Source organism: Heptranchias perlo, chromosome 24, assembly GCF_035084215.1.
Source record: "Heptranchias perlo isolate sHepPer1 chromosome 24, sHepPer1.hap1, whole genome shotgun sequence".
Taxonomy (NCBI): domain Eukaryota; kingdom Metazoa; phylum Chordata; class Chondrichthyes; order Hexanchiformes; family Hexanchidae; genus Heptranchias; species Heptranchias perlo.
In genome coordinates this window covers 36243615-36297489 of record NC_090348.1, presented here as the reverse complement: position 1 = coordinate 36297489, position 53875 = coordinate 36243615, and the positions used below count along the sequence as shown (strand labels likewise).

General features: G+C 42.7%; 2 protein-coding genes across 2 annotated transcripts; one reads left to right on the top strand and one right to left on the bottom strand.

Annotated features, from left to right (window-relative positions):
* Positions 1 to 4243: 4243 nt before the first annotated feature.
* On the bottom strand, positions 4244 to 43638 carry rbm17 (RNA binding motif protein 17). The gene is made up of 12 exons (XM_068005093.1): positions 43532 to 43638; positions 37164 to 37304; positions 36168 to 36284; positions 30021 to 30187; positions 28018 to 28118; positions 27825 to 27881; positions 22749 to 22890; positions 17222 to 17373; positions 15639 to 15724; positions 14325 to 14423; positions 8063 to 8135; positions 4244 to 5518 (listed from the first exon to the last, which is right to left on the bottom strand). The coding sequence occupies exons 2-12, from the start codon at positions 37284 to 37286 to the stop codon at positions 5415 to 5417; spliced, it is 1221 nt and encodes a 406-aa protein (XP_067861194.1). The 5' UTR covers positions 37287 to 37304; positions 43532 to 43638; the 3' UTR covers positions 4244 to 5414.
* Positions 43639 to 45053: 1415 nt separating this feature from the next.
* Positions 45054 to 51710, top strand: echdc3 (enoyl CoA hydratase domain containing 3). Its single transcript, XM_068005092.1, has 5 exons — positions 45054 to 45284; positions 47599 to 47720; positions 48718 to 48815; positions 49605 to 49805; positions 51156 to 51710. The coding sequence occupies exons 1-5, from the start codon at positions 45091 to 45093 to the stop codon at positions 51486 to 51488; spliced, it is 948 nt and encodes a 315-aa protein (XP_067861193.1). The 5' UTR covers positions 45054 to 45090; the 3' UTR covers positions 51489 to 51710.
* Positions 51711 to 53875: the final 2165 nt, after the last annotated feature.

The following is a 53875-nucleotide window of genomic DNA, read 5'->3' as shown; positions in this document are numbered from 1 at the left end:
GAAGAGAGTTCCAAACTTCTACCACCCTTTGTGTGTAGAAATGTTTTCTAATCTCGCTCCTGAAAGGTCTGGCTCTAATTTTTAGACTGTGCCCCCTACTCCTAGAATCTCCATCCAGCGGAAATAGTTTCTCTCTATCCACCCTATCCATTCCCCTAAATATCTTATAAACTGTGTCTAGAGACAGGAGTGGAAGCATGAAAGAGGAGCTGTGGAGGAGAGATATTCAAGGAGGATGGAATGGCCAACAGTGGACAAACATTTCCTGAAAATAACAAACTATTTTTTCTAAAAAGGTTTTCAATAATTGGCTACCCTGATAGCTCAGAGGGTTTAGGCAATGAGTACACAGAGCACAGTCCCAGGTCAAACCCTTGGTTTTCCTTGAGTGTAGTGCTGTGTTCAGGCCACAGCTTTAGTCAGGCTGACCTTGTGCTATTTTCAGTTTTGGCCAACAAAGCATATTGGAAGCATCCAAAGCCCTGAAAGTGGTGCGGAGAAGGGCTACAAGGCTGACGCCTATTGTCAAATGATAAAGTTATGAGGAAAAGTTAGAAAAACTCAGACTTTTAAGCTTTGACAGAATAGCAATGAGAGGGGAACCTTACAGGTGAAGATACTAAATAGAACAGAAATATTAACCTGGTGCATAATTTCAAGTTAAAGAATGAATGTAGAATAAGAAGACATAGGTACAAATTAGCAAAAGGCAAATTCACGACTGATGTCAGGAAGCTGTTTTTCACACAGGGGTGATTCCTGAAATTGTCTTCTGGGTATTGGAGGCAAGACCGTTGGATGCTGTGCTAGGAAGATGAAAGGATCAGCCAGATATACCAAATACAGTCAGTCACCTGTACTCATCTTTGTGATCCCAAGTATTTTTCAGTCACAACATTAGGAAAGAGCAGGAACCCTGGCTTATCTTCCCCTCTGCAACCTGGAGGCTACAATTAGCTTCAGCAGCCTGAGTTAGAGGGAAAAACTAGTCAGGGTTTCAACTCCCAATCACTGTTCTGCAACCCTTGGTGTAAATATATGTGTGGGGATGTTGGGTGAGGACAGAATTGGGTTTGGTTGTGATGTCCCCTGGGTGGAACAACCTGCCAACACTCATTGTCAAGGCTCACAGATGAGTAATGACCACTTGAACATACTGGAGGGCTACCAGTTCTTGTGAAACTGTACCCAACCAAGGATTTGAGACTTTCAAGAGTGATAGGGAGGAAAGAAAATTGAAGGGACTGAGTAATTATATCATATATAATTACATTGAAGAATATTACCTATCAGAAACATGGAACATTGTAACAAATTGATGTTAGCATGATAAAGGATGTCTTAACATTTAAAGATAAAACACTCAGTTCTGGTGCAGCACAGATTTGGAGTATGGCTGCCTGGAAGCATGGTATCACACTGACCCAAAATTTACTTTGGAAATTTGCTCTAATACAAAGTACTAAAGTACTAGTGCTTACAAGGAGTTAGCAACCCTTAAATCTGCTGACATCAGAACAGGAGGTAGACTGGTGGAATGATCACCGACTAGAAATTTCCCAAAGGCAGTGACCCTTGCCAGGGTACATTTCCTTGGTGCTACAGTTCCTCAGGAATTAGCAGCCTTCTGGTACCATGCCAAGTGGTTTTTTTCTTTTGCCTGAGCAAAAAGAGTGAATGTCAATAGGTTTTGCCCACATCTGATCCAGTTCTCACCCCATGTCAATTTACAGACATTCCAAGAGGGCTCATGAGATAGTGACCATGAGTTTGAACCTTGTCTAATTTGTTTCTCCTGAGGCCCCAACTGCCATAGTCACCATAAATTACCCACAGAGCAGGACTTAACTTTATAGCAGTAGTACAAGGTCATTGTAATAAGTCACTTTTTCTTATTGTGCAGAATATGTCCGTGAAAATGAATGACCATGCCTTACTGTTGCACGTGGAGATATCAATAAAGATAATGTCAATCATATTGGAGCATATTACTTTATGTGCAATGATCTTCCCAGGCAATGCATATCCTTGTATGTACATGTGCAAAATGGATTACATGCAACACTTACAGGAAATAATTATGCTATTGCAACTAAAGGACATGAATATTGTCATTTATTCAGGATCCCTGAAAGAAGACAGCACTAAATCAGACCGAACAGTCCACAAACAGCTATAATTATATACAGGAGGCTCAACTGATGATTGCATTTGTAAAGGTACTCCCCCAGTGCGGGCCGGATGAAAACATATGACAGGGTCAAAGATTTTATCCTCGGTCTGTGGTGAATTAAGTCTATTTCAGCCGGTGCAGTGGTAGGTGTGCTGCATTTGGCTTCAAAGCCGTTATGCTAAGTAGAGGGAAAATCGTCCACGGTTCCCACTTTTAATAACTATTCAATGGCTCCTATTAGAATGAGTACATTAGGTGAGGATAGGCCTGCTGCTATTCACTGTCTTGGCTCATTTATGAATGCCTCCGGTACCTTGCCCATTCAGTATTCGCGGAACCATAACCCTCTATGGCAACACCTTTTTATGGGCAGGTTCTTCCAAAGCCCAGCAGCTAATTTGTTACAAATCTTTAAATTGAAATGTAAAATCAAATGTTAGGTTTCCAATATCACAAAGTTATCATAGGCACCTAATGATATTTATGAGTACTGTTGTTATTTTGAATGTATTGTTGGAAGTATTATGCAAAGTCACATTGTAGACAATGCACAGAAGAACTACATACAAGGAAGACTGGCAGCACAATTAAGAAGTAAATTTATTAGAGCAGCATTCTTAGGACACTCTCCCAACGTCCAGCCTAAAATGCAAAAAGCCTTTCAAGTCTGAGTAGACTGTTACCACTGTCTGATTAAATCAGTTCTGGTCTAAATGGAGTATTCCGCAGGAGGGACTGGAAAGAGACTGAAATTTCCTTCATGCCAGGTCATCCCAGTGCCTGGCCAATGAATCAAAACGACTGCTAAAGAAGTATTAACCAACTCTTTGGACAATACCGATCTTCATTAATGCAACAAAACACTTGATGAAAAGAATGCCAGGTTTCTAACAAATTGTCTGTGTAGTCAGTAATGTGATTTGCAGATATTTAACTTGAGTAATCTCAATTTGATCCTGCCAGCAATGTTATGATAATATTGTACTTGAATTTATAATCAGTCGAATAAGAATCTTCAATGTTTCAGCTCAAGGGGTGGTACTCTTACTAGACAATACTTTGGGTTGTGTTTCATTTGAGGACATTCAAGTCTCCAATTTGTCCCCTTTTCTTCCCCAAGCAATGCAACAAGGCATCTGCTCCCAGACCTCCACCATTGCTTCCTCAAGCCTTCCAGTGAGACATAAGGAAGTTATTCATGATGACCTTTCCTTCTTGTTTTTCCTCTGTAGGAAGGTAATGAGTGGCAAGTCAGCAGAGTAACGGGTTGAATCTGTATCCCAACACTATGCATTATTACACTAAAGCCTGCCCTACCAAGATGCCATTGCATAAATTTGGCTTTTTTCATATAAACTGTGGCTTCTCTCAAGGGCAAGCTCATCTTTACCTTTTATTAATATCAGCATTGTTGCCTTTTGAGGTAAGGGATCAATGAGGATGCAATACAACACAGTTTCGTACAGAGAACTTAAAAAATACATCTGGCCACAAAATAAAATAAAGATTAAGTCAAGACGACCTAAGCACATATTGCAGCACAGCTCCTAATCTCATCTAGTCTGAGCAAAATGGAAAAATAAAATTGGGGGAATGTGGCATGGTAACTGTGACATGGAGTGGTAGGGTAAAGGGATAGTCACTAAATATAAACACCCAACATTTCAAAGGAAAATTTACTCTTATACTGACAGACTGGTATGTTAATAAAATCTATTAATAACTGTTGGGTCACATTCTGGTGCCTTGGAAAATGTATTTTCTTTACAAGAAATTACCGAACTCCCAAATAAATTACGACTAAAAGTTGACATGTTTGTTGATTGATTGGTTTGATCAAACAACAATTTTTTTGAGTCAACAGTGTGCCGCAGTCAGAAGAGGAGTTGATCTCGGGCTGCTGTGACATGCCCCATAGCTGCCAGCTCTTTACAACATTGGCTGAGGCATGCGAGCAAGTTTGCTGTCCATCCTTTCAGCTATGGGATGTATAGGAGGACCAGTGGAACTGTGAGTGGGTAGGGATGACACAAGACAATACAGATAGTATCATAAATCGAGACTGGAGTGTGTGAAGGAATACTTTCTCTTTATTAAGAGGTTCTTCATTCTTATTCCAATGAGCTGATATAAAAATGTCCTGTTTGAGCAAGAACTTGTAAGTGAACCACAACATTGTTGTCTTAAAAAACACCAATTTTTAAAAGGTTCTTGTGGTTACTCTTGTTCAGTTTCAATATAATACAAAACATATAATTACCCCTTTTCCAAGAGTGTTGCAAGACATAAAGCATATGCACAATACAAAAATGTATGTTCATTAGCTTTGACGAACCACAACAAATTATCGTAATAAAACAGTTTATCATAACCACTGTATAAGGCTGACAAAATCCAACCAGTCACACTTAAAACACAACTTAATTTACAGAAATTATTACAATCATTTAAGATTTTCTGCCACTACTTTGCTTTTTGTCAAGATGGATACACAACCAAATACATACCAGCTGCATATGAATTCTGAACAGAAAAGGACATAAATGAGAAGTACGGAAAAAGTCCCAATGCCTCCAAACTGGACACCCATATTTTATGAACATACGGTGTAATCAGATAATAGTTCCACTATAATTATTTCCTTCAGAATCAAATCACTTCACGGAAAACTGAATAAATTTAACATTTCACAGGTTCTGACACAGAAATTGAAGATGGACAAAGGGAAGGAGTTACTGAATAGAGGGAAATAAAAATGTCACTGCTATCTCCATCACTTCACCAAGATCCACAGAGTTCAAGCTGGTGAAAGAAAGTAATCTCAAAATGCAACTGGTCTTCTGATCAGGTTACATCCAGTGACAAGTCTGAATTTGATTAAAAAAATCTGCGGTGGTTTTAACAGTCAAAGTAAATTCTGATGGAAAATACTACAAAGTAGCACTAGTGTCTAAAACATCTTCCCAAACAAAAAGAAACAAGCATAACGGAACAATGCCCCACTGGCCATCTTAGCATTAATCCAGGGTGACTTTGATGGTAAATCCAAACCATTTGTGCACCCCGAAGAAGAAACCGTGTCTAATGTTGGGGAAGAAAGCAGAAGTATAACAATGGCTACAATAAAGATGGCTGTGCCAATTCAGAATTAATAATAATTCTCCTTCCACTGCTTCACACTTAAGGGACTGTTTACACCAAGTACAGAAAGCTGATGGATGCAACACTTTCATTTGTGCTTTTAAAAAAGGTCACCAAGGTCCAGCTGCCGGAATTTATCCAGATTGTAGAAACAGGCCTTCACCACTCTGCCACCAAAGTACCTTCCATTCAGGTCAACAACAGCTGAAATATGAATAGCAAGATTCATTATTTTAACAACCGAGACCCTAACTTTATTTAAAAAATCAGCCAGTATTACAGTAACACCATTACCACAGGTAGCAGGTGATTTATACAGAATTACAGTCAAGAGTTAATTACACACTTAATTTTGGTTACAAGCCCCAAGCCAACAAGAGATCCAACAGGCACATGCGCACTTGATTATTGGTAACTCTGTGCAATATATAAAATGATGTGGAGATGCCGGTGATGGACTGGGGTTGACAATTGTAAACAATTTTACAACACCAAGTTATAGTCCAGCAATTTTATTTTAAATTCACAAGCTTTCGGAGATTTCCTCCTTCCTCAGGCAAATGTTTCAAGAGCTCCTTGAAGCCTACGCATTTATACATATAGAACAATACATGGTGTTTACAGACTGCCCCTGCAACTGCCCGTTGCCAAGGCAATCACCGTGTTCAGACAGAGAGGTGTCACCTGCAGAACCCCCGAATACACATTCAACAAAAAAACAAACAGGGAAAAAAAACAGAGAAAAAAAACAGAGAGGCAGAAACATCCGGAAGGCAGAGAGAGCCAGCAAATGACCCATTATATTAAAAACAGATAACATTTGTTCGCTGGTGGGGTAACGTGTAGCGTGACATGAACCCAAGATCCCGGTTGAGGCCGTCCTCATGGGTGCGGAACTTGGCTATCAATTTCTGCTCGACGATTTTGCGTTGTCGTGTGTCTCGAAGGCCGCCTTGGAGTACGCTTACCCGAATCACCGAATCACCATCACACGAGAGGACACCACCCACCAGGTGCATGGTTCATACTCCTGTGACTCGGCCAACGTTGTCTACCTCATACGTTGCAGGAAAGGATGCCCCAGAGCATGGTACATTGGCGAGACCATGCAGACGCTGCGACAACGGATGAACGGACACCGCGCAACAATCGCCAAACAGGAGGGTTCCCTCCCAGTCGGGGAACACTTCAGCAGTCATGGACATTCATCCACCGACCTTCGGGTAAGCGTACTCCAAGGCGGCCTTCGAGACACACGACAACGCAAAATCGTCGAGCAGAAATTGATAGCCAAGTTCCGCACCCATGAGGACGGCCTCAACCGGGATCTTGGGTTCATGTCACGCTACACGTTACCCCACCAGCGAACAAATGTTATCTGTTTTTAATATAATGGGTCATTTGCTGGCTCTCTCTGCCTTCCGGATGTTTCTGCCTCTCTCTGTTTTTTTTCTCTGTTTTTTTTCCCTGTTTGTTTTTTTGTTGAATGTGTATTCGGGGGTTCTGCAGGTGACACCTCTCTGTCTGAACACGGTGATTGCCTTGGCAACGGGCAGTTGCAGGGGCAGTCTGTAAACACCATGTATTGTTCTATATGTATAAATGCGTAGGCTTCAAGGAGCTCATGAAACATTTGCCTGAGGAAGGAGGAAATCTCCGAAAGCTTGTGAATTTAAAATAAAATTGCTGGACTATAACTTGGTGTTGTAAAATTGTTTACAATATATAAAAGGGCTCCTTCTGTTAGTACAAAAATGTCACTTTTGAATTTTGAGAAATTGACTCAAATGGTAATTTTAAAAATACTAAACCATTATATTACAGATGTACACTGTATTTGATGCTAGATGTCAATGGTACAAGAAAATCCAAAAATGTCCTGAAGTGAGACTAAAGCCACACTTCAGAGAAATGCCCAGAAATACTGGAAGTTAAGGACCTTGTTATGCCATATTGTGTAGATACAAACCTGTCCCTTTAAAAAAAAAAGAAAAAATATCATCCATTAATACATATTTGACTAAAACCCATTCACATCTTACTTGATCGACAAATAACATTGTCTTCATTTGGTGAATTGCTGTGCTGAAGGTGAGGAATGAAAATGCTAAAGTGGAGAATGGAACACTATCCCACTATAGCCGCCCAGTAGCGGATGTAGCACAGGCTTGATTCAAAGTAAAAGATCTTTCCACACTACTTCAACAATGTCCCTTAAGCCCAAATTCTGAGGAGGACCCCTACTCTAAAGTTAATTGCATTCAAAATAATCTCACGCCATCTCATGTTAAAGTTTCATCATTTTTTAAAAAGTTTATTTTTCTGAACAATTTTCTCCCTTTTCTTAAGATACTAACCTTTGGTTGGGATAATGCTCCACCAGGTGTCACATACCCTTTCACCCAGTTAGCCATCGTTTGTGTGTTCACAGTGCATGTTGGTCAGCTATTCATCCATAGGGGCATCATAGCCAACTCCAATCATCTTCTCACCTGATTCCCACATGCACACTTCCACCAAGGGTTACTGGAGAGATCAGCAGCAGGGATGATTTTTCCTTCTCTAATCCAGAGTCACTAAATACCACGAATACCTTTACTGCCCCCTAACTGAGATCAGCTAATTCAGCATAGATCAGGGATCAAACCTGGGGCATTCCTGGTCTATATGGCTCATCTACTCATTGGGAGAACTCAGGGAAACACCGTTAGGTTCTCATTGAAAAAAGAATTAGCAAAGTATTGTTACCTTTGATTGCAGACTCTACCCGCTCAAATTCAACAAATATCCTGACTGCCTCATCATCAGGTGACCCAGGAATCTGCAAAATCAAACAAAAATATTAATTGTGTGAAATACCATGAGTATTAGATTGCCTTTGGGAGGACCCATAGGACGTACCGGAGTCACAAAATAGAAGGAGATCAACAGTACCGGGTCTCTGCATACTTTGAATCTGCCGTGTATTTCCAGCAGCCACTGAAACCAGGGCCACAAGTTTCCAACGGAAACAGGTGGGTTTGTGTCATTAGAACATCCCTATATTTTAGCCCATTTACACTAATTCCAAGTTGATTCAAGGCCCATACATAAAATAAACAGTCTCATTCATGCTCCTGATTGCTGTCCAGTCACTCCCACTGAAAAGTGCATGTAGGTGACAATGAACAAGGACAGGATTGGCCTCTGCTATAAAGGCCCCTCTCCCTTCTCCCAAGGCCTAGTAGTCGACCGGCAGTTAATGTCTGAGCTCACAAATTTATAATTGCCACTTAAACAAGATGGCATGGGGTTGTTTGTGCCTGTGGAACTATACCCTAGCATCAGTCACCAATTTTGGGAGAACAAAATCAAGGAAAGCAAGAATCAAATAGGTGTCAAAGTCAAATAAAAGGAGCATTCAATGTAAATCCGTAAGAACTATACAATAACCACAATGATGGCTTTGATTTGTTACATGTACCAAGTTAAGGGAGCAAGTGAACAATTTGGTTAGAGTTAGGCCTTCTAGCTGAATAGCAGTCTATTTGGGAGGGGGCAGGGGAGAGTTTCTGGCTCAGCCTGAATAACCTTTGGCTGACCAGTATGCTGACAGGCTAGCTGAATTCTACAGCTGCATACTAACAGCTATAAATTGAGGCTGTTCCTGGAAAGAAAGCATTTTAGAGTCAACTGGTTGCATCATAACTGCTTTAGAACAAATATTTCAAGAAAACTACAACAGAAGATGACCAGGCACAATGCAATGTATTTGAAGTGTTTACAGTAATAATGAAACTTGGAACCACAGTAGAAATTACTGCCTCTCTGGAAATCGGCACAGAAAATGCAATACATCATAGAAAGTTCATCCAATTCTATGCAAAACAAAATGTTTTGTTCACATGAAAACTTATTTTCTAACTCACATTATGCACTGAAAAAAGAGGCTAAGTAAAAAGCACAAATAAATTTTTTTTAAACAGATATCTCAATTATTTGACAAAATGGAGCCTCCTCCAATCTCGATAATGGAATCGACTCCAAAATACACTGCTGATTGTTGCTTTGAATTGTGGCTGTGCTGGATCTCCTCACCCAGCAGCCCACTGTGACCTTCTCCAGTAACACTGCCGGGAAGATCAGCTGCACTGGAATAGCCGATCCACGAGATGATCAAAGCTCCATCCCCCGATTTCAACTGCTGGATGCACCACAGAGCCCACAGCAACTATACTATATTTCCTACATTTTGACCACACTCAAAAAAAAAGTACTTCATTGGTTGTAAAGCACTTTGCGATGCCCTGAAGTCGTGAAAGGCGCTATATAAATGCAAGTTCTTTCTGTAAATGATCCTTTGATGCCAACTACAGGAACTCCAGCTACTGTGGCAACTACTAAATTCACTCACCTCCAGTGATCTGTGGGCAGTCTTCACTCAGACCAGATGTTGCAGAGCTGATGACTTTACCACTAGCTGGTACAATTACTTGCAGCACATTAGAGGCTGCTGATGAGAGAGTTGGAGGTAAGTACATGCTGCCTTTAGTGCTCTTTTCTGTAGCTGGTTGGTGTTGAGAGCGTAATTTTGACTGTCTCTCAGTTTTGTGGCGGGTCTGGCGTCTGGAATAATGAGCAGGTGCATAGTGGAGCTTTAAGCCAGTAAATCACCTGTTCCATCACCAATAAGTGCGGAACAACAAAGAAAACTGAAGAAAAAAGTACTGGCAGCCTCAACTATTACTTTAAAATGATTTTCAGCAATCATGTGATGGTGAGCCAATATAATGCTCCATGGACGGATATCCATGAAAATTCTCAAACTATGAGATGGTGAATAGTTGAAATTCCACGATACATGCAATGCACCTTAATGTATCTATGTTTTAGTAATTGTTTAATTATTTTATTGCAGTAGATCTGAGCTTCCATTGTTCTTATAGAAATCTGGAGAGAATCTACAGGTGTGTGTCTTAATGCAGGAAAGCAGACACTCTAGTTTATCTCTGCATTTCAGCTCATGTAAATTGATGAGTGGGAAAGCTGAGAACATTGATACCTACTTGGTATTTGGGACACAAACTACAAACAAGTGCATTTCATTAAAGCCACAAAAGGAAGTCTTTTTCCATCTACTGGAACATTAAAGGAATATCACCTGCATTAGCTAATACTGCAAATCTACAACCAATCCAAAAGTATAGAGATTTTTTTTTAATTCTTCAAAAAGGGAAGAGCTCTGCTACTCTATTCACTAGCTGAACAATAACCTGTATGTGCCATTCCACACAGTGGCTGAGCAATAACCTGTAACTCTGCCATTCTACACACTGGCTGAACAATAAGCTGTAACTCTGCCATTCTATGATGTGGAGATGCCAGTGATGGACTGGGGTGGACAAATGTAAGGAATCTTACAACACCAGGTTATAGACCAACAGTTTTATTTGAAAATCACAAGCTTTCGGAGGCTTTCTCCTTCGTCAGGTGAGTGTGGAATTCCTTGAAGGTTACCGCATATATAGTCAGAGAACAATGCCTGGTGATTACAGATAATCTTTCCAACTGCCCGTTGTCAAGGCGATCAGACAGAGAGACAGTAAATACAGGACTACTAAATATCCAAACGGTCCGAACCCAAAGACACAGAGAGAGAGAGAGAGAGAGACATCCGAAAGGAAGAGAAAGAGAGAGAATGACCAGTTGTATTAAAAACAGATAACTCTTTTTTCGCTGGTGGGGTTACGTGTAGCGTGACATGAACCCAAGATCCCGGTTGAGGCCGTCCTCATGGGTGCGGAACGTGGCTATCAATTTCTGCTCGACAATTTTGCGTTGTCGTGTGTCTCGAAGGCCGCCTTGGAGAACGCTTACCCGAAGATCGGTGGTTGAATGTCCTTGACTGCTGAAGTGTTCCCCGACTGGGAGGGAACCCTCCTGTCTGGCGATTGTTGCGCGGTGTCCGTTCATCCGTTGTCACAGTGTCTGCATGGTCTCGCCAATGTACCATACAATGCGACAACGGATGAACGGACACCGCGCAACAATCGCCAGACAGGAGGGTTCCCTCCCAGTCGGGGAACACTTCAGCAGTCAAGGACATTCAGCCACCGATCTTCGGGTAAGCGTTCTCCAAGGCGGCCTTCGAGACACAAGACAACGCAAAATCGTCAAGCAGAAATTGATAGCCAAGTTCCGCACCCATGAGGACGGCCTCAACCGGGATCTTGGGTTCATGTCACGCTACACGTAACCGCACCAGCGAAAAAAAGAGTTATCTGTTTTTAATACAACTGGTCATTCTCTCTCTTTCTCTTCCTTTCGGATGTTTCTCTCTCTCTCTCTGTCTGTCTGTCTTTGGGTTCGGACCGTTTGTATATTCAGTAGTCCTGCATGTACTGTCTCTCTGTCTGATCGCCTTGACAACGGGCAGTTGGAAAGATTATCTGTAATCACCAGGCATTGTTCTCTGACTATATATGCGGTAACCTTCAAGGAATTCCACACTCACCTGACGAAGGAGAAAGCCTCCGAAAGCTTGTGATTTTCAAATAAAACTGTTCGTCTATAACCTGGTGTTGTAAGATTCCTTATATCTGCCATTCTACACAATGGCTGAACAATAAGCTGTAACTCTGCCATTCTACACAAAGGCTGAGCAATAAGCTGTAACTGCCATTTTATTCACTAGCTGAGCAATAACCTGTAACTCTGCCATTGTACAGACAGTTCAGAAGAAAATAAACTTTAAAATGATTTTCAGCAATCATGTGATAGTGTGCCAATATAATGCTCCATGGGTGGATAGGACACAAGCTTTTTTGAAACTAAATGATGAGTTCCTAATCTCAGTTTGGTCAAGAAAATATCAAGGGGAAGAAAGCTGCAGAAATTACTGCAAAATCTGTACATAAAGGTTCCATCTTAATCCAGTTTATTTTTAAAATCAGCTGAAAACCTGTAGGTGCAACTTACTGATTTCAGCTGTTGAAATGGGCATAGAAACCATGCACGTGTTTCTATTACCAGAATCAATACACCAGGTTTACAATACCTTGTGTTATTTCACTCCTTACTCCATTCACCTCAAGTTCTATCTACGCACTACAATATAATTTAGAGAATGTCACAACTATCAGGATTCCATGCATTCTTAGCTCATCTGCATGACCAGAACTAGCAGTGAAAAGGCTTAATCACCTAATCCTATGGAGGGACACCAGTATTGATGAAGGTTCTCCTTTCTCTCTTCCTCCTTCCCCATTTTAGCATGTTCCATAGATGATGATTAACTGTGAACTTATTCTGGATTGTTAAATTTTTGTTTTGTTTCCAGTCAGAAAATACAAGTTTTAACAACTCGCAGTCTAAATCTTACCTGGAACGAGTTGATATTTGTTTAATGTTAGTTTTACGTTCCGTACATCTCCACTGAGTATTTTTCTTCCCTTTACTGAAATTTTCTTGAGCCCTCTAGATTCAATTTGACATTATAACCATTGCAGCATGTGAAAGGATGTTGTAAATAGAGAATATCCAAAGGTTACCAGTGTAACTTAAAATTTATATTAAGTGGAACAAATTGCTGAGCACAGGTTCGAGGGTGATGTATGTCTAGAGGGAAAGGAAGATACATTTATATAGTGCCTTCTCAGTGGATGTGGTGCACTTGGACTTTCAGAAAACCTTTGACAAGATACCAGACAGGAGACTATTGGAGATTAAGGAGAATGGAATTAGGGGAAGGATAACAAATTAGATTAACAACTGGCTAGAAGGGAGGAAAAGAGGGTAGGAGTTAAGGCTGGCTTCTCAGTATGGTTGGAACTGGACAGCAGGAATTTCACAGGGTTCTGTTCTGGTTCCACTTATGTTCATTATGAACATCAATGATTTGGATACAGGGCAAGAAGGAGTTTGCGGACAATACTAAAATAGGAGGTATGGTAATAATTCTGAGGACCAAAAGAAGCTTCAAAGGGCTTCTGATAAGGTGGTAGAATGGGCAAAAAATTAGCAAATGAAATTCAATGTTAATAAATGTGAGGTTGTACATATTGGTCAAAAAAATAAAAGTAATAATACTCTGAACTGGGGGGGGGGGGAAGAGAAGCTGGTGAAGTGGAAGAGCAGAGGGATTTGGTGTGGGGGGGGGGCGGGGCGGGGAGATGGGAAAATCAGGTTTATAAAATATTAAAAGCAGCACCTCAAGTGGATAAAGCCATAAACAATGCTAATGCTATACTGGGTTTTATGAAAAGAGGTATAGATTATAAAAGTCAAGGCGTAATAGTGAATCTATAGAAAACCTTAGTAAGACCACAATCGTAGTACTGTGTGCAGATTTGGGCTCCACACAAGAGGAAGGACATTGAAGCAAAAGAGAGGGTACAGTGCAGATTCACTCAGATACTTCTTAATTTGAGGAAATACAAATACAAAAAAGACTTGAAAAATTGAAGCTGTTTTCATTATAACAGAGGCGGGCACATAAGATTCGGACTGCTACTTGTGTGAAAGATAAACACCAATATAGATTGGTTGGGCCAAATGGCCTGTTTTAGTGTTGATTTATGCAATACTCATGTCTTTCAGAAATGTCCCAAAGTGCTTCACCTAGGATAAATTGCATTGAAATGCAGTCACTGTTATGTAATCATGTATCATATCCCTAAACACCCATTAGCAGCAGATCATATGTGGCATAAGCAAAATGATTTAACAGATAATAAAAATGAGCAGTACGAGTACGAGGCTTGAAAGAAAGGACTGAGAAATATTACCACTTTTCTTTTGTACAGAATAAAATTATTTTAAAATTTTCTTGAAATACTAATTTAACTACTTTTTCCCAACAAAGTCCAGCAATGTGGTCTAACAGATGCTGTTAAATTGCTTGTGCCATACAGGGCCACTTCCACTGTAGACTGGCAAGCCATATTAATATAGAAATTGCTATCATTTTTGTACTCAATTTGAGACAAGCTTAGGCTTAATCATTTAAAGAACACTTCAGCAAAGTTCCTACCTCGAATATGACACATTTGGTCACTTTTCCATACTTTTCACACTCTTCCTTGGTTTCACCTTCCAGGTCATCATCGACTTCTCCAGACCCCACCATGTTCTAAGAAAAAAGCAACCAAATACAGACTAATGAATATAAAATAATGGCTGGTTAACAATACAAATGAGGACAGGATCAAGCTTGACTGATGTGTCATATGTTTTACCAAAATATATTTTCAAGTGGTTTCCAAATTTAATTTTTTTATGCTGCAATAAATGTCTCTTAATTGGATGTTTGTATCAAACCGATTAAGTCATGTGATCAACAGTATTTTTCAGAATGTGCTATTCTTTGTAAAATATGCAAATACTGTACTCTACACAAATTAACTTTCAATGGTAAAAATCGAAATACATTCTTGGATACCAAAACCTTCACTGTTCTATTGCTCGAATCAAATCCTTGCACTTTTCCCATAGGCTTTTCAAAACTGAGGGTTCCCATTTACCAGCAAGTTTGCGCGATATATTTCTATTTGCCAAGATCTTGGCCTATAATGCCAGAAACAGTTTCCACTCATATCCCTAAACACCCATTAGAACAGAAGATCATATGTGGCATAAGGAAAATGATTTAACAGATAATAAAAAATCAATGGTCATCTAATAGTTCAGTAATATCATTAAAAGTTTGTTGGAGCGGGTTAGAATAAAGAAGTTTTAGATAATTATTTACAAATATTATCTCTGTGACGTACAAACTATTGCATTAGATATTGTCTGCGTATCTTGTGGTTGACAATGGCCACCATCCAATTCGTTACATTGGAAAATGTAAGTGTTCTTAAAACATAAATTAACCAGTGGCTGTCTCTGCGCCAAAAATTAATATGCAACTTTATTACTTGCCCCAGAAATTAATTTTGAATAAAACCAGTAATCAGAGATTATACAGCAGTGGTCTTACTAATATCTGATGTACAAATCACACTTTCACACAGGATTTTAATGATCTGCAAACTAGAACTGCAACTGGTAGCCCAGCACAAGCAAGCTTCCACCACTTGGCTAACAGCATAAAGGGTGCAGTGATAGTTTTTAACAGCAGTGTGACTTACACAATGGTCTTTACAGCAACTGAAAATGCATATGCAAGGTAGGATTTTCAAGTGAATGATGAGCAGAATATCTGAAACCTGAAGTACAGCAGTAATATGTGTAGAGAGAGAGAGATCGGTGGCAAAAGACGGTTCAAGTAGTTTTTAAATCGACTTAATTTCTGAATCCAAATTTACTATCAAAATGCAAACAGGTCAACACTTTCATTCCTTACCCGCAATAAGACCACTTTTGTGGGATTTTTCAGGATCTCAGTCAGTGGGTTTGCTTCTGATTTCTTGGCAGCTGCAGGCATTTCCACTGTTAGTAAACCAAAGAGTCCATGTAAATGCACTTACCGTCATTTTACCCAGTTTTATTGAAGCACTCTCTAATCTATGAAGCTAAGCTGTGAAAGTCATCAAAAGGCATGCTGCATTCTTTATGAACTGGACTAGAGTAACGGAACATGGATTCAAGCCCAAAACTCTAATCTCAACTAGGATCTCTGTGCAAGGTGCTCAGGAGTGGCCACATGATTCTCGAGAGGGAGGAGAACTCAGAAGGCAAGTCAACCTGGGCCACTCGGGTGTTGAATTACAGGATGAGACTGGCAAATACTTGGGAATGTTTACCTCGGTTGAATGAGCAGTGTGTGTTGTAAAAGGGCCTAAAAGGGAGAGGGAGAAACAGAAACAAATCTATAATGTTGGGGATATACAGAAGGGGAAAATACATTTTTTTTTGGAAAAGCACGCATCGAATGGTTTCAACTTTTTCCCCCAGCTCAATGATTTTAATGTGGTCATAAAAAAGGGCTAATTTAAAGTCAAAACAGTGGCAGTGGGAGGATTGCACAGTAACAGAAGACAGGCAGCAGCCATTTTATTCACCCCAGTATTTTGGAAACTGAAGCCTACTGGTATCTGTATCGGCAGGAGTTCTGCATTTAAACAGTCCAAAAAAGGCAAAAAAAGCCACCAAAATGGTTGACTTTATTTTGAATTAACCAAATTCACTACATTTACAGTTACAAATGAGAGGCAAATAGTTTAGGCTCTTTTCCTCTTCTATCTCCCAAGTGATTTTGCCCATTTATACCAAGGCGATTTCCTAGTATTTTAAGTTATGTGCCCTTCTTTGTTTCAATCAAATCAGAATATGGCACTGGAAAGTCTGACTGACAAAAGCAGCCTCAGTAGGCAGCTTGTTTTGAAAAAGCTAATAAAGCAAATCTTCATTTATTCCTGTCATTAGACAGAAGTGGACAATTAAAATGATGCAAAATATAGATATTAAAAATGAAAGAAAAAAATTAAAAAGACAATACACTAAAAGCAGGGAAATCTTTCACAATAGAATTTTGCAATAATCTATGAAGTGATTTTTTAAAGAGAGAAAAAATGAACAGTTACAATATCCCTTCAATACAGATAACATGTGCAGTATATGTATCTCTCTCTCCAATTGGAATCTACTAAGCACTGTTCCCGATATTTTTAAATCATTGCTGGATCCCAGTGACCACCCCTTCTGTTCTCCTGTGAAGTTTGCATATGGAGGATGGTGGTAGAGCTTGATTATTCAGATACCAATTATGAGCTGACAGAGATTTCTGTCGTTTAATAAGCAGACAGAATCTTGACAGGAAGAAGTTTTAAAAAAACACAGTACATCAAAGCACAAATGTAGCTGTGTGGAGCCCATTATTTAGTTAATAATTCTCATTCAGTATTTTTAATGACAGGTATAGCAGCTTTTATAAAATCACTAACATTTTAACCCAGTACAGTATTACAGCCTCGCGTGCGCAGGTACCTTTTTCTGCACTATCACCAACAATAATCTTTCCTCCTCGTTTGCTTGTCTTCTCCACTGATAGTGCTGTGCTCAATCCTTGCTCGTGCTTCCCTAGGCCCTGCCCCTCACGGAAGCCATATTTCTGCATAATTTTGTGCGCCACTGTGCCGCTGTCAAAAACAGAAGGATGCTGTAAATTAAAAATCCAGCCATTGGAATCAGCTGATGCTATTTGTTTAACAGAATATTTTCAGTTTTCAGTCCCTTTATCCAAAGACACCCTCTACGCTGTCACAGCACTCAAAAAGTATCCACTCCCGCACCAATGTTTCATTTCCATATTCCAGACTGGCAATCATCGTGGCTTCTATGAGTGAGACTGCCAATTCTGTGACATATTACAGGCGTGGCTATGTCATGGGCTCATGCCAATAGGAAATGGATTTAGAATGTTCCAACTCAGCTGTCAGATTGAGAATTCATCCCATTGGGCTGGGAATCAAGCCCAAATCTCCGAGTTATTCAGTGTATCCAATCTCATAGCCTTTAGCTTATTTCCTAAATGTTTCTGCATTGTACGATTTTCTGGAAGGCACTTCAGAATTCGGTGCACGTTCACCAAATGGCAGCCAGAATCAAATTGTACAATGTGATTACATTTCGTATAGTATTCCAGGGCTTATTAATGACATTTTGTTTGCGGTTTACCAGACTACACGGGAGACTATAAAACTAATTTTGCCTTACACGATGATGCACACCTTCCATAGCAATTGTAAATGTAAAGGTGACCTACTGGGTCCTGGCGACACCCAGGACTCACATTTTCGTGGACACTGCAATACACCATCAGATCCAGCGCATCCTGTTCTGGTCCACTAAATGTGTAGAGCTAGTTTCATGTGTCTGCAAGATAGTGCCATGAGGCAAGCATGCAGCCACATAGAACTGCCGCTATGTTAATTCCAAGCCAGCTCATGATACAGTGTGCAATTGCATCATAATGTCAGTCTCCATTAGTGAACTGGCCCACAGGGGCACCTCAGGGAGAATGAAAACAATATAAATCAGGGCAGGGGGGGAAGGTACCACACAGCATCAGGTTGCAGACAAGTAAATAAAACGTGAAATTAAACTTTGCAAAAGTTATTCCCACTGAAACCAGAAAACAATACGCATATTAATATAACGCTGAAGCCTAAATTTGGGCCTGCCATTTGTGCACCCCTAAAGTCTACTCTATTCCCTAGCAGAGGTTACAGTTGTTTTGGTTTTAAGTATATTTTCCAGACCAATGCTGCCACCTCATGGTTGACAGTAACAACATGAACAGCAGTTGCTTGGAATGGGAGCCAACACTTCCAGCTAGGTTGAATTGGCTAATAGTTTAATAGAGTACACACTACAGCAACAACACTTTTTTTTAAACCTTTTGTCCAACTTTTTCATCTTCTGAAGGTTGTGTATCCTTGGGTGCAGTTCTGGGATATCACGCACTTTCTGGTACATTGCCAAGTGCCCAATCTTCATGTGTAAGCCTCGACAGTGCATGTTAACAGACTATTCAACATTACAGGCATCACAGTCAAGCCTAATTCTGTCTCCACCCAATATCTATACATGTGCACTTTCCAAAAGGAGTCACTGGGTAATGATTAGGAACAGGAACTTTGGACTAATTCCTCCTCAGGTATATTAATTATGATTTAGCTATGCACTCCTCTGTGATGTCAACTACTTTTTCTAGATCTTGTTGAAATGAGTCTACTTCTGGGAATAATGCTGAAGCTGCAAAGTATTGTGGTGCTTAGCACACAGCTTCTTCAGATGACCATGTAGTACATATATATTTTCGAGATTTCCCTTTCTGTGCAAAAAAGTTCTAGTCTGCCATTACATTAAAAATCCCTCCTCATAAGGACTAGGTGACAGAGTCAGTTACTTTACTGTCCTTTCATCTCTAGGACCATTGAATCTGGCCCAGATCAATGGGATGAAAGTATCTCCTCTCTGGCTGTTAAATGACTTCTATGTGAAATGAGTTTGAGCAATCTGAATCCAAGAGATTTCAGGTAACCTATTTGAAATTTTCAAGGTTAGGAAAGGAATTGACAATTGATCCAGGCAAATGTTCACCATGACGATGGGTTCAAAAATCAGGGGACACAAATTAAAAATTAGAGTAATGGAGAAAAGAAGTAAAAAAAAGTATTTTTTATACAAAAGGTAACAAACTTTAGGAATACGTTACGAGGGAAGGAAACGAAGTGCACCATACAAATGGGTTCAAGGGACAAATAGATGCGTTTTGGGAAGGAATCAAGGAAAATGATGAGCAGGTGAGTAGATCGAGTTGAAAATGACCTCTCTCTGTTCCTAAAAATTCCTGTGTTCTTGCAGTCAGTGGGGGAGCTTAAAGCTCAAAAGAATAATCCCCGATTAGAAAAAATATTCTTCTAGTCACCATGACTCTGTAGTGCTGAGGTTTTACCGGATCAATGTGCTGGGCACATTATTGGTAAGTTTCGATTGGACTTTTTACTGATTGTACATGCTGGGTGTTTCAGCTTCTGTGATGCATGGCAAAAGGTATTCATAGCTTAATTGTTAATTTTAAATCTGAGGTTGATAGATTTTTGTTAACCAAAGGTATTAAGAGACATGGGGCTATGGCTGGCATATAGAATTAGGTCACAGATCAGCCATGATCTCATTGAATGGCGTAACAGGTTCGAGGAGCTAAATGGCCTACTCTTGTTCCTATGTACATGCCTGTTCATGCAAATAAGATTCTGAGTTAGAACATAAGAAATAGGAGCAGGAGTAGGCCATTTGGCCGCTCGAGCCTGCTCCGCCATTCAATCAGATCAAGGCTGATCATCAACCTCAACTCCTCTTTCTCGCCCAATCCCCATAGCCCTCGATTCCCCTAGAGTCCAAAAATCTATCTACCTCAGCCTTGAATATACTCAACGACTCAGCAGCCACAGCCCCCTGAGGTAGAGAATTCCAAAGATTCACAACCCTCTGCATGAAGAAATTCCTCCTCATCTCAGTCTTAAATGGCCAACCCCTTATCCTGCTACTATGCCCTCTAGTTCTAGACTCTCCAGCCAGGGGAAACAACCTCGCAGCATCTATCCTGTCAAGCCCCCTCAGAATCTTATATGTTTCAATGAGATCACCTCTCATTCTTCTAAACTCCAGAGAGTATAGGCCCATTCTACTCAACCTCTCCTCATAGGACAACCCTCTCATCCCAGGAATTGATCTAGTGAACCTCCGATGCACCGCCTCTAAGGCAAGTATATCCTTCCTTAGATATGGAGACCAAAACTGTACACAGTACTCTAGGTGAGGTCTCACCAAAGCTCTATACAATTGTAGTAAGACTCCCTTACTCTTTTATTCCAACCCCATTGCATTAAAGGCCAACATGCCATTTGCTTTCCTAACTGCCTGCTGTACTTGCATGCTAACTTTGTGTGTTTCTTGTACCAGGGCATCCAAGTCTCTATGGACACCAACATTTAATAGTTTCTCACCATTTAAAAAACTCTGTTTTTCTATTCTTCCTACCAAAGTGAATAGCCTCACATTTCCCCACATTATACTCCATCTGCCACCTTTTTTTAAAAAATTCGTTCATGGGATGTGGGCGTCGCTGACGAGGCCAGCATTTATTGCCCATCCCTAATTGCCCTTGAGAAGGTGGTGATGAGCCGCCTTCTTGAACCGCTGCAGTCCGTGTGGTGAAGGTTCTCCCACAGTACTGTTAGGAAGGGAGTTCCAGGATTTTGACCCAGCAACGATGAAGGAACGGTGATATATTTCCAAGTCGGGATGGTGTGTGACTTGGAGGGGAACGTGCTGGTGGTTTTGTTCCCATGCGCCTGCTGCCCTTGTCCTTCTAGGTGGTAGAGGTCGCGGGTTTGGGAGGTGCTGTCGAAGAAGCCTTGGCAAGTTGCTGCAGTGCATCCTGTGGATGGTACACACTGCAGCCACAGTGGTGAAGGGAGTGAATTTCTTGCCCACTCATTTAACCTGTCTATATCCCTTTGCATACTCTTTAAACCCCAAGAAAGGGTGGGTTGTGGGTGAGTGGGAGTTGAAAATAGTTGGTTTTTTGGGTCGCGACCGTGAAATTTTTGGACTTGGCATTCCCAGTGGGAAGCCTGTAGTTTTCCGCGCCGATTAGAGCAAAGAACTCCAATAAATTTATTAAACACAATTTCCCTTTCATAAAACCACATTGACTCTGCCTAATCATACTATTAAGTGCCGTTACCACTTCCTTAAGAATGGATTCCAGCATTTTCCTGACGACTGATATCAGGCTAACTGGCCTGTATTTCCGTGTTTTCTCTCCCCCCCTCCTTTCTTGAATAGCAGGCTTACATTTGTTACCTTCCCATCTGCTGGGACTGTTCTAGAATCAAGGGAATTTTGGAAGATCATAACCAATGCATCCTCTATCTCTGCAGCCACCTCTTTTAGAACCCTCAGATGTAGGCCATCAGGTCCAGATTTATCAGCTTTTAGTCCCATTAGTTTCTCAAGTACTTTTTCTCTACTGATAATAATCACTTTAAGTTCCTCACTCTCATTAGCCCTTGGCTATTTCTGGTCTGCTTTTTGTGTCTTCTACTGTAAAGACAGCTACAAAATATTTGTTTAACGCATCTGCCATTTCCTGATTCCCTATTATAATTTCTCCTGTCTCAGCCTCTAGGGGACCAACGTTTTCTTCTGCTACTCTCTTCCATTTTACATGCTTGTAGAAGTTCTTACAATCCGTTTTATTATTTCTTTCTTGCTAGTTTACTTTCATATTCTATTTTCTCCCTTTTTAATCAATTTTTTGGTCACCCTTTGCTGGTTTCTAAAACTCTCCCATTCCTCAGGCTTACTACTCTTCTTGGTAACATTATTGGCCTCTTCTTTTAATCTAATACTGTCCTAATCTTCTTTAGTTAGCCACGGGTGGATCACTTTTCCCATGGAGTTTTTATTTCTCAATGGAATGTACATTTGTTGAGAATATTGAAATATTTCTTTAAATGTTTGCCGTTGCTTTTCAACTGTCATACCCTTTAATTTAATTTCCCAATCTACCAAAGTCAACTCGCCCCTCATACCTATGTAATTGGCTTTATTTAAGTTTAAAGATTCTAGTTTCGGACTTAAGTATGTCACTCTCAAACTCAATGTGAAATTCTATCATATTCTATCATGTTTTGATCACTCTTCCCAGGGGATCACTTTCTGTCAGATTACTATTTAACCCTGTCTCATTACACAATACAAGGTCTAATATAGCCTGTTTCCTGGTTGGTTCCATGACATCTCGATCTAGGAAACCAGCTCAAATGCATTCCATGAACATTAATGGAGGAAGTATGTATACTCTGGCCAATGCATAGGTCAACAATACAAAGCAGCATTCTTCATAATATCAATCCCATTTATATAACAGGCATAAATGAAAATCCATACTACATAACATTTTGATAAAGAGCTTTGTTTAGTTCGATTTTTCACCTACCCCATGTTTGCGATGAAGGAGTTGGTAGGGCCAGGTGGGGACCGGGGTCTCTCTGGTTCATCATAGATTGGTGGGGGAATCGCAGCCTTGGTAGGTGCATTACGAGGCCTGGATTCATCCTCATACTGGAAAGGTGGAATGACTTGAAAAAAAAAAGGGAAAAAGCAAATTAGCACCTGAGATGAGAATTTTTGCACATTTTTGTTTTAAAAGTACAGTATACAATGACAGCTCAGCATTCTCATTTTTGTTTCAGAAAAAGTTTCCTCAGAATTTTTCAGAGTTTATTTTGGAAACAGAGAGCAATCAACAAAAAATTTCAAAAAAATGGTGGAAATTATCTTTAATAATTGAAAAAAGTTGCGTGTGAGAGATCAGCATTCAATTCTTAGTGCATTGCCTGTATGTGTGAGCCTGTAAAAGACAAACATATTTACATTCAGATTCCTTAACTAAATCGGAGTGCAAGACAGGATGAGGAAGCACAGATTTTTTGGAAGCCGGAGATAGCATTTACAACTCAAAGCCAGATCAAAATAATATAAAATCGGGTTATCAGAGAATAATGAAATACCAAATAAGGGGGGGGGGGGGGGGGTAACAATAATGCCCAAGGGAGGAAAAGCAAGAATATTTTTGTGAATTTTGATAAAAACTGATAAAAGAAAGCCATAGTTATATTGGATGGTGCTTATTGGAACATTGTATGGATGGGCAAAATGTTTTCTTTATCCAATTGTTCCTATTTAGCAAAAACATTAAATGCACAGATATGGACTGATTCTTCTGCAAATTCACAACATGTTATTAATCTGCCTTAAAAACAAAGCTCATATGCAGAATAACAGTTTGAGTGAGTTACAAGGTCACAACATAAACAAAGGCTTCAAAGGACATCACAAACTGGAAGTCTGAATTTCAGAAGGTTATGCAAACACAGGAGTGCCAGAACACCGGTTTGTACCTGTAATTCTCCATATGCAGCAACAACAATTTGCATTTATATAGCGCCTTTAACGTAGTAAAATGTCCCAAGGCACTTCACAGGAGAGATTATCAAACAAAATTTGACACCGAGCCACATAAGGAGATATTAGAACAAAGAGGTAGGGTTTAAGGAGCATCTCAAAGGAGGAGAGAGAGGTAGAGAGGTTTATGGAGGGAATTCCATATCTTAAGGCTAGGCAGCTGAAGGTTCGAAGAAAATCGGGGATGCGCAAGAGGCCAGAATTGGAGGAGTGCAGAGATCTCAGAGGGTTGTAGGGCTGGAGGAGGTTACAGAGATAAGATGGGGTGAGGCCATGAGGGGATGTGAAAACAAGGATAAGAATTTTAAAATCGAGGCGTTGCCAGACCAGGAGCCAATGCAAGGTCCTGATCTTGGCTGGGCCGTCGACAGGGTGTTGGGTGGGAATTGCAAATGGGACAGGGAAAAAGGAAAATCAAACCTACCACTCTATGACACAATGCACTGTAAAACACTTACACAATGTCTAGCAGCTGACTCCAGCAAGTCATTGTCTCAGGCCCTGATGCATGCTCACCCCCTGGCTAGGGAATGATTGATGGCACAAGAAAACAAACAGAAATAGCTGAACAATCCAGACTTCTTTTTGACTTAGTACTGCACCAGGTGATGCATTTGTCCATTAAGCCATTAGGGTGGCTTTAAGGAGTGTTTTTAAATCCCTGAAAAAAACTCAATTTGATTTAGTCTGACCTTTTCATTGTTCTGCACTAGATCTGCTGCTTTGAAATCAATAGAAGATGTAATAAACAAAATTATATATATTCATAGTATAACGGTCGTAAACTCAAGGAGTGCAAGTTTATCTCGTATCAGTACAACAGTGTGCATTTTAGTACTTAGCTTTGATTTTTTGAGAGTGTCTCTCTGGTATGGTAAATCTCCATGCCTTGTGTTCAGTATTGCTTAATTAAAAGCTGTTTCTACTGAAGCAATTTGTGTGCAAGTGATTTAGCCAGCAATTCCCAGAGGGAGTAGTAACCCAGCTATTCACATTTGCACAAGTCAGTGAATTTATTACCGCCATTTTGTCGACTGTAAAAACAGCAATTTTGAGACATTTTGTCGTTAAAGAAAGTCACTTTATATGCTACATTTTCAAGTTATTAGTTTTCTAATACTTTCAATTCCACATTTTAAAAGTAATTTCAAGTCCCATTTTATGTTCGATGATCTCAGCCAGGGATTCTACAAGTTTGGGGGGGGGGGGGGGGGGGGGGAAGGTGAAATCAGCCCATCCTCCACCCCAATTTCAATGTAGTGAGAACTCATTGAAAAGTCACGTGTAGATGCCAGGTAAGGACAAGCTAAGGCTCAGCTGTGATGCATTCCACAGTCAAATAGTCTCCTGACACTTACTGTCCAGTCTCAGTCGAGGGCAATTAGGGATGGGCAATAAATGCTGGCCTCGCCAGCGACGCCCACATCCCGTGAACGAATTTAAAAAAATCATACGTGGAGAATGTTTACTTGACTGAGGTATCTAAGGGTTGCCAGAACCTGTAAAACTGGACTCAAACATGAGTCCACACCTTTTGGAGGAAAGAAAAAGCAAAAAATAGTTTCGTGAAATTGCCCGTCCCTCACAGTTATTTTTGTTAAAACCAGTTTCTTGCAAAAACGTAGCATCTTGATGTGGATATAAAACATCAGGCAATACCCAGGACACATTTGTTGTTTATCTTAGTAGTTCCAGTCATTGGGTTCAGAGAGTTGAAACATTTTTTCTCTCCTCACTGCTTCAGCTTTGTAAAAAAAAAATCAATCAGAGCCAAAATTCACCTTCTGACCACCTGAATTCCAGAGTCTCAGCTGTAGCTAGCAGTAGTAATTTATTTCTGCAGTTTGCTTGGTAGACAAAACTGCCCATCCATGAAGAATCTGTACAAGTTAGACAGTTCTTTACCCCTCAAAAGAGTCCTAATGGAGTTCTAACAATCATCTCAGACATAAGAGATAGGAGCAGGAATAGGCCATTCGGCCCCTTGAGCCTGCTCCGCCATTCAATGAGATCATAGCTGAGCTGATTTTTACCTCAACTCCACTTTCCCGCCTTTGCCCCAAATCCTTCGACTCCCTTGCTGATCAAAAATTTGTCTAACTCAGCCTTGAATGTATTCAATGACTCAGCCTCCACAGCTTTTTGGGATAAAGAATTCCAAAGATTCACGACCCTCTACAAGAAGAAATTCCTCCTCATTTCCATTTTAAACGGGAAATCCCTTATTCTGAGACGATGCCCCCTAGTTTTAGATTCCCCCATGAGGAGTAACATCCTCTCAGCATCTACCCTATCGAGTCCCCTCATAATCTTGTATGTTTCAATAAGATCTCCTCTCATTCTTCTAAACTCCAATGAGTATGGACCCAACCTGTTCAATCTTTCCTCATAAGACAACCCTTCCATACCCGGAATCAACCTAGTGAACCTTCTCTGAACTGCCTCCAATGAATGTATGTCCTTCCTTAAATAAGAGCACCAGAATTGTACGCAGTTCTCCAGGTGTGGTCTCACCAGCACCCTGTACAGTTGTAGCATGACTTCCCTGCTTTTATACTCCATCCCCCTAGAAATAAAGGCCAATATTCCGTTTGCCTTCCGGATTACCTGATGCACCTGTATGTTAACTTTTTGTATTTCATGTACGAGGACATCCAGATCCCTCTGTACCACAACATTTTGTAGTATTTCTCCATTCAAATAATATTTTGCTTTTTTATTTTTCCTCCCAAATTGGATGACTTCACATTTTCCCACATTATATTCCATTGGCCAAATTTTTGCACATTCGCTTAACCTGTCAATATCCCTTTGCAGACACTTTGTGTCCTCATCGCAACTTGCTTTTCCACCTATCTTTGTATCATCAGCAAATTTGGCCACAAAACACTCTGTTCCTTCATCCAAGTCATTGATATATATTGTAAATAGTTGAGGCCCCAGCATTGAGCCCCGCGGCACCCCACTAGTTACAGATTGCCATTTTGAAAATGACCCTTTTATCCCGAATCTTTGTTTTGTTAGTTAGCCAATCCTCTATCCATGCCAGTATATTACCCCCAACACCATGAGCTCTTATCTTGTGCAGTAATTTTTTATGTGGCACCTTATCGAATGCCTTTTGGAAATCCAAATATACTGCATCCATTGGTTCCCCTTTATCCACCCTGCCCGTTACTTCCTCAAAGAACTCTAATAAATTTTTCAGACATGATTTCCCCTTCATAGAACCATGTTGACTCTCCTTGATTGTATTATGAGTCTCCAAATGTCCTGCTACTACTTCCTTAATAATGGATTCTAGCATTTTCCCAATGACAGATGTTAGGCTAACTGGTCTATAGTTACCTGCTTTCTGTCACACTCCCTTCTTGAATAGGGGTGTTATGTTTGCGGTTTTCCAATCCACTGGGACCTTTCCAGAATCTAGTGAATTCTGGAAGATTACAACCAATGCATCCACTATATCTGTAGCCACTTCCTTTAAGATCCTCGGATGCAAGCCATCAGGTCCAGTGGACTTGTCAGCCTTTAGACCCATTACTTTACCTTGTACTTTTTTTCTAGTGATAGTGATTGTTTTTAGTTCCTCCCTCCCCTTTGCCGCTTGATTTTCTACCATTATTGGTATGTTATTAGTGTCTTCTACTGTGAAGATAGATACAAAATATCTGTTGAATTCCTCTGCCATTTCCTTGTTTTTCATTATTATTTCCCCAGTCTCATCCTCTAAGGGACCAATGTTTACTTTAGCTACCCTCTTCCTTTTTATATACTTGTAGAAGCTTTTACTGTCAGTTTTTATATTTCTTGCTAGTTTATTCTCATAATTTATTTTCTCCCTCTATTATTCTTTTAGTCATCCTTTGCTTTTTTTAAAAGTTTTTCCAATCGAGCTTACCAGTAATCTTCGCCATGTTGTATGTCACTAATATATTTGCAACATCTATGTTGTAAGGAGCATTTGTTGTTAAATGTTTGAGTAATGTCAGAGAAAGATATTTTATATAAAACAAATTCAGTTGACTGCGTTATTCATTGTACATACGTTCTTTGTCCTTTTCAACGAGTGACGATGGTGGGGCAATCGCTGCTCCTCCCATACCTAAAATACAACAAAATGAAGAACTTTCAACCAGTGAAATCTTTTGCCCAAATAAAAATAAATGGTGATCTCTAAATGAAAATAAATTAAAACTAATAGTCACAACACCAAGTTGTAAAAATCACGATGCACCTACTTCTTTTCCGCCTTTCTTTTTCTCTTTCTTCATCATCATCTGAGTCTAGATCTGGTTTTCTCGCAAACCCAGTAGGTTGTTCATGTCTCGCCTTCCTTCGCCTGGATATTTGAATATAGGAGAAATTGTACACTTTGACAAGTACACACTTTCTTTTTTTTTTAACAAGTATACAATACTGCTGGATCTATAGTGCATTATTCATGGTGAATCATAAATACATAGAATCCACAGTACAAAAATAGGCCATTCGGCTGAACTGGTCTATGCCAGTGTTTATACTCCACACGCGTCTCCTCCCACCCTGCCCCCGTATCTTACTATTCCCTTTTCCCTCATGTATGCATCAATCCTCCCCTTAAATGTATCAATGGTATCTGCTTCAACCACTCTATATGGCAGCATGTTCCACATTCACACTAGTCTCTATGTAAAGAAATTACTCCTAAATTATTTATTCAATCTGTTAGTGGCTATCTTGTATTTATGCCCCCTTGTTCTGGACTAACCCACAAGTAGAAACAATTTCTCCACATCCACCCTATTGAATGCAGTCAAAGTTTTGAAGATGTCTACTGGGTCTTCTCTTTTCCACAGAAAAGAGCCCTTGTCTGCTCAATCTTTCCTGATAGTTACATCCTTTCAATTCTGGTAACATCCTTGTAAATCTTTTCTGCACTTTCTCCAGTGCTTCAATAACTAGCACTTTGTAAAACATTTTTTTTTGTTTCATTACAAGTTCACCATTTCTACTTCTGGAATCAATTGCTTCTTGATCAGTCCCCGTAAAGGCAAGTTAGAATGTAAAAAAAAAATTTGAATTGATATTTAATATAAAGCAAATGGCCCTACTCAGCTAAAAAGAAAAATCTGCAAATATGAAATAAAAGCAGAGAATGCTGGAAACACAACAGATCTTGTCAACATCTGAAAAGTGAAAAGACAGGTTAACGTTTCAGGTGTAGCTCTCTTGTCAGAATTTGGTTCTGACAAAGGATCTACACAATTATCCTGCCTTTTTAGTTTTCAGATGATGATGGACCTGCTTTGTTTCCACCATTGTTTGTTTTTATGGCTGAACTCAGCCATTTAAAATGTTGCCCTGTACTGCCAAACCTGTAAGCTAATTGTTCAAAACACCGAAAGGCTTTCTGAGCAATACAAATGCTGCCACTACACTTCCCATAACAGTGGAGCACTGACACCATTTGTGCAGGACTGCTAGTAGGGAGTGCACCATTATCATGTTCATTTGCACCACTATAAATGAGAAGATAGCAAAATTCTGCATTTTCACAATTAAACTCATACATATAGTGTAATTTACTGGCCAATGCTGCCAGTGTGGTTTCTATCGACTGGAATTGGCTGACAAAACTACGAGCTCTTTTAAATATGAAAAAAACTGCAGAGTGTCTGCTGTCTGTACCACTATAATGTTTTGTTAAAAAAGTGAGCTACAGCTACTATGAAGCAAAACTGATACTGAAGTCTTTGTAGCCAGTGCCAAAGTTTACAAAAAAACCCATAACCTACTCTACCTTTCATACTCTTGAATCCATTTCTCTCCAATGTATCTACCTAAATCCTCTTGACCTGCCTCCACTATCTCCTGGGAACTCTTCCATATATTCATCTGTGCAAAGAACTTGAAACTAAACTGTTGTTCAGGTTGCCATATAGAGAATTCACAGATAGCACAAAACAAGCTGCAAGGAAAAGAAGTGAGAACATACAAGCAATGTTGAAACTTCAAACAGGTCCACTTAAGAGAATCTTGGACATTGTTTCCATATTATGGGGCCAACTTTCCCATGCCAGAATTGTTTTTGAGCAGTAGAAATAGATGGTTTTGTTGATGTTAAGAAAATTTTAAAACTCTTATGTTGAAGGCCCGAAACTTAAACCTAACTATTCGAAGAGTTAATGTAACAGGTTACAGATACACATTTTTGGTGAACTAGTATTTTGGTATTCTTCTTTCAAGATTTCCAAATACCTACTTTTCTCTTTCTTCAATTTCTTTCTGTCGCTCCAGCTCACGCTGTCGCTGTCTGTCCTCACGCTGCCGTTTTACAACTTTCTCATAGTCATTTGGGTACATGGGGTCATACTCATCAGCCAGCGGGATCAGCACCTCTCCAGAAGAGAATCCACTTGGTACAGGGTCCTTGGAAGGAGTAACAACATTTGATATTCTAAATAATAAAGTAAATATATAAAAAAACCTCCTCCTATAAAAAAAAGAAAATGTCATTCAAGTATTTCAATTCACCTGCTCGTATCGAAATCAAATCATGCCGTGCTGAGGATGTCATTCCAGTGTAACAATTTTTCATGTTTTATAGCAAAGCTATCACATCCTAATTACTGCAACTGATTTTCTTTTAAGAAACTGTTTCCAGTGGCAGAAGGGTCAGTGAGTAGAGGACACAGATTTACGGTAATTGGCAAAAGAACCAGAGGTGAAATGAGGAGACTTTTTTTTACAGCAGCAAGTTATGATCTGGAATGCACTACCTGAAAGGGTGGTGGAAACAGTTTCAGTAATAACTTTCAAAAGGGAATTGGATAAATACTTGAAGGGGGAAAATTTGCAGGGCTACAGGGAAAGAGCAGGGAAATGGGACTAATTGGATAGCTCTTTCAAAGAGCTGGTGCAAGTACGATGGGCTGAATGGCCTCCTTCTCTGCGGTATCATTCTATGATTCTAATTCATTTTTGCAATATAAAAAATGTTTTAATTCTAAAAATTGAAACACAAAAACAATGTTCAAAACAATTTATATTTGTAATTGTTCAGATGTTCTAATGAGGGATCCCACTCACAATATTAATACTTATCTCTTTCTCAAGCTGTCTAGCCTCCTGTGCACTTCCAGAATGTTCTGTATTATTTCTGGTTTGCAGCACTCGCAGTTTTCTTTTTAACTTCTACTTATCCACTGTGGATGCAATCTGCACTTGTAGCTTACAGGTAAACCATAAATAGGTAAATCTGAAAAGCCAATACATTTCATGGAACGATGGCACCAGTACTGGGACAGGAAGGAGCTGTATCGTTGGGACGGGCTCCACCTGAACCGGAATGGGACTAATGTCCCAGCAGAAAGGATAAATAGGGCTGTCAATAGGACATTAAACTAGTAAGACGGTGGGGGGGGAAGGGATCTGGGGAAGATAACATAAGTCTGAAGAAAAAAGAAATAGGAAATGAGAGTAAAGGTCAGACCAAGTTAAAGAATAAAAGGTAACATAAACGGTCAGGGAACAAATACAGCTACAGAACATAAGTGCAAATGACTTAAAAACAAAGGGTGGGGAACAATTGCTAAAAACAAATTAATTTGCCAGTACAGCAATGTGCACAGCATCCAAAACAAAACGGGGGAAACTGGAGGCGATAATTCAGTGAGGAGCCAGATGTGGTAGGGATAACTGAAACATGGCTACATAGGAACAGGACTGCCAGTTAAATATTGCAGGATATAATATATTTAGAAAGGATAGGGAAGGAAGAAGCGGGGGTGGGGCAGCTGTACTAATTAGAGACAACATAATGGCAATAGAAAAAAGGGACATAAGTAACATTAAGATAGAAACAGAATCCAAATGAATTGAGACAAAGGAAAGAAGGGATCATTCACGTTAATAGGTATATTCTACAGACCACCGAATAGTGGAGGGGAAGTGGAGGATGAAATATATAAACAAATCTATGAAATGAGTAAAAAGCATCAAATAATAATCATGGGAGATTTCAGCTAACCCCAAATAAACTGGCAAGAAGAGGTAGGGAAAGGAGAAAAGGGGAATGGAGTTTTTACACTGTAAACATGACTCCTTTCTTACCCAATATGTGAGAAGCCCAACAAGAGAGGAATCACTGCTGGATCTAGTAATGGGAAATGAACCAGAACAGATAAGAGAAGTAAGCCTAGGGGGACATCTAGGCAATAGCGATCATAACATAATAAGGTTTAAAATAATGATTGAGAAAGACATAAGTAAGACAAAGACCAAAGTAATAGATTAGAAAAAAGCTAATTTTGAGGAGATAAGAATGGATCCAGGGAAGGTAAACTGGAAAAAAAAGACAGACCAAGAAATAGAACAGCAGTGGATAATATTCAAAACGGTGATCAAGAGAGTTGAGGAGAAATATATTCCTCTAAAAAGAGCAAACTAGCCAATAATGAAACACCATGGATGAATAAAGAGATAAGGATAAAATTGAAACTAAAGAAAAAGGCATACTCTAGCTACATCAACAATAAAGGAGGATGACAAAAGGGAATACAAAGAAGTTAGGAAATAGGTCAAAAAAACAATTAGAAAAACAAGGAAGAACTACTACATTAAATTATCAAGGAATATAAGTAGAAATAGTAAAGTATTCTACAGGCACATAAATAACAAAAGAAAAATCAGAATACGGATAGGGTCACTAAGGGATGCACAAGATAAACGCACATGTAATGGCAGCAAAATGGCAGAAATATTGAATAGTTACTTAGCCTTCGTATTTACCAAGGAGACTAACAAGGCGGGCAGGACATTAGAAGGAGGGGTTGAAAAAGAAAGATAATTGATAAACTAATCAAACTTAGGGAGGATAAGACCCCTGGTCCGCATGGATTGCATCCGCGAATATTAAAAGAAGTTAGGGAGGAGGTAGCAGAGACACTATTACATATATATATAAAAATTCACTAGAAAAGAGAAAAGTGCAAGAGGACTGGCAGACAGTTAATGTTATCCCTATATTTAAAAAGAGAGATAGAACAAGTCCAGGGAACTATAGACCAGATGGCTTAACGTTGGTGGTAGGAAAGATAATAGAATTTTTTACTCTAGATGCATCTAGAGAACGAAAATATAATAATCAGCACAGATTTTAGAAGGGAAAATCATGCTTGACCAACCTTATTAAATTCTTAGAAGTTACAGAAAGAGTAGACAAGGGTAATGCAGTAGATAGAATCATAGAATAGTTACAACATGAAAGGAGGCCATTCGGCCCATTAAGTCCGTGCCCGTTCTCTGCAAGAGAAATCCAGCTTGTCCCACTCCCCGGCCCTATCCCCGTAGTCCTGCAAATTTTTTCCCTTCAAGTACTTATCCAATTCCCTTTTGAAAGCTACGACTGAATCTGCCTCCACCACCCCCTCAGGCAGTGCATTCCAGATCCTAATCACATATACCCCCAGATCTCTGTTCCTGCACCCCTTTTAGAATTGTACCCTTTAGTTTATATTGCCTCTCCTCGTTCTTCCTACCAAAATGTATCATTTCACACTTTTCTGCGTTAAATTTCATCTACCACGTGTCCGCCCATTCCACCAGCCTGTCTATGTCCTCTTGAAATCTATCACTATCCTCCTCACTGTTCACTACCCTTCCAAGTTTTGTGTCATCTGCAAATTTTGAAATTGTGCCCTGTACACCCAAGTCCAAGTCATTAATATATATCAAAAAAAGCAATGGTCCTAGTACCGACCCCTGGGGAACACCACTGTATACCTCCCTCCAGTCCAAAATACAACCGGTCACCACTACTCTCTGTTTCCTATTACTTAGCCAATTTCGTATCCATGCTGCCACTGCCCCCTTTACTCCATCGGCTTCAACTTTGATGACAAGCCTATTATGCGGCACTTTATCAAACGACTTTTGGAAGTCCACATACACCGCATCACCCGCCTTTATTGACACTCTGTTACTCATCAAAAAACTCAATCAAGTTGGTTAAACACGATTTGCCTTTAACAAATCCGTGCTGGCTTTCCTTAATTAATCCACACTTGTCCAAGTGACTGTTAATTTTGTCCCGGATTATTGTTTCTAAATGTTTTCCCACTACCAAGGTTAAACTGACTGGCCTGTAGTTGCTGGGTTTATCCTTACACCTTTTTTTGAACAAGGTGTTACATTTGCAATTCTCCAGTCCTCTGGCACCACCCCATATCTAAGGATCCAACATTGCTTCCTTCCTCATTGGGCCGGAAACATACCGGTCAAGAAAGTTCTCCTGAACACTTAAAAAAATTCCTCCCCCTCTTTTCCCCTTACATTATTACTATCCCAGTCTACATTAGGATAGTTGAAGTCCCCCATTATCACTACTCTATGGTTCTTGCACCTCTCTGTAATTTCCCTGCAAATTCGCTCCTCTATATCTTTCCCACTAGTTGGTATAGAATACCCCCAGTAGTGTAATAGCACCTCTATTGTTTAACTCTAACCAAATAGATTCTGTCCTTGACCCCTCCAGGACATCCTCTCTCTCCAGCACTGCAAAATTCTCCTTAATCAATACTACCACCCCCTCTCCTTTCTTTCCTTCCCTATCTTTCCTGAACACCTTGTATCCAGGAATATTTAGTACCCAATCCTGTCCTTTTTTGAGTCAGGTCTCCGTTATCGCCACAACATCATATTCCCATGTGGCTAATTACACCTACAGCTCACCAACCTTGTTTACTACACTTCGTGCCTTTACACACATGCACTATAAACCTATCTTAGACCTTCTTGTATTCTCTCTTAGTCTGATCCCATCTAATACTGTACTATTCCTTGCTCTAGTGCTATCTGTCTCTCCCAATCCTTTATGCACCTTGTTTCTCCTTTCCAATGTTACGTCCTGGTGTCCACTGTAATATATTTGGATTTTCAAAAGGCCTTCAATAACGTACAGCATTGAAGACTCATGGCTAAGGTCAGAGCATGTGGAGTCAGGGGACAGGTAGCAGAATGTATAGCAAGCTGGCTACAAAACAGAAAAGAGAGTAGGGGTTAAAGGTAGCTACTCAGACTGGCAAACGGTGGCAAGTGGCATTCCACAGGGATCGGTGCTGGGACCACTGTTGTTCACAATTTACATTAATGATTTGGATTCAAGAGTCGGAAGTACAATTTCAAAATTTGCGGATAACACCAAACTGGGGGGATGTAGTTAATACAAAGGAAGAATGTGTCAAAATGCAAGAGGACATTAATAAACTTGCAGAATGATCATTTATTGGCAAATGAATTTCAATATAGATAAGTGTGAGATGGTGCATTTTTGTAGGAAGAATAAGGGGGCCAACATACTGCTTGGATAATAGAGTCCAAACAGGATGGAGGAGCAAAGGGATACAGTTACACAAATCACTAAAAGTAGCGATACAGGTTAATAAGACATTAAAAAAAAAGCAAATCAAGTGCTCGGGTTCATTTCTAGAGGGATAGAGTTGAAAAGCAAAGAAGTTATATGAAACTTTTATAGAACCTTGGTTAAACCACACTTGGAGTATTGTGCACAGTTCTGGTCTCCATATTATTGAAAGGATAAAGAGGCATTGAAAAGGCAAAAAAGATTCACAAGGACGATACCAGGATATCCTTATCAGGGAAGGCTAACAGGCCGGGGCTCTTTTCTCTAGAAAAGAGAAGGCTGAGGGGTGACCTGATAGAGGTCTTTAAGATAATGATGGGATTTGATAGGGTATACGTAGAGAAAAAGTTTCCACTTGTGGGGGAGTCCAAAACTAGTGATCATAAATATAAAATAGTTGCTAATAAATCCAATAGGGAATTCAAAAGAAACTTCTTTACCCAAAGAGTGGTAAGAATGTGGAACACGCTACCACAAGGAGTGGTTGAGACAATTAGCATAGATGCAGTTAAGAGGAAGCTAGATAAGCACATGAGGGAGAAAGGAATAGAAGGGTATCCTGATAGGGTTAGATGAAGTCGGGAGGGAGGAGGCTCGTGTGGAGCATAAACGCTGGCATAGACCAGTTGGGCTGAATGGCCTGTTTCTGTGCTGTTGCTTCAATGTTCTTTGCTTTTGTTCAAAATCAAATTTAATTCAAACCCCTCTCTAAGTTAGTTGATCTGAACCAGGATGCTGGTGTTGGTCCCTAGGTTAAGGAGCCAACAATCAGCCAGGTTTCCCATTCCTGATTGCTATTCAGCCATCCCTGCTTAATCAGTTTTGCCCATGATATTCCCTGTGGCCACTTGGGCAAGGTACCAAGGATGCCTGGACCTGTGATAAGATACCTCCTCCAGCAAGGAGTCAACAGCCACAGGAAAGAGCAAGAAAAATATTTTAAAACAATAAAAGGTATCATTCATTAGAATTCACAGTGATTCTTACCTTTAAACCAGATGCTATATGAGGTGGTGTGTCAACAATCTGCCTGTCTTCTCCAGAGCTGCCTCTCTTTAGGTCTATCACTGGAGCTAAAACTGTGCTCTGCTTTGAACGTTGGGTCTAAAAACAAATGTAGACATGATTTAGAACCGGTGACACTTTCTATCAAAACAAAGTCTTCCCACCAAAAAGATGGCAAATACAGATATAAAATGCGTGGGACTTGAATAAACCGTCCCTTCACAATACTCTCTGACAGTAACATATTTCCTATCTCTTGCTGATATACACTATCACAAACAGGACATCTCATATAACATTTAAGATGTGGGCTTTCACTGTGCGTGTGTGAATAACCAACAAGTGACAAAAGTCATATAAACTTGTTTAACAAAAACAGCATGTCATTTTGCTTTTTAAAATAATCATCTATCCTCTTTACACACCCACCATGTTGTGCACATTTCTTCTGCCATAAAGATGAGTCAGCAACCTGCTCCCATTGAGTAACTGGCCTCGAGCCACTCCTCCTGAGTCACCCATCAATTTTCCCTTGAGCTCTGTAGCAAAGTGCTGGATGAAGACCTGACACTCCAGCAGAAACTGGAAGCATCATGAGCCACAAAAGCCCAGGATTCAGTTTATACCGGTTTATTGTGATCTCACACACGAAATCGTAAGAAATGTTGAGTGGATATTAGACACCTCCCCACAAGATGAGAGAGGGGGAAAAATTCCAGAACAAGATTCAACACATCTTAGTGGGTGACATCAAAGCTGAGTACAGAAGCAGTTCTCTTCTCATACAGGGAAGATGCACAACACAGAAAGATTGAAGAAAATACCTTTCAGGGGATGTTGCTCAACAGCTAGCCATTCAGTACAAATATGTGAATAGCTGACTTAAAAGTCTCCTTTGTTCAGAAATGTTTGATAGTAGACCGCTGTAATTCCAGACTGACTTGAAAGCAAACAATGGGCTAAAAATAAAAGTATTACCTTTGCTTGCGTAAGTGTCGCTTTCTTCACTTGTAGCTGAGACTGAAGAAGTTTGAAGTTTTTTGACCAACCCTCTGTCTTTGAGTCACTGGTCTCCACACCTAAGTCATCGTAGAGTGACATTGTGTCTTCTCTTTACAGCTGGAATGAATAGAAAATAAAATTATTCCGTTTAATCAAGCTAAGGATTCAATAGGCAATGGTGAAACATTCAGAGATTTGTCAAATTTGACATCATCCCCCAACAGGTTCAAGTGGACTGATACAAGTAACCAATATAGTATGAAAGAAATTATTCAATTGTTGGGATTGACAATTAATCGTGTAGACAAAAGCAGTGCAAATCAGTGGGAGTCACTTCCCCGCAAAGGGGGATAAAGAGGGAAGTCAATATATTCAGAACAAAAAGCAAAAATACTGCAAATGCTGGAAATCTGAAACAAAAACAGAAAACCTTGAAGACACTCAGCAGATCAAACAGCATCCTTCAAGAAAACATGAGTCAGGAAATGATTAAAAGGCAGAAGCGATATGCACAGGAGACAAGGTGCGGCATACAGAGAAATAAAAGACATAGGAGACACAGAGAACGAGAAGAGCTAAAGGGGGAATAAGTTAGTGGAATGTGAAGCACTCGCTTGAATCACAAGGTCGTGGGTTCAAGCCCCAGAGACTTGAACACTTAATCTAAGCTGACACTTGAGTGCAGTACGGAGGCAGTGCTGCCCTGTCGGAAGTGCTGAATTTCAGATGAGACGTTAAACCAAGGCCCTCTCAGGTGGACATAAGAGATCCCGAGGCACTATTCAAAGAAGAACAGGTGACTTCTCCTAGTGTCCTTATCTTAATGCTTCCTGCGTGCAAATTGGGTGCCAAGTTTCCTACAATTCAAAAGTACTTCAGTGGCTGTGAAGCACTTTGAGATGTCCTAAGGTCATGAAAGGCCCTATATAAATGCAAGTTTTTTCTTTCACACCCCATGAGAGATCATTCAGCTGAAATAAAAATAGGAAATGCTAGAAATACACAACAGGTCTGTAAAGAGAAAAGGCAGGATAGCATTTTGGGTTATACCCGAGATTTTTTTCCCCTCTTTCCAGACCTACTATGTATTCCTGAAATTCTCAGGTTTTTTTGACTTTAGATGGTCACCATTTGCAGTTTTGTTTCTTTTTATCTCTCCAAGGTCATTCAGGTGACATTCAGGGGTACAAGCATTCCCCTCTCACTTTTCGCTCCCTCATATTGGGGGTCACATAGGGAGGGGACAAAATTAAGAGGAGCCTCCCCTGATGTTCTGGCGTTTTTTTGTTGCTGTATTATATCTTAAAGATACTGAGCAAAGGTAACAACAAAATTCACCCTGCAAAGTTCACTGTATTATTTTTGTCATATAGATGTTTATACCTTTGAATATCAAGGATATTTTTGTAACTATTCTTTAAATGGAAAACTATATGGAGAAAGTATTATCTTTTATTTGTAATGAAACAGCTACAAGACTACTTTGATAAAAACTACAAAAGTGATAAAGTATCTGTTGATTTATTCAGACCTGCCAAGTCTCATTTATTTCCAAAGGCAGTCAGTAGATTGTAGATTTTGAGATTAAAAACACATTACCTTTCAGTGTGTCTCATAATGGGGGTGAGAGGAAGGACACCAGTATTAATTTCAAAGTATTTGCACAGTAGCCCATTTTTTCACTCCGAAAAGATTTTTTTTTTAAAAGTCTGCCTCTGGCAATACTGTGCATCAAAACCTTCACGATTTATTCATAACACTTTTTTTTGTTAAAAAGTGTTTCCCAAATCTTACAAGTGCAGAATGCTCCCAGCACAAATTTCAAAAAGGCAGCCAGGACAGGAGGAAATAACTAGTCCAGAAAACCCAGATCATCAAATCAGCATCCTTCCACAATGCCTCCAAATAGTAGGCTACCTAGTGATTGTTTCTCTGAAAGCACATGACATTCTCTATTATATGCCAGTTGCCCTGGCCATGTACAAACTGTAGAAAATCCAGCCCCACTCATCTTTCCACAGAAAGGTGTGCAAAATTGGCTGCTCAACAAGAGAACAGTCCTTGCTCCCCTACAGTGACTGAGCTCAGGGAAACAGCTGCCCCTATAGCTCAAATACATTCTCCATTCTGAACCATACAGATCAGGCAAATCCCAAGTTTGATTGCCAATCTATGCAAAGTTAGTCGATCTCAGCAAGGATTTGGGGGGGGGGGGGTGGGATTGAGGGGAGGAAGGTGGATTGGGGGGAGGTGGGATTGAGGGGAGGAAGGTGGATTGGGGGGGGGGGGATTGAGGGGAGGAAGATGGATGGGAGGAAGGTGGATTGAGGGGGGGGGGGGGATTGATGGGAGGAAGGTGGATTGAGGGGGGGGGATTGATGGGAGGAAGGTGGATTGAGGGGGGGATTGATGGGAGGGAGGTGGATTGAGGGGGGGGATTGATGGGAGGGAGGTGGATTGAGGGGAGGAAGGTGGATTGAGGGGAGGAAGGTGGATTGAGGGGAGGAAGGTGGATTGAGGGGAGGAAGGTGGATTGAGGGGAGGAAGGTGGATTGAGGGGAGGAAGGTGGATTGAGGGGAGGAAGGTGGATTGAGGGGGGGGGGATTGATGGGAGGGAGGTGGATTGAGGGGGGGATTGATGGGAGGGAGGTGGATTGAGGGGAGGATTGATGGGATTGAGGGGGGATTGAGGGGGGATTGAGGGGGGATTGAGGGGAGGAAGGTGGATTGAGGGGAGGAAGGTGGATTGAGGGGAGGAAGGTGGATTGAGGGGAGGAAGGTGGATTGAGGGGAGGAAGGTGGATTGAGGGGAGGAAGGTGGATTGAGGGGAGGAAGGTGGATTGAGGGGAGGAAGGTGGATTGAGGGGAGGAAGGTGGATTGAGGGGAGGAAGGTGGATTGAGGGAGAGGGAATTGATGGGAGGAAGGTGGATTGAGGGGGGGATTGATGGGAGGAAGGTGGATTGAGGGGAGGATTGATGGGAGGAAGGTGGATTGAGGGGGGGATTGATGGGAGGAAGGTGGATTGATGGGGGGGGGGACTGATGGGAGGAAGGTGGATTGATGGGAGGAAGGTGGATTGATGGGAGGAAGGTGGATTGATGGGAGGAAGGTGGATTGATGGGAGGAAGGTGGATTGATGGGGGGGATTGATGGGAGGAAGGTGGATTGAGGGGGGGATTGATGGGAGGAAGGTGGATTGAGGGGGGGATTGATGGGAGGAAGGTGGATGGAGGGGGGGATTGATGGGAGGAAGGTGGATGGAGGGGGGGATTGATGGGAGGAAGGTGGATTGAGGGGGGGATTGATGGGAGGAAGGTGGATGGAGGGGGGGATTGATGGGAGGAAGGTGGATGGAGGGGGGATTGATGGGAGGAAGGTGGATGGAGGGGGGATTGATGGGAGGAAGGTGGATGGAGGGGGATTGATGGGAGGAAGGTGGATTGAGGGGGGGATTGATGGGAGGAAGGTGGATGGAGGGGGGGGATTGATGGGAGGAAGGTGGATGGGGAGAAATTGATGGGAGGAAGGTGGACTGAGGTGGGGGGGGGGGTTGATGGGAGAAAGGTGGATTGAGGGGGGGGATTGATGGGAGGAAGGTGGATGGAGGGGGGGTTGATTGGGGGGAGGGGGGGTTGATTGGGGGGGGGGGTTGATTGGGGGGGGGGGTTGATTGGGGGGGGGGGCTGAGTGGGGGGGGGGGCTGAGTGGGGGGGGGGCTGAGTGGGGGGGGGCTGAGTGGGGGGGGGGGGCTGAGTGGGGGGGGGGGCTGAGTGGGGGGGGGGCTGAGTGGGGGGGGGGCTGAGTGGGGGGGGGGCTGAGTGGGGGGGGGGGGGGCTGAGTGGGGGGGGGGGGCTGAGTGGGGGGGGGGCTGAGTGGGGGGGGGGCTGAGTGGGGGGGGGGGCTGAGTGGGGGGGGGGTTGAGTGGGGGGGGGTTGAGTGGGGGGGGGGGGTTGAGTGGGGGGGGGGGGGTTGAGTGGGGGGGGGGGTTGAGTGGGGGAAGATGGATGGAGGTGGGGGGATTGATGGAAGGAGGTGGGGGGATTGATGGAAGGAGGTGGGGGGATTGATGGAAGGAGGTGGGGGGATTGATGGAAGGAGGTGGGGGGATTGATGGAAGGAGGTGGGGGGATTGATGGAAGGAGGTGGGGGGATTGATGGAAGGAGGTGGGGGGATTGATGGAAGGAGGTGGGGGGATTGATGGAAGGAGGTGGGGGGATTGATGGAAGGAGGTGGGGGGATTGATGGAAGGAGGTGGGGGGATTGATGGAAGGAGGTGGGGGGATTGATGGAAGGAGGTGGGGGGATTGATGGAAGGAGGTGGGGGGATTGATGGAAGGAGGTGGGGGGATTGATGGAAGGAGGTGGGGGGATTGATGGAAGGAGGTGGGGGGATTGATGGAAGGAGGTGGGGGGATTGATGGAAGGAGGTGGGGGGATTGATGGAAGGAGGTGGGGGGATTGATGGAAGGAGGTGGGGGGATTGATGGAAGGAGGTGGGGGGATTGATGGAAGGAGGTGGGGGGATTGATGGAAGGAGGTGGGGGGATTGATGGAAGGAGGTGGGGGGATTGATGGAAGGAGGTGAGGGGATTGATGGAAGGAGGTGGGGGGATTGATGGAAGGAGGTGGGGGGATTGATGGAAGGAGGTGGGGTGGATTGATGGAAGGAGGTGGGGGGATTGATGGAAGGAGGTGGGGGGATTGATGGAAGGAGGTGGGGGGATTGATGGAAGGAGGTGGAGGGATTGATGGAAGGAGGTGGGGGGATTGATGGAAGGAGGTGGGGGGATTGATGGAAGGAGGTGGGGTGGATTGATGGAAGGAGGTGGGGTGGATTGAGGGGAGGAAGGTGGATTGAGGTGGGGGGATTGAGGGGAGGAAGGTGGATGGAGGTGGGGGGATGGAGGGGAGGGGAGGAAGGGGGATGGAGGGGAGGGGAGGGAGATGGATGGGAGGTGGGGGGATTGATGGGAGGTGGGGGGATTGAGGGGATTGATGGGGGGATTGAGGGGATTGATGGGGGGATTGAGGGGATTGATGGGGGGATTGAGGGGATTGATGGGGGGATTGAGGGGATTGATGGGGGGATTGAGGGGATTGATGGGGGGATTGAGGGGATTGATGGGGGGATTGAGGGGATTGAGGGGGGGGGTGGATTGAGGGGGGGGGTGGATTGAGGGGGGGGGGTGGATTGAGGGGGGGGTGGATTGAGGGGGGGGTGGATTGAGGGGGGGGTGGATTGAGGGGGGGGTGGATTGAGGGGGGGGTGGATTGAGGGGGGGGTGGATTGAGGGGGGGGTGGATTGAGGGGGGGGTGGATTGAGGGGGGGGGTGGATTGAGGGGGGGGGTGGAGATTGAGGGGGGGGGTGGAGATTGAGGGGGGGGGTGGAGATTGAGGGGGGGTGGAGATTGAGGTGGGGGGGAGATTGAGGTGGGGGGGAGATTGAGGTGGGGGGGAGATTGAGGTGGGGGGGAGATTGAGGTGGGGGGGAGATTGAGGTGGGGGGGAGATTGAGGTGGGGGGGAGATTGAGGTGGGGGGGGGGAGATTGAGGTGGGGGGGGGGGAGATTGAGGTGGGGGGGGGGGAGATTGAGGTGGGGGGGGGGGGAGATTGAGGTGGGGGGGGGGGGGAGATTGAGGTGGGGGGGGGGGGAGATTGAGGTGGGGGGGGGGGGAGATTGAGGTGGGGGGGGGGGAGATTGAGGTGGGGGGGGGGAGATTGAGGTGGGGGGGGGGGAGATTGAGGTGGGGGGGGGAGATTGAGGTGGGGGGGGGAGATTGAGGTGGGGGGGAGATTGAGGTGGGGGGGGGTGGGGGGGGGATTGAGGTGGGGGGGGAATTGAGGGGAGGAAGGTGGATTGAGGGGGGATTGAGGGGAGGAAGGTGGATTGAGGGGGGATTGAGGGGAGGAAGGTGGATTGGGGAGGAAGGTGGATTGGGGAGGAAGGTGGATTGCGGGGGGGGGGGTTGAGGGGAGGAAGGTGGATTGAGGGGGGGGGGTTGAGGGGAGGAAGGTGGATTGCGGGGGGGGGGGGTTGAGGGGAGGAAGGTGGATTGGGGGGGGGGGGGGAGGAAGGGGAAGGTGGGGGAGGAAGGGGAAGGTTGAAGTTGACTGTCCCCATCGAGCTCAGGCTCCACTAATAATTCAATAACCAACCACCGAGTCCCGGCGGGAGACCGATTTTTGTTTAATTTAAGCAGTAAACCGGCTGGATCCGGGAAGTTGGAGGGTGAGGCCTGAAGCCCGCCGCTAAATTAGAAGGCGGTGCGCCGTGACGCGCGGGGCTCCCTTCCCCTCTACCCGTCGGGCGGCCGTTGCTCGGCGCGAGCTCCTTACCTGCCACCAGACGGACATGAGGTGCGAGCGGTTTAAATAAAGTTTGTCGGTTTTTTTTTTGGGGGGGGGGGGCGTCTCTCGCGCGCACCGTGAGCGAGGCGATCAATCGAAGCCCGAAGAGTCCGTCGGCATCAGAGCTCCGGGGGGAAACACAAAGCGGCCTGCACCAGTCGGCAGGGTCTGTCTCACTGTTGCTGATATACAACTTCCATCACCTCCCAATCGTCCACTCATCTGGGTTTCCAGTTTTATTTTAGTTTAGTTTCACTCCTAAAAAATGTATTTTACTTCGTTCCCTTCTCTCCTGAAAGTGTCAGCTCTTTGCTAGAGTGCAGCTGGTCCCTCACCCATAAGGAAGGGAGAAAGAACAAGTTTGCATTTATATGGCGCCTTTCACCACCTCAGGATGTCCCAAAGCGCTTTACAGCCAATTAAGTACTTTTTTTAAAAAGTGTAGTTACTGTTATAATGTAGAAAATGTGGCAGCCAGACTGTGAACAGCAAGCTGTTTTTCATGTGTCCACCTTGTCAGTGAGTGTTCATGGCAATTTGACTGTGGTAGGCATTACAGCCAATCCTGCCTTCATCCGAGATACCTGCACTTCCAGCAGGGGTCACTTATAGCAATCAAGAGTGAGAACTGTGTTGATTTTGACTTCTTTAACCCAGGGGCACCACAGAGGCCAATTGTTCCACCAGTACCACCTACCCAGCTGAAAGAAAGAGGAAAGACTTGCATTTATATAACACCTGTCATGTCCTCAGGACATCCCAAAGCACTTTACAGCCAATTAAGTAATTTTTATTTGAAGTGTAGTCACTATTGTAATGTAGGAAACATGGCAGCCAATTTGCACACAGCAAGGTCCCACAAACAGCAATGAGATAATGACCAGATAATCTGTCTTAGTGATGTTGGTTGAGGGATAAATATTGGCCAGGGCACAGGAAGAACTCCCCTACTCTTCTTCGAAATAGCACCATGGGATCTTTTACATCTGCCGGAGCGGGCAGACAGGGCCTCGGTTTAATGTCTTATCCAAAAGACGGCACCTCCAACAGTGCAGCACTCCCCTCAGTATTGTAGTTAGATTTTGTACTCAAGTCCCTAGAGTGGGACTATGAACCCACAACCTTCTAACTCAGAGAGCAAGAATGCTACCACTGAGCCACAGCTGAAGTGAACTAGCCAAGGATTGAACCTGGTACCATCCTGATGTGTGGCTCAGGATATTAAAATTTTAAAATATTATTGCTATCAACATTTGGGAAAGTGTTAGAAGTGAGATTTTCTAATGGTGAAAAAATGAAACACACTGGAAGTCCATTTAAACAAAAAGCTATTTTATTTTTTATAGAGTGAGATATTATCAAAGTAGGTTAAACACAAAAGATTGTAATTTACAATGAAACAACATTTACGAAAGGATGCAAACAAAAAGTGAACAATCTTAGGGTTGCACAGCAACAAGCATAGCCACTTAGGTGGAACTTTAAATTTGAGTTTCCGGTTGTGTTGGGGCTGGTGTATTGTGTGGACAGAGGTATCTGCAAACACAATGGGCTGTATGGTTGCAGCTGGAAAGTGTTTCGGAAAAATGAGACACTTTACAAGACCCACGGTTCAGCTTTTGCAGGAGCGGCATAAGGTTAAAAACGTACCTCTTGTTTATGCCCAAACTCAATTTGCCAGTGGAACAATTCAGCCGAAATATGATAAACTGACAGTCAGAACTCAGCAGAATGGGATCAGGTCGGTATGGGCCCAGACTGGCTGATTCAGCAGCTTCAGCTTTTAATTTACTGCAAACCTTAAATTCCAGAAAATGAGCATGTCCCCAGGTTCAGTTGGTTGTTCTTTTTAAGGTGACTTTGGGGCCAAGGAGGCAGGAATGACAGCTTGACCTTTTATAGTGCCTTTCATAGAACAGAAGGGGGGCAGGGGCAGAGCTTGAAAGACTGGAGCAGGAATTGAGAACGAATTTAGGGAGGTGACTAAGAACATCACTTAAAGAAGTAGGTTTTGACAATGGGAAAGAGATAGCAAAGCAGAGAGATTTAAGGGAGAGAGTTCAAGAGTCAGGGCTGTTATTGAAGGCTCGGCCACCGATGGTGGGAGAGGGGCACATTTTAGGCCAGAACGTGGGCTTGGAACAGACTGCATATGAAAGGAGCAGAAAGGCTGTGGAGAGATTTGAAAAATGATTTTGAAGTAATTGTGCTGCGATTCAGGGAGCTTCACGGTATTTATACTAACAAAAATGATTTTCTTCTGTTCTCAATTTTTTTTTTGTCAAAATAAATCCGTTGTAATACTAGATTTCAACCTGTATCAGCGACCAATGTGATGTCTGTCTGTCTGCCTGCCTGTCTCTCTCGTTTCACTAGAGGCCCATGGTTGCAGTGTGTCAGTACAATGGATGATTCTATATCGGGTCTGTTACCCCAACATAACACCAATATCACCACCCCCCATCTCCACCCGCTCTAACCTCCCACATAAGGTTCAATCTTCAGGTAATGGTACAAATTACAAACATTGCTATTAAAGCAATTTGTTAAATCAAACAGGAACAATAGAATACCATTGTGTATTGCTCAATTCCATTTATACTTAACAGAAGAAAGTCTGGAGCGAGTCCAGCCTGCAACTTCCACTCCTCCTGGCCGTAGGCTCCTATGCATCAATGCTCTTTGGTTTTCCTTCATTGGTAACAGAGCTCTCAGCCATCTAGATCTTACCCTCCAGACCTCCCTCCCCAAACCTTTTTGCCTTGGTAGTCTCCTCTAAACCAATCTTTTCAACCATATTGTCACAGAAACACAGAAAGCCGAAGGCTGGAAAAGACCAGCCGAGTCTGTCGTCCTACTTTAGTCTGTCTTCCTACTGTCCTAACAGTTGTATCCTAGGGATCGATGTGCAATGCAGAGAAGCAAAGCCAGGTGTCATTGGCATACATACAGAAAATGACCTTGTGCTTCCAGATGATGTCTGGGTGATAAATGATGAAGAGATGGGACCAAGGTTGGAGCCCAAGGATACACTGGAGATGTATGAGCATAAGAAGGGAAAGTTGACTGGCTTAAAAAAAATCTCTCCTCCTCCCCGACTTATGCTGGGTTAGGGTTCTGCTAGTGCCAGCTATCCTCTTAATTCCTCACCACAAGTGGGCATTCTCCTCATGTGAACCTAGCCAGATATTGTCGGCAGGTTATTCAACTGTGAAGAGCATTCCAGCCACACCTGATCCTGTCCTCACCTGACGTCCACACATGCACACATTCCAGCAGGAGTCACTGGATTGAACCAGAAGTGGGAAACCGATTAGAGTTTCCCAATTGCCACCTCAGGTGAGGTCACCTTAACTCAGCACAGTCAAGGGATTGAACCTGGGACCCTCCTCTCTGTATGACTCAGCAGAAGATAAGGTTCTGCACCTACCTTTCAGCTGGGACTACTCAAATAGCGGAACTCAGGTAGCAGCTGGCCAGTGCCCTCAAACTCCTTGTCCTCTCACACCTCTGCCATCTCCATGTCTGCAGTTCCTGTGCGATTCACACGACAATGCATTTGTGTGAAATTGCTCTTCGCTGTTTTAACGAAAGTTAATGCCTCTGTTAAAATAGCATTCAAATGCATTAATACATTTATAGGTAATAATGGACAGTGCAATTTCAGTTGTTTCTGCCCTTGTACATTGGTCAAGGATTAATAATTTCGGGTGTAATGTTAAACACATAGGGGGTCATTTTGAACTTCATTACCTGGCAGAGCAGATCTGCCATTGTAGAACCTGTCCGATTTATATTTCCATTGAAACCAATAGGATGAAAATCGGCGAGTTCTATAACAAGCGGCAATCCGTTCTGCCAGTTCACCGCCCAGCCGGTGAAGTTGAAGATTACCCTCTAAGCTCCAGGCTAACATTTTTGGTAAGTACACCTCCAAACTAATCGAGCTCCCCTCAGTAAACCATTGGGAGAGCTAAGAATATCTTTACATGTAAGTGCTGTACAGATAACTGTATGCTAACTTTTTTTGCTGAAAAAGGTTGTCTTCTGTTTAGGACTATCATTCTGAATAACCCAAAGAAGCGGAATGCCTTATCACTGGGCATGTTAGAATCTCTGCGCACAGACCTCCTCCATGAAGCAGAAAGCAGTGACCTCCGAGTTATCATTATTGCAGGTAATTCCAGCTTGGTTTTAGGATTTAATAAAGTTGAATGGATCTACTTAGATCACGGTCAGGCTCAAATGGTTAATTTGCAGTGCAGTGTGAAACTTGGCCAGAAAGGACCCAGATTCAGTCCCTGGTTTGTGCTGAGATAGATGATCTCATCTACAGCAGCAATTGAGATGCTATGAAAAGCCACACTGCCCCCGGGTTATGGGGTGGAAAATCAGCTCGGGCTCCTACTGATTGCTATCCAGCAACTGCTGCTGAAAAGCGTGGCTTTACTGGACGTCAGGTGTGGGCAAGGTCAGGTTGGCCTGCAAGTTGCTGACATTCACTGTCAAGGCTCAGACATGGAAAATAGGGACAGTATCAGAAGGTGGGTAGTGATGATGGAACTGTATCCCAGGGAGGAGTCAGCTCCTTCTGGAGAGGAGAGATGGAAAAAAGGACAGCGAATTGAGTTATGAGGAAAAGTTAGTCTTGAAAGGAGGCAAAAGAGAGTGGACTTTATAGAGCTTTACAAGATCCTAAGTGGAATAGAACTGGTTAATCCTGACTGCTGCTTCATGTTAAATCACTATTGGAGGTTAAGGGGACATAGGTACAAATTGGTAAAAGGCAACATTTGTTCACACAAAGAATGAAAACCTGAAATGGTCTTCCAGATTGGGTAGCACAGGCAAAAACCTGTGGAGTTATTCAAGAATCAGTCAGATGCTGTGACGGGGGCATTGTAAGTTCTTTTTTGGAAGGATGAGCTAAATGGGCCGAATGGCCTCCCTTATCTGTGTGAACAGCTGAGGCCTGGGAATAGGTTCTCTGCCTTTACACTCTCAGCCAGGATTCGTGTGTGACTTGTGGAGACCAAAGAGTACGAAAGGGAAGAAAACAATAATACCTGCTTAGAAAGGAATAAGTTAATATAAGCTATTTTTTCTTTATTCTAAATGAAACATTGCCATCATATTTCTGTTTGAGGCTTATCCTGTGTGATTCATGTGTACAGCTGAAGGGCCCGTATTTTCATCTGGCCATGATCTCAAGGAACTGACCTCCACTCAAGGATGGGATCACCATGCTAAGGTGTTTACAGTCTGCACTGAAGTAAGCTGATCAATTTGTATTCAGACGCAAACTGAACTCAGTTCAGTACTTAAAGCATTGGATAACAACAATAACAACTTGCATTTATACAGCGCCTTTAACATAGTAAAACAGCCCGAGGCGCTTCACAGGAGCATTATCAAACAAAATTTGACACCAAGCCACGTAGGGAGATATTAGGACAGGTGACTTGGTCAAAGAGGTAGGTTTTAAGGAGCGTCTTAAGGGAGGAGAGAGGTTTAGGGAGGTAATTCCAGAGCTTAGGGCCTGGGCAGCTAAAGGCACGGCCGCCAATGGTGGAGTGATGAAAATCAGGGATAGAGAGCCTGAGAAGACAGTAATATTCTGAAGAGTTTGCGACAATGGCAAGAAGCACAAGTGTGAAGTTTTAGTGGTTTATTAATGAGATCTCAACTTAGTATTTATCTGTCTTGGAACAAAAGCCATACAATAGATGGCTCAACCTTTCATTGCCTCAACCAACCATTGGCCTAGCTGGCTAAGGCAGTGAGGAGCTGAACTATACAGACCCCTAGTGGGACGGGAGCGGGCTCAACTGTGATGCCCCCATGGTCAAATTGCCTGCTGACATTTACTGTCTAGACACACAAATGAAGAATGCCACTTGGAAGAGGTACTGGAGGACAATCAGTGCCTGTGAAACAATTACCCAGGAGGAGGCGGGGCATTCAGGAGAGGAGAAAGTTGCAGGAAAAAGGAAGGGGGGGAAAAATGAACTTGAATAAGGAGATTTTAGGAGCGTGACATCCCATTTTTTATAATTTGTAGGTCATGAGCCTGCTTCAGGACATCCCAGTGCCAGTTATTGCAAAAGTGAATGGTTTGGCCACAGCTGCTGGGTGCCAGCTTGTTGCTAGTTGTGACATCGCCGTGGTGTCAGACAAGTCGAAATTTGCTACTCCAGGAGTGAACGTCGGGCTCTTCTGTTCCACACCAGCCGTTGCAGTGGGACGATCAGTTCCTCGAAAGGTATATCGCTGTAACATTCCTGCCCGTTATTATTCCTGTAAAGATTACTGGAACCTGTTTGCACTGCAGTCAGTCTATATGATAAGCTAGAATAATACTTTATGAGGCCTGCGGAATACTTTCAATCACAAGTATATAACTCCCTACAATCTGGTAAACACTGCTGATCTATTATTTTACAAATTCTTAGAGGCTATAACCAAGGCCACTAGTTTATGGATTTCAGAAAATAAACGGTCGTAATCGCAGAATGCAATCCCCATAACACTGGAAACGGTTCTCGAATCCTATGTAATAAAAATGGAATTGACTTCTGCGAATGACCATAAACCAGTGGCCCTATTAATTATTGAAGCAACTCTTCAGCTCAGGTTCCTCCCTCTTTCCCTATAAAAAAATTTCCCTGTTGTAGTCTCCGTGTACCCTGAGCCATCCCAACCTAAGAGGGAGGGTTTGGCGATCTTACTCCCAAGCTGCCACTCCTGCTGTTGTGTATTTGGCTACAAAGAGGCACTCGAGCAGTTTGGGGAGACTCGTCCTCCTTCTTAATGGGTAATCACTTGTTTCTTACTCAAAGTTCCCCACACTGAGATCAGTAGCCGACAAGATGGGGAAACGTGAGCACAAATCAGTGGCTTACCATTCTGCAGAGTGGATGTGCAGCGCCAGTCTGCTGGGCTTATTTTAATTTATTACTTGTGTAACTGCTTTTCTGTGTCTCTGTAAACCTGCCCCACTCTGATATCTGCACTCTGTTGTAAAGTTAACTGCTTGTTTCCAGAGCTAAAAATGTATTGTTCACAGGAAGGTCCCAAGTACAATCCCTGGTTTGTGCCGAGTGAGGTGGTCTCAGTTGAAGAGACGCCTCAATGCCTCAGCGATCTTGGACCGGGGAGGGGGTGGAGAGATCACCCTGGGTTCCCACTCCCAATTGCGAATTGTTAGGGTGTACCATCAGGGGGTTAAAATTTCCACGGGCGGGTTCTTTGATCTCCCACAGCAACGTCTGCAGAAGAGCGACGGTTTCCGCCAAACTTAAGTCAGGAGATTGGGGGGAAAAAAACCCTGCGGAAATTCTAATCCCCAGGTGAGAACAGGATAAGGCTTGGTTGTGATGCCCCCCCCCCCAGCCAAATAGCCTGTTGACACTCACTGTCCTGATATATGGCCGCTTGTGTGAGATATTCGAGGGTGACCAGGGCCCATTGTACCGTACCCCAGCATGAGTCAACACCATCGGGAAAGGAGGGAAGAAAAGGGCAGAAAATTGGGGGAGAAAAGGATCTGTTAAAATGGTTTGCTTTTTTTTGCGCAAGTGCAGAAGATTTGAACTGGTTCTATTTGCAACAGGTTAGCTTAGAGATGCTGTTTACTGGCGAGCCGATTTCTGCCCAAGATGCACTACTGCACGGGCTGGTTAGCAGAGTGGTGCCCGAGGACAAGTTGGATGAAGAGACTATGAAAATTGCAAGCAAAATCTGTGAAACGAGCAGATATGTTGTGGCGCTAGGAAAAGCCACATTTTACAAGCAAATGGCCCAGAGTCGAAACGAGGCATATCAAATTACTGCACAGGTCATGGTGGAGAACCTGGCACTGAAGGACGGTCAGGAAGGAATCCAGTCCTTTGTCCAGAAGAGAAAACCTGTCTGGACACATTCCATAGAGAAGGCATACGAATGACGATGTTTGTTCTTTAGGTGCATGCAGTGATTTGCTAAGTGTTTGCACTTCATTTTGTAAAGGAAAGCACTGATATTAAGTCTAATTATAGATCTTTGTAAATTTGCTAATGTGAGATTGGATTCACTTCCGAGACTGTATTTGTTCTAGCTTGGAATCAATTGTAAATAGAAAATGGACATTATTAAAAATAAAGGAAAAATATAATTTGCTGCAGAATTACAATGCAAACACAAAGCAATTTTATGAAGTCACGCAACTGGGAGTCATAGAATCAGATAGCACAGGAGGAGGCCTTTCAGTCCATCATGCCTGTTCCGGCTCTTTGAAAGAGCTATCCAATTAGTCCCACTCCTCTGCTCTTTCCCCATAGCCCTGCAAATTTTTTCTTTTCAAGTATATATCTATTTCCCTTTTGAAAATTACTATTGAATCTGCTTCCACCACCCTTTCAGGCAGTGCATTCCAGATCATTACAACTCCCCGATTAGAGCTGGTGTCCCAGCTAGAAACCTAATTCATGTCCTAACGACATTGATTTGCCCGGTCCCTTTAATTTAATTAATTTCCAAAATTCTGCCTGTACTACTGAATACAGGTATGGTGAAAACATACACTAACTGAGTCTTGCTGGGGTACTTACAGTTCCATCGACACCAGTGGCCTTTCAGTATCTCACCACACTCACCATTCTTCATCTCTGGGACCCAAGACACTGAATGTTTGCAGGCTGTTTGACTGCGAGTGCCTCACAGCTGATCCTGATCTCCTGTCCTCTCCTGAGACAGCACAAGTACACTTTCCAGCAGGTTAACAGTTAAGGGTGGGAACACTGGGTGATTTTGTTTTCCCCCTCCCTAGCTCAGGGATGCAGAGGCTAGTTGGAGCACCACCTTTGCTGTCCTGTTTGCGAGCAGCTAACAGCACAGAATGAGACTTGAAATGGGGACCTTCTGATTTGTGTGGCTTAGTGAATCATAGAATGATACAGCACAGATGGAGGCCATTTGGCCCATTGTGCCTGTACTGACTCTTTGATAAAGCTATCCAATTAGTCCCACTCACCTGCCCTTTCCCCATAACCCTTTATCCAATTACCTTTTGAAAGTTATTATCAAATCTGCTCCCGCCCCCTTTTCAGGCAGTGCATTCCAGATCATAACAACTCACTGCATAAAAAAAAAATTCTCCTCATCTTGCCTCTGGTTCTTTTGCCAATTACCTCAAATCTGTGTCGTCTGGTTACTTACCCTCCTGCCAGTGTTAACTATTAGCTTTTAATTATTATTCTGCTGAGAATCAAAAAGTGATGCTGATGTCCCTGATGCTCAGTGAGTTTCACTAGTGTGTATAGTAGCTCAACTATGCAGACCAGGAAAGGCCAGGTTTGTTCCCCACTGTCTGCTGAATTAGCTTATCTTAGCTGAGGGCACTGGTGGCAATGCCATAATTGGCCTCAGCATCCATGGGTTACAGAAGAGAAATCAGCTGGGGTCTCTGCCACTGATCTCTACCAAGTAACCCTTTGTGAACGTACATGTGCGTGGATGTTGAGTGAGGACATGATCAGGCTCGGCCGTGATCCTCCTCCCCATGGTCATACAGTCTGTCAACGCTCACTGTCAATGTTCCCACATGAATAATGGTCACTTGGGTGAAGTATGGGACCATGGAACCATGTCCCAGCAAGGAGTCAACGCTTTCAGGCAAGGATGGGGAAAAATGGCAAAAAAAGGACTGATTTCCAAAGAGCTTCACATCTCCTCCATCCCTTGATCTCTGAAGAGCTTCACATCTCCTCCATCCAATGATCTCCGAAGAGCTTCACATCTCCTCGATCCCCTGATCTCCGAAGAGCTTCACATCTCCTCCGTCCCCTGATCTCAAGGGAGCTTCACATCTCCTCCATCCCCTGATATTGAGGGAGCTTCACGTCTCCTCCATCCCCTGAACTCAGGAGAGCTACACATTTCCTCCATCCCCAGATCTCCGAAGAGCTTCAAATCGCCTCCATTCCCCCATCTCCAAAGAGCTTCACATCTCCTCCATCCCCCGATCTTGAGGGAGCTTCACATCTCCTCCATCCCCTGATCTCCGAAGAGCTTCACATCTCCTCCATCCCCTGATCTCCGAAGAGCTTCACATCTCCTCCATTCCCCGATCTCCGAAGAGCTTCACATTTCCTCCATCTCCTGATCTCAGGAGAGCTTCGCATCTCCTCCATCCCCTGATCTCAAGGGAGCTTCACATCTCCTCCATCCCCTAATTCAACCTGAAGATGTGATGTGGAGATGCCGGTGATGGACTGGGGTGGACAAATGTAAGGAATCTTACAACACCAGGTTATAGTCCAACAGTTTGACTATAACCTGGTGTTGTAAGATTCC

Coding starts and splice junctions, on each gene's coding strand:
- echdc3 (XM_068005092.1), top strand. CDS start 45,091: ATGGGCTGTATGGTTGCAGCTGGAAAGTGTTTCGGAAAAATGAGACAC. Junction 45,285..47,598: donor ACTCAGCAGAATGGGATCAG/GTCGGTATGGGC, acceptor TCTTCTGTTTAG/GACTATCATTCTGAATAACC. Junction 49,806..51,155: donor GACGATCAGTTCCTCGAAAG/GTATATCGCTGT, acceptor TATTTGCAACAG/GTTAGCTTAGAGATGCTGTT.
- rbm17 (XM_068005093.1), bottom strand. CDS start 37,286: ATGTCACTCTACGATGACTTAGGTGTGGAGACCAGTGACTCAAAGACA. Junction 17,374..22,748: donor TCCTTCATCGCAAACATGGG/GTAGGTGAAAAA, acceptor TGTTTTTGACAG/CGGCACAGTGGCGCACAAAA. Junction 14,424..15,638: donor CAAAAGTGGTCTTATTGCGG/GTAAGGAATGAA, acceptor CTTTTTTCTTAG/AACATGGTGGGGTCTGGAGA.